Source organism: Ambystoma mexicanum, chromosome 2p (assembly GCF_040938575.1).
Source record: "Ambystoma mexicanum isolate Mex_15411 chromosome 2p, UKY_AmexF1_1, whole genome shotgun sequence".
Lineage (NCBI taxonomy): Eukaryota > Metazoa > Chordata > Amphibia > Caudata > Ambystomatidae > Ambystoma > Ambystoma mexicanum.
Window position 1 is genome coordinate 874,899,431 of NC_090923.1, and position 72,089 is coordinate 874,971,519.

Sequence of the window (72,089 nt, forward strand, 5' to 3'; positions counted from 1 at the left end):
AGGTTCATCCATAACTCTAGCGTATGTCACTCCTATCCTGAACATAGAAATTGCACTTACCTAAGTGGAAGCTTTGCATGCTTCTACGCCATAGTTGCCAGTCATAAACTTTACTCAGCGTCCACTTTGTACCTACTCACAGCTAATCGTGTCCATGTTGATTAGATTAAATATGCACGGCATAACAAACGCTGCAATGTTCCATTGAATACTGCTGTATGTGCTTTCGGCCATATAGGGCATGCTAGGCCTCTTTCACAGGCCTAAGTCTTGTGCCTCTCTGATATGTGCATATGTACGTGTCGGCTGTCATTTTAAGAGTATTTTTTCTGTGCATTACTTTGATGGCCACGACCCTCGTACTCCTGAAACAACCCTATAAGTTATAAGACTGTGCATGCTTAACTCATTATGGCAGCCCATTGTGCAAGCCTTCATTCAGACGGTATTACCCAAATTGACCTTTTACAATTGACCTTCTGCACAATTGACCTTTATATTATTTTAGTTATTTTTTCTTTAACTTTAGTTTTTATTTGCATTTTTATATGACAAACAACAAAAGAAAAACTGAACAACCACTCTCCCCCCCCTCCCTTTGTAGCCGCCCCCAAACCCCTACCACCCCCCCTCCCCGTGTCCATTCCGGTGATTTGTTCTTAGGAGACTCCCTGTGTTGGCTCCGTCTCTCGAGGGCGATGCGATTCGTGACCGTGTCTTTAGCTGACTTAATGCCTCCGTTCCCCAGGTCGTGGGGACCCAATCCATAGTGTCCTGTCTTACGGGGCTTAACCCGTTCCCTTATGGATAGGCACCTTCCCTTAAGTTCAATGGACATCCCACCCCCAGGATTGCTGCACCCCGTACCAGTCTGTGAGGAATGAGCTTGTGTCATTGTTCACCATGGCAGTTAGTTTGTCCATCAGAAACATGTTTTTTACTTTTTTCAGCCAGTCTTCCTTGGATGGGGGTTCCGGACTCTTCCATTTCTGGGCCAGGGCTACCCTGCCTGCTCTCAGCATGGTTTCCCACATCCTTGGGTATCGGTGGAGCTCCGTGTCCTCCGGGGGGAGGCCCAGCAGCATCGTTAAGGGATTTAGCGGCAGACTGTCCTCTGTTACTTCCTCTATCCAGCCCCTCACCGACTCCCAGTAGATCTGTACTTTCGGGCAGTACCACCACATATGGCTTCTAGATCCGATCTGACCGCAACCTCTCGGGCACCTCGGTGACACCCCTGAGAACATTTTAGACAGTTTTACAGGGTCTCTGTGCCACCCCTGTAATATCTTAAAGTTATGCTCCATGTCCGAGGTGAATAGGTTCCCATGGAATGCTATCTTGAATATTTTGGCCCAGGCGTCCTCCGAGATCTCCTCGCCTGCCAGGTCGTTCCAGAACAGGCGGAAGCTCCTTCTTCCTTGAAGGTTGTAGGTATTTAGTATTTTATACACACTGGACACCGCCCCCTTCCTGGACGCCGCTGAGTCTAGAAGCTTCTCAAAAGGAGTCAACTGCCTCCTCAGGTTTGGGCCCCATGATTGGGCGCAAAGGATGCCCTTCAGGCAGAGGTACTCGAAGATGGAAAGTGATCCTTGTCCGAGAGCATCTTTCAAGTCCTCATAAGGCATGAATTCGCCTTCTCTAAACATCTGCCCAGCCCACTCCAGTCCCTTATCTGACCAGATCTGAGAGTGCCTGAACCCCTGCCCTCCCAGGTTGATGGGGTGGCCCCAGAGAGAGGACATCGGAGACGGCCATGTGGTAAGGTGAGCGGTGCTGGGGCCCTCTTTCCAGATGTCCCAGAGGACTTCCAGGGTCGGATGGGATCTTAGGTGTTTCGGGATCGTCCTGCGTGGTGCCCATAGGAAATCTCGGACCTTTAGGGGGTGGGCGTCCATGTCCTCTAAGTAAGACCAGTACGTTCCCAGCCCCTCTTTCATGTGCTCCAGGAGGACACGCAGTTGGGCCGCGCAGAAGTATAGGTGGAAGTCCGGTAGCCCAAATCCCCCCTCCTCCCTTGGCAGGGTCAGCGTGGCCCTTCCGGTTCTCGGGGTTTTCCCCTGCCATACAAAGTCTCGTACCCCGTTCTGTAAATCTCTGAAGCTCTGTGCTGGGACTTTAGTCGGGAGTGCAGTAAAGAGGTACAGCAGCCGTGGGAGTTCGTTCAATTTGATTGCAGTCATTCGGCCGTACCAAGAAAGGATCATCTTCCCCCATCTCCTCAAGTCTGAAGTGATCACCGCAATCATGGGGTCGTAATTGGCTGCTCCCAAATTCGTTAGATCCCTGGTGATAAGTACCCCCAGATACCTTATGGCAACCTTACCCACCTTAATCCCGTGAAACCTGTCCAGAGGGTCTAGCACTGGGTCTATTGTTCTCATTGGTAGCATGACAGATTTCCCAGTGTTTATTTTTAGGCCAGAAAAGCGTCCAAAAGCAGAAACCAGGGCCAGGAAGGGGGGGGAGCGAGGAGCCCGGGTCCACCAGGTAGGCCAGGACATCTTCCGCAAACAGGGAGAGCTTGAATTCTACTTCACCCCCTTTAATACCCCTGATATCCGGGTTGGCACTGACCGCTATTGCCAACGCCTCCATCGTGAGGACGTATATCAGGGGAGAGAGTGGGCATCCCTGCCTTGTCCCGCGGGAGAGGGGGAATGATTCGGATAATATCCCATTTACCTGTACCCTTGCCGTTGGGGCTCTATAGAGGGCGGCTATCCAAAGCATGATGTGAGTTCCAAAGCCCATCCTGCGGAGGAGGAGTTCCATTTAGCGCCACTCCACCCTGTCGAAGGCCTTCTCCGAGTCCAAGGAAAGGACGCATGCGTCCAATTCCGACGACTGAGCGAAGTGGAGTAGGTCTATTGTTTTGCGGATGTTATCTGACCCCTGCCTTCCTCTGATAAAGCCCACCTGGTCCCCGTGTACTAACTTCGGCATTATACCTTCCAGCCTCCTCCCCACTACCTTGGCCAAAATCTTGACGTCAATGTTTAATAGTGATATGGGGCGATAGGAAGAACAATCCGCTGGATCCCTTCCCTCTTTGGGCAAGACCGCTATAACGGCTCCCATCATGGATTCTGGGAGGATGTCCCCCTCTAGCACCGCGTTGAAGACCCTTGCTAGGTAAGGGGCCAGGGAGGAGCGAAATCTCTTGTAAAAGAGGAAGGAGAAGCCGTCCTCCCCCGGGGTAGTGCCCACCTTCATCCCGCTAATCACCTCGTCCACCTCATCGTCGGTTATCGGGCCCTCCAACCCCTCTGTCATTTCCCCGGAGAGGGATGGAATCTGTATGGAGTTCAGGAAGGTTTCTATCTGGGTGTCGTCCCCATCGTATTCGGAAGAGTAGAGGGTTCTGTAGTATTGTCGGAAAGCCTCTCCTATATGGGGAGAGTCGCAGCCAAGGAGTCCCCGGGCGTCCCTCACCTCCTTCACCCTCCTGCTTTTCTGTACCTCCCTTAACTTCCAGGCAAGGATCCTGTCCGCCTTGTCCCCTTTCTCATAATATTTTTGCTTAACCATTTGAAGACTCCTCTCCATTTTGTGTAGGAGGAGGTCTTTTAGCTGGAGCCTATAGTCCTCCAGTGCGGCCACCTGGTCACGGTCTAGGGGTTGGGTCAGGGATCCACCCGGTTGGAGACGGGCTATTTTTTCTCGCAGAGCTTTCTCCTGGGCCTCTCTCTCCCTCTTCTTTAGAGCGCCTATTTTTATCAGGACTCCTCGTATGGTTGCCTTGAAGGCATCCCAGAGCGTATACGTGGTCACCTCCCCGTTATCATTAAGCTCAAAGAACTCTGTTATGGAGTCCAAGACCTCCTGAGCAATGACCTCATCCTTTAACAGGGCGTCATTGCATTTCCAGCGCCATCTGCTTTCCCTATTCCAGCCCCTTGTGATGGTGACTCGGGCCATGTCGTGGTCCGACCAGGGGACTAGGTCTATCCTGTAGCCTGCTACATACGGACGAAGAATTTCGTCCGTTAGGATGTAGTCTATCCTGGAAAATGAACTATGTATGGCTGAGTAATAAGTAAAGGAGGGGATCCCTGTTCTGGGGGTCGGGATGGTATCTATCAGGCCCAGGTCCTCATTCACTCTCCGAAAGCTCTGTGCCATGGCCTCTTCTGTGGGCCTGGGGTTGAGGGGGCCCATCCGCTTCCTATCTATGGAGGGATCCAGGACCATGTTGAAGTCACCCCCCACCACCAGTGGGCCCTGCGTGAATAGTTTGAGCTTGTCCCTGGTTTCCTCCCAGAATTGGGCCTGGTTCTCATTCGGGCCGTATACCACCGCCAGGGTAAGGGGGGACCCCTGTAGGGAGCCCCGTATCAGCAGGTAACGGCCTTCGGGATCTTTCAAGATCGCCTCCTTCTCGAACCCTTCGTTCCTTCCAATCAATATGGCCACCCCCCTTTTCTTAGTCCTGTGGGATGCATGGAAGACCTCCTCAATTCCTCCCCCCCGCAGCCTGGGCTCCTTCCCCCTTGCCCAGTGTGTTTCTTGCACAAACAGTAAGTCTAGTTTCGCCCGCTTGAACTCTCTGCAAATCAGATCTTTTCGTGGGGGTGTTCAGCCCACGCGCATTCAGGGTACCCACTCCCAGGGCCGGGCGGCTGTCAGCCATAATCAATGTTTCCTGCCCTACTGGTCAACAACTTTGCATCGATTCGCCCCCCTTGATTCACCGGTTGGACGCTATTGAAATGAACCCCCAACTGCCCCCTAACCCTTTCCCCAACAAACGAACCCCAACTTGATCGCGAACCCCCACCCCCTGCCCCGGCGTCCAGCCAGATAGTTCCGCCATTGCTGGCATTTTGGCCGGACCACCAGCCTGCCCCTCTCGGCCAGGCGATCATTGCAAAACCTCCTTCTTATGAGCCCCCCCCGATTTCGTTCCCGTAATTGCCCCCATTGTACTTGCTGTTCAGCCTGATTCTGGCACCGTTCTTGCCTTTTGGTGATCCCCGGATTACCGCCCTGTAGGTAGTTAGCTAACTCCGGTTATCCCAGAAGACCATTCTCTCGCGCCAGTACTGGCTGGGACCCCTTGGTAATCATCCCTCTGAGTCATTCCGCTCTGCCTCTTTCGCTGGTGAGGGTGTGTTCATTTTCCTAAATTTCCGTGCCCCAGATTTCTTCCTTCTTTCGCTCGCCGGGCCCGGGCCACTTGCTCCTCCTGTCGCCGGTCCTGATGGCTCCCTTCGGGGGGGGTGGGTCCACCACGTAGTCCTGGATGGCTCCTTTGATGTCTTCCTCCGTGATCAACGTCGTCCGTTGGCCCTGGTATTCGAAGGTTAGGGAGAAGGGGAAGCCCCATCTATATCGTACTCCCTTCTCTTTCAGCAGCTGTGTGAGGGGGCGGCACATCCTGCGTTTGGATAGTGTGTATGCGGAGAGGTCTTGAAAAGATGGAGACCTGTGAGTTGTTGTACGTTATCTCTTGGGCTCTCCTGGCTGCTTCCAGTACCCGTGTCTTCTCCAGATAGTAGTGGAACCGGACCAGAATCGATTGAGGGCCCCCTACTCGTCGTCCCGCCCTGTGTACCCGGTCAAATGTGAGTTCAGCGGTCATCTCCTCTTCGAAGAGGAGAGAGATTATGTTCCGCACCATTCGAGTAAGCTCTCTCTCCGTTTCCCCCTCTGCCTCCGGGACCCCAAAAAACCTGAGGTTGTTTCTCCGTTCCCTATTCTCAAAATCGTCCATTTGTCTCGACGTCTCTTCTTCCTTCTTCTCCAGGGCTGATAACCTCATATTAGTCTCTATCTCCAGGGTTGTTGAGGAGGATTGGTTGGATTCAACCTGTAGGAGTCTGTCCTCAACTTTGTCAACCCGTTGGTCCATCCTCTCAAACTTCTGGGCAATGTCGGAGCGCATGTCTCTAATTTCTTGCAAGATAGACGCAAAGCCCCTTTCCATTGCCTCCGTTGCAGGGGCAGCGGCCTCTGAGTGGGCCATCTCTCTGACTCGGACTGGGTCTTTTCCTTAGGGGCCTGGGTCTCGGTAGCAGTATTTCTGCAAGTTCCTCTGCCAGTCCATTCGGTCCCCCCCCTGGGCTCTCCGTTGGGTGTACTTGGACTGGGGGGAGCTCCTGGTGGGTCACTTCGCGGGTCCACCTGTGCCCCACTGGTGGAAGGGCGGGCACACGCCCCGCCGGCCTCGGGCGGGGGCCTCACACCCGGTATCCTCAGGGCCTTCCGCGCCCTTTATGTCTTGGGGGGGGGGGGGAGGGGTGCTTGATTGCCGCGTTGATCACTGCGTGGTGGTGGGCCGCGGGCCCTGTTAGCGTGGTGCTTGAGCCCGAAGCCCTCTCCGGTGGCGGGGTTGGGGATCCGGGGGGATAGGCCGCTTCTCTCTCCTTTCACTGGTCTCTGCTGTGCCTGGGGGTCCCCTCTGGGCGGGCACACGCCCCGCCATTCCCCGGCGGGGGCCTCACACCCAGCGTCCTCTGGGCCTTCCTTGCCCTTTGTGTCTTCCTTGCCGCGGGTGGGGTGCCCGGCCGTGGACGCGACCCGCGCGTGCTAGTCGTGGGGGCACCTCCCCTGCTGTCTGTGGCCCACTATGGGTGTGGGGGGGCAGAGGAGCCGCCACCCGCCCCGCGGACAGCCTGCTGTCTCCCGCCGGGGGCCTCTGAGTCCGCTCCGGAGCTCTCACCTCTCAGTGGCCTATTCGGGCCGGCGCTCCCTTCTCCGAGTCGGGCGCATTTCCACGCGGTCCCCGCCGACTTCGCTTGGGAGGTGCCGGCAGACCTCTCCCCAGGGTGGGTCCCTCCGGTTCCCGCTCTGTGTTAGCGCCGCGGGGGACGGGTGTCCGCCGCGGCGTAGGAGGACGACCCTCCCGTCCCGATCTCCTGTGCGATGGGCTGCGGCTCTGACTTCCGGCTTTGCGCCGCCCGGGCCCTCTGCGGTGCTCCCGCTGCTGGATCTGCAGCCCCGGATCTCCGCTCTCCCAGGGTCCTTCGACCCCGCTGTTTTGCTCCGCGGGGGCACCAGGGGTTCTCCCTGCTCTTCGGCCCTCACTTTCGCCTCGGGGGGGGGGGTCTTGGGATGGGCTCAGTCCCGGTTAAGACCTGGCCGTTGGCGGAGCACAGGAATCAGGCAGCCATTGCCTGTGCGCCCCCTGGTGGCCTCATTTTAGTTATTTTATATATGTATTGGGTTGGTGTTGGATTATAAATAATATAAGGGGATTGGGTGGGAGGTTGTGGGGGGTTTTGGATTGGGTGGAGGGCTGCAGGGGGTTTCCCCCTGCATATATGTCCGAATTGACCTTCTAAATTAGGTCAATTCTCCCGAGGTCAATTGTGAAAAGGTCAATTAGTATACAACCATTCAGACCACCTTCATGTGTTCTAAGATGCTGGATCCAAGCCTGTTCCACTTTGAACAAGCATGAAGCCATTGAAAACTTATTCTGGTTTGGTTTAAATTGGTCTATGACCATCCATCTTAGATAATCTTTACTATGATTTGTTTCAAGGAAATGCTGAACTAAAGGCTCTGTTGAAGTGTCATTACAGATAGATTCTGCTGAGGTGGTAGATTCCAATGGACAACGTTCTAGTGGTCATGCCACTATATAACAGTGAACACTGACATACGGTGGCGTAAATCGCATTTAAAGAGTTACAATTTGTGAATTTTCAAAGAGTCCACTGAAAGGTACCATGAATAAAAGGGGTATAAGCCTGGTTGTCTCGTCTTCGCAAATGTGCAGCGACCACTCAGAATACTTTTGTGAATACACATGGTGCTGATGCTTTCCCAAAAGTAAGAAGCTTGAACTCGTAATGACAATGTCCTTCTATGAAGTTTAGGAACTGGCAGTGTCCCTGGTACATGGCAATATGAAAGTATGCATCTTTCATGTCCAGGGCTGCCATGTAGTTATATTGTTTTAATAATCAGATGCCGTCTTGCAGAGTAGTCATGCAACATCTTTGAGGTGCGTCAAATTTGTTAGCTGGTCTCAAATCTAAGACCACTCTCAGGATCTTGTCTTTTTGGGTACAAGAAAATAACTGAATTGATACCTGTGTTTTGCACTTGTTGTGGTACTTACTCTATGCCCACTTTGTCAAAAGGCAGTCCAAAGGAGTTGTAGGGATGTAGGTGTTTACATTCCTGGCATTCACTTCGCCATACATGCACTCTATCACTTTTACTTCTCCTAACCTTTACTTCTCCTGTCTTTCAGTTGTCATTACAGTTGGAGGACCGCTATAACACCTCCCTTTTTCTTTAACCAATATTCTTCCTCCTAACCAAGTCTGCCCCCAGTCTCACATGTAACCTTAACCACATCCATTTCCACCCGGACAGTGTGAAAAAACAATGAAGTAAAAGCAAAAATTAACTGCAAGACGACATAAAGGGGGATACCGAGTTGCACCACTTTTCTAAGCTGCTTCTGAATTGTTGGCAAGTTGCAGGGTTTGGCATGGAGTTCTATGCAATACCTTAGCCAAACAGTATCTTTCAGTCGGGCACATAAAGTGCCCCACTGTAGCAAGTACTAGTCATTTTTTGTTATTTGCACAGATTGCTTGGTTTTGCTAGATGTTCTGTTTCATGTGGAGTCTGTATCGCTATGGTGTAATAACATGAAATCATCCAAAGAAATGTGCTGTGTACATTAATATATAATGTCCATGTATTTACATATGTCGGCTGAAGCTTTTATGAATTTGTCTTCCATTGTTTTGTATTGGTGTTATAATAAATGCTATCATGAAATTCTTGCATGTTCTATTAAGCTTTGAAAATTGCAACTGGACAACAAATAGGATCTTAGGTTGACATAGGATAGTTGTATGTTTGTGATTGTTTTAGATTCCCACTGATCCTATGTACTAAACTGTCCTGGTGGGGTGACCTCATGTTTGTGGATGCATATCCCTACCTACTCAATTGGCTCATAATGAGGAACAACATAGAACCAATGTACTACGATAATCTCAAAACTACATTCACACTCCTTGATCAACTAGGTTTCTCTATAAACCTTCATAAATTGTCAACAGCCGAGTCAAAAAAGTCATGGTGGCCAACCTGGATACAAAACAGACGTTAGCCTTCTGATCCATGTAAATAATCCATGCATTCATGGAGCTTGGTCCTCTTTATCAGCCAAGTCACTGGGTTCTAGTAAGAGCAGTTATGAAGTTACGAGGAAAGATGTCTTCATGCATTTACCTCATAGCTCTCACATGCCTCCGAATGCTACCTTTCCAGGACTGGCTCACGCTCCATGGTCTCAACCTATGGGCAAATGAGAAGATCTAGTTGTAATATTGTAAAGGGTGGTAAGGGCTGTTCAGTGGTGGATACTGTTTAGCATGTTACAGGTATGCCTGTTTATAAAGCTGCCTGTACACATGACCATCATGACAGAAGCCTCCATGTTAGTGTGTCAGGGGTCGCCTCGTAAAACTCATTAAAACATTACCAAAGTAGTCAAAAAGGTGTGTACCGGTGCAAGAAGTAACCGTTTTATTCAGGGCCAGAGACGCAGCTGGAACAGCAAATTCAAACAGATCGCGGAACAGAACTGCATGAAAAGGCTCTACACAAATGTTGCATTTTGGGGACACACTAACCCTTTTCCCAGAGAAAATGTTCTACGGAGTGATTTGTAACCGCCGTGGTTCTTTTCGGCTCAATTAGGTAATCTCATTTCAGAAATGATTTTGAATTATAAAATGGTCATGTTTCACTTATTCGTCAGCGCAACCTGTGAGCGCTAATCTGTGACCTCGAAAAAGAACAACCATGTGTACTTCTCGCAGCACTGGCCTGGGATCGCAAGCTCTGCACTAAATCGCAAGCCACGGGGGCCTTTGCCGCACCTAAAATGCTAACACACGTGTTTTGCAAAGGCAAGCTTTTAAGGCCCATTTACCGCGTTTTGTTCTACCACTAAATTTGCTTATACTTACCTGTGCCCCAAATTTATGGATTAGTTTTATTAAGCATTTAATTTCAATAACATAAAGAGCCCCCTCCCATTTTACAGTGCTACTCTTGCAGCTGATAAGTGCGCTCCTTCATACTGCCTTGAACTTGCATTTTCATTACATTATTCCTGCCTTTAATTCATTAATAACCAAATCATTTTGGATCTCTCGTTCCTTTTCAGCAACTTCATCTTTATGTATGCTGATTTTTTCCAGTCTGGTCAGGCCTTCCCAACTCCCTCCCAACCATTCAAATCTTCTCCCACCCATACACACCATGTCCCATCCTTCAGACATTGTATCCAACATTCCTTGTAATTCTGAACATCAGCAGGCTGTGTAAAAACCCATCCATCAGGATCCTCTCCCTCACTTTCCCCCATTATTTTCTTCCTGCTCTTCATTTCAAAATGTTTTTTGTCAACACTCAAGGGTAACCTCTAATGTCCTTTTTGCTTGTTAAAATATACTTTTAGAATGTTCTTAATAATGCAGAAGGTGATGAGAATGAGCACCAATACAGGGACAGTCACTTGAAAACAATCCAGAAAGCCAGGTGGGTACCCATGCAGATACTCTGTCCAGCCAGTCTTTTGCTTGCACTCCATTAACCTTGCTTGTTATCTTTCCTTGGAGTGTCTGCAAGCTGCACTTAGAGTTCCATTAGAGACATCACCATCAGGTATCGCAGTGCAGCAGCTGGTCCCCAGCTTGGCACAAACAACACCTTCCATGGCTGTCAGGAAGTCCAAAATAAAGCTATTTTGAAGGGCGACCAAGCACAAAGCCCTCATCTCTTCTGTGATTGTATTAAACAGTTTTCCTGTTAGCCAGCTGGAATAGCCTGTTGTAAAGAAACGCGCACTGGAGGGGGGTGTCTGTACTACTGCTTTCTATATGGCAGAGGAGAGGCACAGAGGACCCCAGCCAAGATTCTCTATAAGGTAGCTATGGTCGAGCAATCAAGGCCTAGGTTCTCAGGAGGTGATGCGGGCTGGTTCTTAAGTACAGTGTATTCCCCAAGCACCCACAAAGGAATGTCCACACGCTGTATTAGGTAAAACACAGTATTTATATAAATAAGGTTCATGGTTATATACACTATCACGATAATACACTTTGTGCTTAGACAATTCTAAAATGGTAAATATATACAGTCCTAGGTGGTACCACTATTACCTCGATTCCATTAAAATGCATCAACTGTACTCAGTTCAAATAGCATACGAATCAACACTGTAAAACAATATCAACCATAGAGTTGGGAGGAAGGTAAATTGGTTAGACAATTGGCAAAATACTGAGTCCCTACCAACCAGACAGTTCTGTATGAGGATCCCCCCACCTGGGCAACCTGTAAATGAAGATGCACTACAAGCCCAGTCTGTGTATTGTCTACTACTACCTGTGAAGTCTTATAGTATGTAGGGAAGGAGGGAGTGGGGGTGCCGATGAGAGAATCTCAGTCTTACTGGCAGTAACGCAGAGGTCGTTGGCGGCACACCATTCCTGGATAGCAGAAAGACAGTCAGAGATGAGGGAAGGAGAAGAGGGGGCCGAGGGTAGCCTGAAAATGAGCTGGGTTTCATCCGCATAGCACTGAAAGTTGGGGCAGAGAGCGGCGATGCGGTGGGCGAGAAGTGCCAGATACTGGTTGAACAGCCAGGGAGAGAGGTTAGATCCCTGGGGGACACCACAGGTAGAGAAAAAGATGTCAGAGAGGAAAGACCCCAGTTGTACCTGGGAGGGTCAATTGGAGAGGAAAGAGGTCAGCCACGCCAGAGCCTGACCAGTGATACCCAGGTTATCACGGAGACGGTTGAGCAGGATGGTATGGTTGACAGTATCAAAGGCAGAAGAGAGATCAAGCAAAATGAGAACACATGGAATGTTAGAGTCAAGGTTCGAGAGCAGGTCCTCACGGATGTTCAGGAGAGCAGTTTCCGTGCTTCTGGCAGCTCTGAAGCCAGACCGATGGTCATGAAGACTACCAACAGATTCAGCATGGAGATTAAGCTGGGAGATGGCCAGTTTCTCCAGGAGCGTGCCCAGGAAGGGAGTGATAGAGATTGGGTGATAGTTAGCTGGGCAGGAAGGGTCGGAAGAGGGTTTCTTAAGAAGGGGGTGCACAAGGGAGTGCTTGAGAGGGGGTGGGAAGACTCCAGAGGCGAAGGAGTGATTGCAGAAGTCAGCAAGGGCAGGAGCCAAGGAGTCGATGTGGTCATTGATAGTCTTGGAGGAACAGGGGTGGACCTGTTTTGACGAGACTTTCATAGATCCAACTTGTCTTGAAACCTCGTCAGCAGAAAAAAGGGGAAAGGCAGAGAAGGAGAGAGGAGGGGTGGCTGCAGAAGGGCCAGAGGAAGGGCAGGGAATAGAGGGGGGGAGGTGATAGGAGGAGAGTGAGGACAGGATGTCCTGAGTTTTTGAAATGAAGTGAGAGCCCAGTACCATGCAGACGGCCTGGGAGGGGACAGGAGAGGTAGAGACTGCAGCAGGGTTGGCCAGCTCCTTGCAGATTTTAAAGAGTTCGGCCGAATTGTTAGATGCCGCAGAGATGCGGGCTTGGATAAGGTTTCTCTTCTTGGTGAGAACGGAGAGCCGGTATTGCCTTTGGAGCAGGCGACAGGCCAGTTTGTCAGAGGATGAACATGAAGCACGCCATTTCCTCTCTGCCACCCTGGACTTGCGTTTGAGGGTGACCCGATCCGAGTCATACCAGGAGTTACATTTGGCTTTGGGCTTCAGGCGGATTCTCATGACAAGGGCAAGGATATCAAGAGTATCAGATATAGCAGAGTGGAGAGGGCTGTGTCAGGGTGGGAGTCAGCCGAAGGGGGAGGAGGGGGCGAGAAGGTGGCAGCGAAAGCCTCAACTGACATGCGCTTCATGGGTCGGATGACCGAGAAGGAAGGTGGCAGTGATGGGGGTGGCTTTGCCTGTGGGGTAGGGAGGGTGAGGTGGGAGGAGAGGAGAAAGTGATCACTCCAGGAGAGAGGAGTGGAGAGAGGGACAGAGGGAAAGATCAGAGGAGATCAGGGCTTCAAGAGTGTGCTCTGCAGAATGAGTCGGCCCAGACGGGAGAATAGAGAGTGAGAGCGAGTCACAGAGGTCGCGAAAGAGTCCAGAGGGGGTACAGGAGGCATCCAGGTGGATGTTGAAGTCTCCAAGAAAGAGGAGTTGAGTGGTTGAGGACAGGAGTGAGGAGAAGAGGTCCGTCCACTCGGAGAGGAAGGAGGAAATTTGACCAGGTGGCCGATAGTAGCCACGGTAAGGGAATGGCTAAGAGAGAGAGTCGGCAGACAAGACATTCAAAAGAGGAGTAGGTCTGCGTGGGAGTAACCGTGGCAGGAATCCACTCAGGGAAGATAAGGGCCACACCCCCCCAGCACGGTTAGGCCTGGGCACGGAGAGGATCTTGTAACCGTCAGGTAGGAGTGTGTCAAAGCTTGTGACAGAGCTGGCCGTGAACCATGTCTCAGTGAGATCGAGTACGTCAAGGTCAAGTTCCTCAAGAAGGTGGCAGATATCAGAGGAATGTTTGACGGCAGAGCGAGAGTTAAGAGTGGCAATGTGGAGAAGGTTGCCATCTTTGAAGGACTTCCGGGGAGGGGTACAGATCAGAGGTACTCCCTGCGGAGGTGAAGAAGTAGCACGAGAGAGGGTGGGGAGGGAGGTTAGAGGCAAGGTAGTCGAGGACAGAGGAGGGGTTTGTGCGGGCTGTATCTGTAGTTGCAGTTTTGAATGGATTGTGTCCTCCCACGTATTCCTCATCTTTTGACATGTATGGTCCAGCTTCAGCTGCTTTGTAAAAAAAAAAAAAAAAAACATTTCGGCAGAGGGTGTCGACTCGATGTCCCTCAAAGGCCTCCATCGAGGGTGATGTCATCGAAGGCATATATAGCATGCGCAGCGCCCGTTAGCTGCAGTTCTGTTTTTCCAGGACAGCATTTGCTTTGAAGAATACGGCGCGCTTCTTCACTCTTGTGACAACTTCACTTTTTCAAGATGTCTTTTTTATCGACACCGATGACTCTGCAGTCCGTTTTCAAAAAGTGTCAGGATTGCGGTTAAAAAATATCTCTGACCGATCCCCACCAAATTTGTTTGTGGTGCCTCAGAGCGGACCCTGACACCTCCAACTGCTCCAAGTGCCAGTTTATGATTGGAAAGGCCTTGAAGGAGTGTAAGGGGAAGTTGAAGGTAGGCCAAATCCCTAAATCCCCTACCCGGACTGAGAAATCTTCGACTGACGAGTTTATTGGTGACTCTCCTCGGAGGAAGAAGGCTAATCGGTCGAGGAGTGGCTCCCATCACTCTTCTTCATCCTCGAAGAAATCAAAAAGGCACCGTCGAGTTCGGCGTCGGACACTTCCCCCGCGAGAGTTGCTTGTCCAACCAAAAAGTCAACTCGGGCGCGTAGGAGGCTTTCTGAGCAGAGATGCTCAAGATATTCCAAAAGCCTCCGAGCCATGCTCCTACCACGCCTTTGAAAGAAGACGGGAAGGAAAGAGGTCAACCTAAATCCTGTGTGCCCTCAAGCCCGGGACGAAGGCCCGATCCGCATTGTGAGCCCTCGAGGCCTCGATCTGATGACTCATCGAAGGATCATTCGAGCCACAAACACAAGTCGAGGTAGTCGATGCCTTCGACTCCTGCCAAACCCTCAACATCGACACCAAAGCATCGACGCCAGCTGCGCCCATCTTTGCCAGCTGCGCCATCGACGCTGAGCACCCCAGTCAAACCAATGACGCTGATAAAGGTCTCGGCGACTACTCCAGCATCGAAACCATTACTGTCAAAACCCATGGTTCCTGAGAAAACTTGCATCCCACTGCCTAGGAAAGACTATTTTAAGTCTCTTTCTTCAATCTTTGAGCAAGATGCACAGTCTGATGAAGAGGCCCCATTTGGCCTACAATATGGCACGCCTAATGTACCTGAGAGCTTCATTGCAGAGGAGTCCAGGATGAGGGACCACTATGATAATCTGCAGACTTCGAGTGGGGTGGATACCTCACCTGAACTAGAGTTTGGGAAACCAGAGTCTGGGGAGCATGCAGATGCATCCTACAGGCAATTTATGTAAAAAGTAGTGGACTACATGGGTTGGAGTAGACCTCCATTACTGTACGAACAAGATGACCTTACTGACATTCTAGACAAAGGTCCACAGTCTGATCCCATTTTACCATTCCACATTGCCTTACAAAAAAGGTGGCAACGAATTGGCAGACACTGGAGACCAAACCGGCTGTTAATAAAAACTTGACCAAGAAGTACCGCCCTTCCAGTAGTGACCCAGACTACCTGTCAAAACACTCCACTCAGGAGAGTTTGGTGCTGTAGGCAGCTACTGGGACACCTAAAGAAGCGGCGTACCCTACCATCCCTTCTGGTAGGGACGGCAAACGAGTAGATGGTTCTCAGTTGTTCCCTCACAAAGTTTACGTTCACTCTATGGGACTGCATTTCCATGGCGGCAGAGCACTTTCCCGAAGGGGATGAAAGAGACAGCTTCTTAGCCATAGTTAGAGATGGCAAAAAGGCCATGTGCGAGTCTCTTCAGTCAGGTTTGGATTATGCTGATAGCATCAGCAGAGCCATGGCTACCAGCACCCTTATGCGCAGGTTTGCGTGGTTGCAGAAGTCTGATTTTGCACCAGATGTGCAGACCAGACTTCTCAACATGCCTTTTGACGGGTCTCACCTTTTTGGCAACAAGGCTGACGAGAGTCTTGAGAAGTTGCAGACCTTGAAGGCGGCAGCCAAATCTTTAGGCGCTGCTATTACGCAACCTCAGCCTTTTCGACTTAGTGGACAACCTTATGAAGGGTAGATCTTTTCACTACTACTCCTCAGTTGTAAGGGCGAGAGGAATGGCCAGTCAAAGGGGCCAAAGAAGATTTCATCGTGGTGGACGAGGACGGAGTGCAAAGCCAGCTCAAGCAGCAGCTTCTTTACCATCAGCCGCCTCAAAACCTCTCTGGTCTTGAGTCACAGTTCACCAGTGGGGGCAGACTGTCTCAGCATCTAGAAGAATGGCGAGACATTACTTTGGATGGTTGGGCTTTAGAGACCTAGCCCATGGTTACTGCCTTCCTTTTTTAAGGAGACCTCGGAACAATCCACAGGGGGAGCCACTTTTTGAGGATTCTGGATCTGCTCCTTGTGCAGGAGATTTTAACCCTGCTAGAGAAAGGTGCTATAGAATCAGTGCCTGTAGCGGAGAGGAACAAGGGTTGGTATTCCCCTTATTTCCTAATACCTAGGAAGGACGGAGGACTGAGACCCACCTTGGACTTGAGATACTTGAACAAGTTCCTCAGGAAAGACAAGTTCAAGATTGTCACACTTTCTCAGATCCTTTCGGCCCTCCACCTCCAGGATTGGTTGGTGTCATTTGACCTTCAGGATGCTTATTTCCATGTGCCAATCCATCTCAAGCACAGAAAATACCTGAGGTTTGCAGCTGGCGGTTCTCATTATCAATTTTGAGTTCTGCCATTTGGGCTGACCTCCGCTCCGAGGGTTTTCACCAAACTGATGGCAGCGAGTCACAGGAGAGGGGGGAATTAACATCTACCCCTGTTACGCTCACCTGGTATCTACGGGGACGCCACTCAGCACTGGTTGCTGGATTTGCCATGGACCCTTCTCGAACCCGGATGGTGCCTTCAATGGAAGTTGGGCCTGAAAGCACAGGAGGACTGGATTTAGGTTCAGATTTGGTCTCCTCCCACCTGCTCTTGGGTTCGACACGATGGCCCTCTACTCACCTTGTTGTAATTTCTTGCGTGCTCTCTGTCCTGCTATCTATGCAGGGGTGCGTAGTCTTCTGCAGGCTTGAGGTACCTAGTTAACTTCACTGGTACAAGCCTTTTCAAGTGTCTTTTAAGGGAGGTAAGTCTGATTGTAGCAGTCTTAATGTGGGCTTGCCTTAAGATGAATGCCTTTCTTATTCCCCCTTAGGTGCACAAAGGTTTGGTGAATGCGCTGCTTGGATCGGGCTCCTGCAGAATGGTGGACGCAAGAGTGTACAACGATTTGGTAGGTATGGGCGAGATGCGACGCTGTTTTGTCTTTTACTTGCTAACCTGTATTCTTTCTTCCTTTTCAGGTCGCAATGGTCTTTGATGGCGTGCTAAGAGTTCCGGAGCGATGCTGGCCTGGAAATATCCAACCAGGTGAGGTTCTCGTGATGACTGCGGCTAGCGCTGTGAGTAACTTGTTTTAACAATGTCTTTCTCTCTCTCGCTCTCTCTCTTCCAAGTTGCTTCGTTCCGGTGCATTCGTGGTGTCCTGAAGGTGCTGATGACTGGATGGACGACCACGAGCTGCAGAAGGATGACAGTGAAGGGCTGAGGCAGGATGGAATTTGCAAGTAAGTAGAAACTAATAATGATGTTCTTTGTCTCCTCTGCAGGCCCGTTGTTCAAGGATCGCCGGTAACAGGTCACTGGACACGATGATCGTCACGCTGCTGGCTGCAGAATAAGCAAAGCACGTTTTGTAACTTGGGTATGGTTTATATAGCCCTCTAGTAAAGTAGTCCAGGTAAAGTAGTCTGGGCTACCACATCCTAAAACACTGCACCGCACAGAGTGGTTTTAGGGAACCAGACTCTGTGGGTGCCTCCATGTTGGCTGCAGGCCTACAAAGAAAAAGTAGTCCCTTCAAGGAGGTTTCCCATCCTGCACATGAGCCTGGCGCCAAAGGCGCCAGGACTGACTCCAGGAGAGTCCATGAAGATGGTGCAAAGCCATCTACCCTACGGCCATGCCAGTGGGGTTTCAGGTCAATGGTCATGACCAGACAACCCCTACCTGGACGATTGGCGGATCAGGGCGCGTTCTCCCGAACAAGTCCTGGATCAGCTCAACATCACCTGCCACACTCTTCACGGACTGGGCTTCTCCCTCAATTACAAGAAGTCCCATATGACACCTTCACAGAAACTCAAGTTCATCTGAGTTGTTCTAGATACATCCTTGGGAAAGAGCTCACCACCTGAGGTGAGGGCTCCAGAGATTTTTCAGATGGTCACCAAATTTCGAAGTGCCCAGTATCTCCCATCCTTAGATTTTTTGAGGTTGCTCGGCCTCATGGCATCCTGCATTTTTCTTCGAATCAGATCCCTTCAATGGGCTCTCAGAACTCAATGGTCCCAGTTCTCAGGAAAAATATCGGACCTGCTTCAGGTTCCAAGCAGGGTCGCACAGGATCTTCTGTGGTGGGCCTGTGAGGACAACATTCTGAAGGGAGAGCCCTTTTGGCAGCCAAGGCCAGAGATAACAGTAGTGACAGACGCCTCACTCACAGTGTGGGGAGCCCACACCAACGATCTGACAATCAGCGGTCGTTGGTCCAAACTACATATCAATCTTTTGGAGCTGAGGGCAATCAGACTAGCGCTGAAGGTCTTCCTGCCCCTGTACCGGGACAGAATGTCCTGATAATGATGGACAACACAGTGGTCATGTACTACCTCAACAAGAGAGGTGGTGTATGGTCACTACCAGTGTGCAGAGAGGCAATGCAGCTCTGGTGCTGGGCAATACAAGAAGGAATGTCCATATCTGCTGTTCACCTAGCTGGAGAGGAGAACACTGCATCGGACGCTCTGAGCAGGCACCCAAATCTCCACATTCTGAATCTTCATTCATGGCCGCTGAAAGGTTGAGGTGTAAGGAGTGTAATGTGTTGGAGGACGTCCTAGATGTACTCCTGTCTGCTAGGATTTGTCTGCCGCCAAATCTAACTATGCCTGCAGGTGGCATATGTTTTTGGTGTGGTGCCGGCAGAGGAATCTGGATCCTTTGACCTGCTCCACATCCTCTGTTCTGGATTTTCTACTTTTTCTGGACAAGGCGAGCCTGCATGTTGGCACCGTGAAGTGGGATCTTGCTGCCATTTCAAATTTCAGTAGAACCCCAGAGCAGGGCTCTTTTTTCATGATCCCCCATGGTCATGCAATTCCTGAGGGGTCTTGGTAATATTTCCCGTGTGCCAGTTTGTTGTTGTCGTGGCATTTGAATTTAGTATTACCATTTCTAATGGGCGCTCTGTTTGATCCCCTTCACTCTTGTTTTTTTTTAAGATTTGTGACGAATCTCAAGATGTCGTTCCTTCTCCTCTCGGGGGAGACCTTTCACTTGGGGCAGGGCTGTGCATCTACAGTATAATAGTGCCCCTGGGGGTGGTCCACTGAGGAGGATCACATGGGGGAGGAACTACCTTATGGGATTAGGGACAACCATTTCATTTTCAGGAAACGCAGATTGCCCTGCATTAGTACACCCAACCCCTTTTCCAATCTTTAATCCTCCCCTCCCTTCTTTTGATTTAGCCAATATCTGTTATTGTCAAGTTAGTCAACCTAATATACATGACAAGATTCAAGCCTAAATACAAAGTATGTTACTTCTGATTCTGTGGCATGTACTGAAATGAAGATGATCAGCAGCCCAAGGATCACTCTGGTGAAGCAGAGTGAGTGCTCTAGCTTCTCAACAAACGTGATTGGCCCTAAGCAACTCCCTTTTCCAACACAGGAGTTTAAACATCCCACAGCTGAGATGCAAAAGGAGAGCTATCCTCCAAGGAACAATCCGGCGAACATGCAGTGGCGAAAGTTACACAAGCTAGCAGGAGGGAAGCAGAGAGTGGAGGACGAGAAGCCGAGCAGGGTCCAATTACCAAGGACTGCTCGGGCTGTTGCTGTGTCAAACCATCAGGCATCCAGAGCACTGAGGAAGCATCAATGAGAGAGGACGCAATGCCTGGGAGAAGCAGACGCCAGGAGAGCTGCTGCAGATGGCGACGAAGCCCCAAACACTACCAGAGCCTCAAGAGACGCAGCAGCTGCTCGGGAAATGCTGGTACCTACCAGAGGGAAGCAAAAAGGTACACAGGTTACCCGAGTGGTGCAGGAGGCCCGTGGGAGCAAGCCAGTGAAGACAGAAGCCGGATCAAGAGGATGTGGAACCCTGAGAAAGAAGTGCCAGTCTGGGAAACTCAACCATATAAAAAACAGAAACAAAAGCCAATCAGAATATTGCAACTCGGGGACCCGCACCCATATGAGAAACTGACACAAAACCAATTAACTGTGTACGTTACAAGTCTGGGACTCTCATCCAAAGAGAGAAAATTCTTGAGAGGACGAAGGCTTGGCAGGATAGTATACCAAGCCGGTTTTAATATTGCAAGTCTGGGACCCGCACCCAAATAATATGTCAATGAAAAGATAACTCCTTTGCAGGCGAGTGAACCAAGCAATTATATTAGGAGTCTTGGACTCGCATCCAAAAGAGGGACAGTCCATGAGAGGACACTGGGCCCCACACCCAAAATAAGTGAGGAACACATTGTTCAAACAAATCCTAGGCTTAGCAAAAGGAGTGTGCCAAGTTGGTGGGATAAACAGAGGTAGCATAAGGAGTGCATTCTTGTGAACTGCCTATTGAAATTTGTCTGAGAATCCCTAAAAGGAGAGAAACACTATAAGGAGGAAACTAGGGGAAAGGACTACGACCCTAACCTTGGAGTCCTACGGTTTTGAACATTTCTTTATTTTTGTCACCTGTGATTACTCAAGAGACTGGGAACATGTCTGTTGGTTGGATCTGCACATAATACTTTGCTTTAGGAAGAGATCATCCTTGCACAGTTGCTTTAGGGACAGAAGCAGGCTTTTTGAGACACAACAGTGAGAAATGTTATCATTTAAACTTTCAGGCACTTTCCTTAGTTTTCTTAGAGGCAGAGAAAGCCCTCTTAGTTTTATGGACAGAGGCATTTACTCCTACTTCCCGTCCCCTTTCCTCCATACTGTATGGGCGTCCCATGCTAGGGGCGGGATACAGAACCTTTTCCACCAGAAAATCATCTTCCCCTTTAAATTTAGAGGGACGCGGCCCCGAGAGCAATGCACTCCCCTGACTCCGCCCACCAGTGCCACTCCTCAGTCCTCTTTTCCGCATCACTGGGAACGGACCGATTTCACCAGCACTCCTGGGTTAGGCCTCCAGCCTTGTAATTCCACACGCTCTTCCCTGGAGAAGTATTCTTGTCTACTTTTTTCTTTTCCAATATTAGGTACTGCTCTGTCCTTTGGCGCCACGCTCGTCCCCGGCACATGTCAACGACAGCGGGCTTCAGCAGGTGTCCAGCCTGCGAAGGTCCCTTCCAATTGTCTGACCTCCATGCCCTCTGCCTCCGATACCTTTGCCCAGACCACGGCTGTGACCGCTGTACCGCGTGCGACGCCCTGACTCTGTGCGCATGCTCAAGAATTGACTGGCCAGGTGGCAGGAGCTCTTTGGAAGATCGCCTCCAGAGGACCTCAACGCATTCGTGAAGCAGAAGACCAGGCCCAAGGTAGGTGTCCTGTTCTCCTCTGCCCGCAATGACAGCTCCTTCCAAAGAAAGCGCTCAAGCGGGAGGGACCTTTCAAGTCCTATGACCAGCAAGAACACTGAGGCTGCTCCAGCTACCGGCCACCAGGCCGAGGGGTCGCAAGGCTCTATTACCGGGTCCCAACCCGAGGGGCTGTGCCCCAACACCAGACTCATGTCTGAGGGGGCGCCTGTACGCAGCACTACCGGCACCACAGCCGAGGACACTCTGCCTACCAGGCCTCGTCCTGAGGTGCAGGGAAGGCCACAACTACCAACCCTCAGTATACTGGTGGAAGCCGGTCCCTGTTCAGCAAGTTCCACGACGCAGGCACGTGGCATGGATCAAAACAAAATGGGCAATGGGCCAGACAAAATGGTGGCTCACCCGATGCCATTTCCCTTTGAATACCAGGCAGGAGAACGGGCTTCCAGGTGGGATTGGCCAACCCCAATCCATCCACTTCGCAGGGCATATACACTTCGCCCTATGCAGCGAGACAGGGCAAGCCCAGGACACAGCAGCCTCAGGGCCTGACCCCTATGCCTATACCTCCGGCCTGTGAAGACAGGTTCTTCGAGAAGTTCTTCGCACTCATGAGATCATCACATATGGGTACCATCCTCGGGGACGTGATCAGGGACATGCTCCCTCCTGTACAGCTGCAAGCACCCACGGTCACACCGCCCCTGGGTCCAGCTCAGCCCCCGCTCCCATGCCTGTACCAGTCACGTCAGCCCCGGCTCTACCACCACAGCAGGCACTGATAATCGGCACACCATAGCTGCCTACGCCCAGCATTCCTCCAGCTCCCCCAGACCCACAGGACACAGTGTATACAGGCGAGGAGTAGGGCCCGGACACCCCATCGTCAGCCAAAGCTTTTTATGAGCGGCTGGCAAGCCTGGCTGAGTACCTAGGAATCCCGCAGCCACAGTTACAACAAACGGAGGTGGGGTTCTGGCTGAAGTTCTCACTCTACGTCCTACTTCTAGAACGGAATTCCACTTCAAAAAGATGTTGGCTCAAGCCACACTCTACCCAACCTACCAATAAGCGTTTCAACGCTAAGTACTGGCAAACAGAAGGGGACCCCTTCTATTGTTGGCGCACCCCCAACCACATTCCTCTGTGTTAGCGGCCCTCAGTGGCAGAGTTTTCTAGGGGGAAAAGGTGGAACTAAGGACACAGGGTGCAGCGCCTCTATAGATACAGGCCCTGACGTCATATCCGGCACAGGGTTTGTAGAGGTGTTGGGCTAAGCCCCCTGGAGGTGGAAAGGTTTCCAAAGGGAAGCTGCACTTGCAGATAGATATCAAAGATAAGGAATCTGTGGGAGGAACATCCACCAGAAAGAATATTACTGAGCTGTAAGTCATTTGTTCCTTTTGGGCTTGTATCTGTTCAGAATCGAATGCTCCCACCAAACCTACCGAATGGGAGCTCAAACCAATCCTACTCGTTGCATATATTTTATAATTCAAATGGATTGTGTCCTCCCATGTATTCCTCATCTTTGATATAACCAAGTCTGCTTGCATCTTGCTTCACAATTTTTTTTTTCATAGCATCGAGCGTCGTGCAGCGTCGAATCTTGGTCCTCAGCGGTTTCTGTAGCGTCCTTCGTGACGTCAACGCTGATATATATTGGCACGCGTGCTGACCATTACCTCAGTTCTGTTTTTACTGCATTGCTACGTGCTTCGGAGCTACTCACCTCAGCGATTAAACTACATTTTACTTCGAGAATGGCCTCCACACCGAAGACGGGCTTCAAGCGGTATTCGACTGTGGGGCCAAGATGCTGATTACAGACCCGCGCCATGTTTGTCTGTGGTGCTTGGGATGGGGCCACATGGTCGATGACTGTGGCTCATGTCGGTCGATGACGGTTAAGGCCTTGCGGGAAAGGAAGGCTCCCCCAAATCCCTGGCCCTTACCCCTCTGAAGAGGAAATCTTCCTCTGACTCGAGTGATGTCTCTCCTGTTAAAAAAAAAAAAACATTAAAAACCTAGACGTCCCAGGTCCTGTTCATGGCGCTCGTCATCTTCTTCCCATAAAAAGGGTAAGAAACAGCATTGCAGGTCCTCGTCCTCATCTTCATCTTCCTCTTCTGAAAGAGTTAGTTGCCCAAAAAGGAACTCGACTCCAGCCGAGTTAGAAAAATTCTGCGTAAACATGTTAGACAATTTTAAAAGACATGCTCCTCTGAGTGTTCCTCTAAAGGAGTCTGAGAGAAGTGGCTGCCCCTCAGCGTCTATTGAGACCGGTAGGGAGTCCAGTGTGTCCCTTTCTTGTGCGCAGAGAAGAGAGGTTCCTCGACATAACTCAAAGGAATCTTCCTTGATGCACAAGAAAAAGCCGGTGCCTGTTACTTCGAAATATTCACTAAAGGCATCGAAGCCTTCTTCGAAGGAATCGAAACCACCTTCGAAGGAATCGAAACTTTCATGTGTGTCACCTGAATCTTCGAGCATATAATTAAAATTAGCCTTCGAAGCAACATAAGGTGTCGACTCATTCGTCAACAGTTTCGATTAAACTGTTGAAACCTTTGACGCCTTCAACCTCATTGGAGCATTCTTCGCTCTTGAAGATTGTAAAATCTATTCCTGAGCCTAAATTGTTCCAACCCATTTGCAAGACCGGATTTCTTTAGGAAGAGGGGTTCTATCTTTGAAGATGATGAGGAGGTAGAGGATCAGCCCCTTTTTTTGTATGAGTATGGAACTCCTAATGTTCCAGAAGAATTAATTTCAGATGAGTCCAAGATGCAGAATCTTCTGGATACATTAAAGGAAACCAGTGGTTGTGAAACCTCACCAGAAACAGAATCTGGCAATGCTGAGATATCTGTTGTACTGATCCTTATTACAAGATGGTTATTGGCAAAGTAGCTGAATATCTGGGATGGTCCAGACCTGCAGCCACTGTAGAAACGATGATCTCATTGACGTCTTAGACAGTGGGTCAATTTAGGAAGCTGTATTACCATTCCATGCAGCCCTGAGAGTAAGGGTAATGAAGAACTGGTAGAAACCAGATTCTATTAATCTGTTAATAAGTTATTATCAAAAAAATACACGACTGCTTCCGTAGATCCTCCGTTTCTGAACAGGCACCCAACGCCTGAAAGCATAGTGGTTCAAGCAGCAACAGCGTCTTCAAAGGCTGCAGCTTATCCTTCTGCTCCAGCAAATAAGGAAGATAGGAGGATTTACTTTTTAGAGAAAATATATTTATTGCAGGAACTATGGCATTAAAATCTGCCAATGCTACCAGTGCATTAGCAAAATACACACATATCCTTTGGTTTGTGGCTGCTTTAGCAGCAGAACACATACCAGAGGGAGAAGAGAGAGAAGGGTTTTTAAGCCTGATACAAGATGGCAAAGATACCATGGGGCAATCTCTTCAATCTAGTTTAGATAGAGTGGACTCGACCAGTAGAGCTATGGCTACCAGCAGAGTACTTAGACATATGTTTTGGTTAAGAAAATCTGGATTTTCGGCAGATGTTCAGGCACGTCTGCAAGATATGCCGTTTGGCGGTACTTCTCTTTTTGGGGAGCACGACGATAGCAGTCTAGAAAAACTGCAAGCTTCTAGAGCTGCAGCAATAAGACAACCTCAATCTACAGGTCAAGGATGGAGAGGTTGGTCTTTTTGTTTCTATTCCTCCATATCTAGAGGAAAAGGTCAGTTTTCACAAAGAGGTCAAAGAAGACACTATCATGGAAGAGGTAGAGGAGGAAGGATTCCCCCTCCCCTCTTGAGGACTGAATGCAGGACTCTTTCCCTCCTTGCAGGGTTCTTGCTTAATTTTTCTCAATGATGATCCAAGAATCGTAAGCGCTGAGGACGGTTTATAGTGACTATTTCAAATGGCTTATTTTCGAATACCATTTTCTCAAACATTTTGCCCAAAAAAAATGTTTTTTTTGTTTTTTTTTTTTTAAATGGGGGGTTCCCCCCAAACCCCTGTTTTTTTAACACTTTTTTTTTACTGACAAAACCCAAAAGAAAATATATAAATTTAAAAGAAAATTGAAAAAAAAAATTTCGCCAAAATGTTTTAGACAAAATTGCGTTTCCGAAACTACGTTTTCGAAAACATGACCGGATACCGTTGAGGACACCATTGTGCCCTAAGTCATCTTTCAGAAAAGCCAAGGTTTCACCCCAGTCTGTGGCAAATTGTGCCTAATTATTGTTCATTGCGTACGTGGCCCACTCAAGCGCCACCAGTTCCCAGATTTTGCACAGCCATTCCTGTCACGTGGGGATGACTGTTCCTTTCCATTTCTGTGAAATAAGGTTAATTGCTGCTAATGTTAAGACCACCTCCACTCCCAACCCCAGCAATACTCGTTTCCGGGGGTATGTCTTCCGTTGTCCGAATGCTTGAGTGCGTGCCTGATGTACCTCTCTCCAGAAAGGCTCTATTTTGGGGCATTTCTACCATTTGTGGGCTGCCATGCCCTCCTTCCCACACCGCCTCTAACATTCCCTGGGGACATCTGGATATATGCTATGCAAGCAGGAGGGGGTGTAGTGCCACCCATAGAGGATCTTGTACCATGTTTCCTGTAGCTGGGATGCCTTTGCCAATTCAGGTATCTTTCTACACAGTTTTACCCACTCCTCCCTTGTGATTCCCTGCCCCAACTTCTGCTCCCAGCAAATCATATATGGCCATTCGGCTCTAGGGGTAGCATCGTCCAGTTGCCTGTATAGGTTAGATATGAAGCCTTTGTACCCATCGTGCATCAACAGGAACTTCTTGAATGATGTAACCTGCCTGGTGGCCGCCTCCTTGACTACTGGTTTCATTAGCCATTGCCTTAGTGTGCGTATCGGAGTCTCCCCCCCTCCACTCCAAACACTTGCTTGCACTCTATAAACAAGCAGATACACTGGTCCTAAAACAAGTCCCTACTTGCCCTACTTCCCCCTCCCGCCACTGTCTGAATGCGGCTTTTTCCTTCCCTGCGGTGAAGTCCTCGTTGTTGAAAATGGGGATGAAGGGTGAGGGAAAGGTTGTGATTCCGTATTTCCCCACCAGTTCATCCCAGGTGTCGGCTACTAGCTTAGTGATGGTGCTAGGGTACAAGTGTTTCGGCCTCTGTTGTCTCGGTAGCCAAAGGACCTCTCTCATGTCGTGTTGCGCTACAGCCCGATCCATTGAGACCCATTGCTCCCGACGTGCTCCGTGAACCATTCTCTTATCACCCGTGATTGCGTGTCCTCATAGTATTGTTGGAAGTTGGGGAGGGCCATCCCACCCTTCCTCTTTGGGGCCATCAAGAGCTGCGGCTTATTCTTGCCCTCTTACCCTCCCATATAAACTCACTTGACAACTTCCTCAGTACCTAAAAAAAAAAAGCGGGTACCTCCAAAGGAATTACTTGGAATAAGTAGAGAAGACGGGGGATTTTGAGCGCAGCCATCCTTCCCACCAAAGTGATTCTGAGATTCCTCCACTTTTGGAGGGTAGTTGGTTGCGAACCAACCCTGCAGGGCCGGTGTTATTATTGCCCACAGATATTTAATCACACATAGGCTCCATACGAAGGGTGTTGATGATTTTAGTTCTGCTACTTCCCTCTTCCCCACCATAAAATTCAGTCATTCAGACTTTTAAGATTAATCCGTAAGCCCGATACCATCCCAAATATCTCTAACAGTGCCCTCCCTGCTCGTATCGATTCTCTGGGCTTGGTCAGTGTTTAGAGCATGACGCCTGCAAACACCGCAATTTTGTGTTGCTTCCTCCAAAGGGTATTCCCTGTATCTCCGCCATTTCCCGTACTGCTTGCAGCAGGGGCTCCAAATATATTGTGTAATGCAGCTGGGAGAGTGGGCACCCCTGTTTGGTCCCCTTCCCAGGTGGATGGGAGGCGACATTGACCCATTTACTGTTGAGCGTGTTACCGGGGCATGGTAGTTAGCCTGGACCATTTTTAGGAAATCTCCCCCCAGGCCCATTTTCCCAATAGCCTGAAATAAGAAAGACCATTCCACCCAGTCAAATACCTTTTCTGCATCTAATAAAAGGACCGAGGTAGTGTCTGTTCTCTGGGCTTTTTCCACTAGGTGTGCTACCCTCCTGATATAATCTGCTGTTTGTCTCCCCAAGACAAATCCCGATTGGTCCTGGTGAATTAGTGACAGTAAGTACCCCTCTAACCTATTTGCCAATATTCTGGTGTACATTTTTGCATCTGTATTGATAAGTGCTATGGGTCTATTGGAGGAGCCTTCCGTGGGGTCTTTATTAGGTTTGCGTATAAGGGTTATCTTAGCCTCTTCCATGGAAGAGGTAATTCGTCCCGTTATTTTGAAAGTGTTATAGAGTTGCGTCAGTTGTGGGACTAGCAGCGTGGCATATGTTTTACAGAAAGCTGCCGTGTATCCGTCTGGCCCCGGCACCTTGTTTGTGGGGAGCTTCCTGATGACCCTTCTCACCTCCTCTTCCGTAATCTCCTGGCCTAATAATTCTTGTGTGTGCTGCCTTTTTTGTCCATAAGATTCCCAGTTGCCCTACCGCCCGCCTGTAGGCCTTGCGTGTGTTTCTCGTGGGCGCTTCTCCAGCCCTTCTCCTGGCCTCCTCCACTTCATCTTCTAGCCGGACCTCTAGAACCTTCATCAGCTTCTCCCTTTGTGCTCTTGGCGCTATACATTCCCCCTTCATGGTAGCTTTGACTGCGTCCCATCTGATGCTCTCCCCTGTGTTGGCACTTTTATTAGTCTAAAAAAATGCCTGAATTTTTTCGCCCAATTCATCCCGTATGCTTCAGTCTCTCAATAGCTCTCTGGGCATCCTCCATAGCCCTGCTATGCGCCGCTGTAGGCCCATTCTCATGGATACTACCTTGTGATCCGCTATCCCGAGAGGACCCACTTCCACTTCCTCCACCTTGCCCAGTAGGGTAGCTGTTAGGAAAGATTCTCTTTGCTGCACCTTTCCTTCCATCTTTATGGAACCCCTTTTATTTTTTAATCCGATCTGTACTTTTTGCAGTACAGTGAAGCCTTAAGCTTCACTGCATTGGCCTTTGCTCATATGTTATGGGGAAACTGATATGTCCTTCAGGCTGTCAGTACTGGGAAACATTGTTTCCCTTAGTCGAGTTACTATGTTACTACTTTTGGTTACTTTTGTTTCACTTGTGGTAACTTTACTGCAGTAAAATGGGGTGCATTTTTGTTTTTCCCTAGACTAAGACTTAGAGGATTTTTGGTTACTCTAGATGTGCTTAAAGGTGGGCTGGTGGGAGCAGTTACTTTTTTCCCCACTTTTTGGGGAAATTCGGTTTAGCTTTACCGCGTTTGGCTACTAACTGTGGCTACTGGTCAAACATGGCCGTGCCACGGGATTTATTGCCTGTTCTTTTGCCATCTTGTTCTTTAGCCTTCTTCCTGGCCTCAGGTGCAAGGAAAATCCTTAGAAGGACTTCCAGTTCCCGGGAAAGCAAGAGCTTTTGGCAGGCTACTGAAGGGCTGTATGTGTTTGCTGGCAGGATGTGGGCTGGGTCAGTCTGACTCCAATCCACATACTGGTTTCAGTGTGTCTGAGTGATATGCGTGAATGTTCCTGCCATTGGTCCTGATTGGACCACTGCTGGGGTGTGTGTGTGGGCTAGTCCTTCTGTGGGAGGCTCAGCTCTTACTTGGCTTTTAGGATAAGAAGAGGACCCCTGCACCCATTCTTCAGAGATCCTGGAGAAACCTGAAGGAGGCCTGGCAACCAACTTCTGCTGCTGTCCTGGAGGAGCCCGGTCTTGCTCTTGATCTTTAGTAGCCCTGCGAAGGTGCTACAACCCTTCCAGTGGAGGGACCATCCATTCCCGACGTCTGCGCGGTGCCCTGGAACCGTCCTGTGGCTGACCAGCTTCGTTTGTGGACTACCGTGCTAGCAACATCACTGTACTGAGTTTTGGTCTGAATCTTTGTGGACCACCAGCTGCCACTGCAAGACTACCTCCTGCGAAAGTTCGGTGTCCCAGGACAAAGGGGACCTGAGATAGAAGGGAAAGTCCCACCGCGGCTACTGAATCCGTTTGCATCGCAGTGCGCAGTGTGGACCGTCGGAAACCTGCTTAATGGACTTGAGTTCAGTCCTCAGAGGGGTGCTCCATCGAGGTTTTCTGCATTCTTCGACCGAGAGTCCTTGCACCAGCAAAAGACACCAACCGGAGTGGAGCTCAAACCTGCAACCCCAGGAAATTGAGGACCACGGATTTTGGTGGGAAAAGCAAAATAGGATACCCTTCTTTTGTTCTGCCAAGTCTGGGGAAGATTCTGAGTAAGGGGGTTAAGTTACAGAGTTTTTAACCTACCCCTATACTCCCATTATAAGTCAAGGGGCTTATAATAAACCTATTTCTAACACTTTTGGCTTTGCATAACTTGCCTATGCAAGACTTCCGACTGTTGGGGCTATTTTTGGTCATTAGTCTATCTTGAACCGTAACCCTACGAACCCTTCACTGGACCTCAGAGACCCTAACTGTATTTTTTCCTGAATCCTAAATTATGTGGAACTGTATCCTGAACTTTTTTTGGGCATAAGGCCCCAGGCATTTTGGGCTGGACAATTTTCGCTAGGGATCATCACTGTGGACTTTCTTTTTGCATAATACTTGTCTAACCTTTCCTTTGCAGGAGTATCTGATTTGTATTATGCATTATAACCAAGTGAATGCATATATGCATTTAGTTTAATAGTGTTTTGTGATACATCTACCTGCTTGTAGTCATTTTCCAATAATGTGTTTTGGCCATAATTAAATAACTGTATTTTTCTACTTCCTTTCTAAGTGTAATTTGTTATTCCCATTGTGTGACCTCATTGTGGACCCTTTACAAGCTCACTCCCTCTGAGGAACATAGCCTAGACCGCCCGTCACTACTACCTCAACTGGTTTGGCTACAGCTACCCAGGGTTGTTCCTGTCACAATATAGGTTGGCCTTCTATACATCTGTCCACCAGGCCAGATTATAGAACATCAGTCCTAACAGTAGCTGATACCCATATATAGTCGATTCTTGATTGTGTGCTGTGGATATCCCTCCTCCTCTCCCTTTATTCCCCTCCATACATCCCTTAGTCCTACCTGTTCCATCCTTTCTTGCAGTATAGCCGACGCTACTCCTCCTCCTCCCGTTACTCTGCGCTCTGACCTGTCCTTTTCCCTATGCCATGCCATGTTATGTTAAAGTCTCCCATTAGTATTAAGTGACCCTTTGCAAATTCCTCTAGCACCCCTAGGAAACTTCTCATGAAAAGCTCCTGCCCCGTCTTGGGCGCGTTTACTGACGCTATGGTGTAGGCAGCACCATGTGCTCCCCTGTTATTAATATATATCTGCCTCCCTTGTCATTTTTGATCTCTGCGACCCTAAAATCTAGGTTTCTTTCAAGCACCACTGCTACTCCCCCAGATTTTGTCGGGCCTGATGCACAAAATATCTGGACAAAACCCCTTAATTTCATACGCACCTGGTCCTTTGTCAGGAGGTGTGTCTCCTGCTATCAAAAGTGGGGCTCATCTGTGCTTCGAGATCCGATTCGCCGGAGGAGAGGTCGGATCTGGAAAGAGTCGTTGCCGAGAGATCAGGCGTTCCTTTTTTTGTGAAGAGGTAAGGTCTGTTCCGGGAGCTCGCCACAATTGTTGTGCTGAGTAACAGTCACAGACAGAAATGACAATCCCCCTGTGCAGACCACGGAGGGGAAAAAGCCTGTGGCACAAAAAATCCCTATAGATGGAATGGCAAGAAGGTGTGGAGATGATAGCTTGTCCGATCCAGTAGAATGACTTGAATAAATCAGGTAAGTTGAAAAGTAACTGTTCTTTCTGCAAATCTGATCCTGAAGGCTGGTGTGATGGAGATCCAGCGGACGAAGAAGAGACAAAACTCTGAAGGCAAGATGCGAACTGGGAATTGTGGTTCTGAAGAAAAAAAATGGAGGGCGGAAGAGTACCAGAAACAGGAAGATGAAACTTCGGTGGAAAAATAGAAGGAGAAAGGAAACCAAGGAAAATATCAGGGGAAAAGATAGGAGGTTAAGTTGGTTTAAGAAAGAGAGAATGGTACAAGCGCATAAGGTCACCGTACTAACGTGTAAAAAAGAAACCTCTGCAAGTGGAAAACTTCTTACCCCCAGAATGAAGGCACCGAAACGGGAGCAAAGTGGTCAGGATACCTGGGAACTCCTGTAAGGAAGGTAAGGTAATCAAAGGGACTGAAAGAGGCGGAGTAAGAAAAGCGGCGAGCACCGCGACGGAAAGTGAAAGTAAACAATGTCAGAAACCCTCGAATTACTGCATGCAGATAAAGGTAACAACAGTAGACAGATAGGCAGGAAGAAATGAGCTCTGGAAGGAACGCTACGGAGGGCTTTCAGGAAGAAACGAAGGAGGGCTGGAACTACGAGAGAACCAGAGAGCGAGGAAACCGCAACACAGTTGCAACGCACTGAGGGGGCATGGCTTCCCTGCATTTAAAGGGGAAGAGATGCATAGTTGCAGAGAGATAGAAACAGGACTAGCGGAGTTTCCACCGGGACCACATCTTCCATGAACCTCCTTTCATGACACCTGTATTGCTAGGACATCGGGCCCTATTTTCCTGGTGCATCTGTTTAACTTCTTCCTGTTAAGAGGGGTGTTAAGCCCTCGCACTTTATGGGTTAGCCATTTGAATGTGTGGCCCAGTGGGTGTTGCTCCTTGATCTCCTCTTGATCCCTTTCCCCTCATCCCTCACTTGTACGTCTTGTTGGCCCCTGGTGTCATCCTTGGAGTTCCCTGCCCCCTGTCCCGCTTGGGTCAGGCACCCATAGTATTTTGTCCTTCCAGCCCCACACGTCCCACTTCTGTCGGTCCCCCCTGCCCTTCTCCTGCTGCCTCCCGTCCCCCCTTCTACCACCTCCTCCCTTAGCCTATCCCCAAACTTCTGGAGGTATGCCCCTCCTCCATTCCTCCTACTTTAACCCCTCTCCCCCCACCGCCCGGGCATGCTCGCCCTTCCGGACTCCATGATGTTCAAACTCCCCGGGCCCCTATTCCCTGTATATTCCCTGTATGTCCACCACCCCCTTAATTATAGCCGTCGTGGACTCTTTGTTGCCCCGCTAACCCTTCGTTGCCCCTCCGCCCGTAGCCCCTTTTCCTTTCTTTTGACGTGGGTGTCACGGTTGGTACCCCTGATAACACTTTACATAATTGCCCCCAGGCTACAGCGGGATGCAGCATCCAAGAATGGCCCTACGGGCCCTATTCCAGGTTAGAGTATTACAAAAACTTTGCTCTCAGTCATAGGAAGAGCTGTTAAGTGATTGCTCTGATCATGATATGCAAGGACAAGAAATAAGTTTAATTAATTAATTAATTCATTCATTTATTCATACATTTATAGCGGAGTGCCAAGCCCTCTGGCATCAGGGCGCTAGTTACATTGGTGGGAAGCAGCAGTGAGTTCAGGGTAGAGAGATTAGGTAAACAGGTGAGTCTTTTGTTTTTTTTTCTCAACAGTTGGTAATACGCCTATGATCGAAGGTGAAGTGGCAGAATGTTCCAGAGGTTGGCCACGACCGTTGGGAAGCTGGATCCACCTGCTCATTTTTGTCTGAATCTGAATGTTCTGGCTGGTGAGTATCTTTTGACCCTCTGGGTGAGGTAAGTGCGGTCTTTGTTGGCAAGGCAGCAGTGTGCGATAGAGAGGATTTTGAATTAAATTCTTTCCTGGATGGTGAGCCAGTGGACTGACCGCCTTATCTCTGAGATGTGGTCTGTTTTTTCAGGTCCACAGCTGCTCGGAGAGCATAGTTTTAAATGACCTGAAGCTTATTCAGGTTCTTGCCTAAAGTTCCACAAAGTAAGGCGTTGCAATAATCACATTTGGACAACACCAGAGCAGAGGCAATTGTGAGGGGGTTGGCAGTGGATAAGAACGGTCTGCTTGCTCTTATAAGTTTTGTAGTGTAGGCTGTTGCAGAGGCAAAGTTATTGGTCTGGCAAGATATGTTGAGTGAGGCATCAAGCTAAATGCCCAGTGTTTTGACTGAGATGGCGAAAGAGATATTGTGTCCATCTATGGTAAAGAGGCGGTATGCCGGGTCGAGATTGGCGAGAAGAGTTGGGTGGTCGACTAGAAGGAGCTCAGTCTTCTCGTCATTGAGGCAGTGGCTGTGTTGGGCCCTCCCGGTTTGGATTGTCTCATAGATGGTATTTCCAGTGTTGCAGTCTTGATCATAGGTGCCTGACAAAGGGATAAGTATTTGTGTATCATCTGCATAGTTAGTGAAGGAAATTTCCATGGCTACGAGGTGGTTGAACAATGGCTTTGTATAAATATTGTAAAGAGTTGGGGAGAGACAGGATCCCTGTGGGACACCACATGACATTGGTGTGGGCTGGGCTGTGACTTCACCAGTGAAGACTTGTGAGGTTCTTTTTCCAAGGAAGTCGGCAACTCAGTTGGCCACTTCTGGTGCAAACTGAGCTACTGATGTAAGGTGGCAGCAGAGGGTGTTGTGGTCCACCAGATCAAATGCAGCAGAGATATAAAGTAGCATCAGTAGGGAAATTTTACCTGCATCATTGGCGTCATCCAATTGATTTTTTTAGGTCAAGGAGGGTGGTTTATGTTCCGTGACGGGGCGGAAGACTGATTGGCGGGGGCTGTGGATGGAGTGTTCTTCCAGGAAGGCCTGAATTTAGTGGTGGTCAATCCTATCTAGGATTTTTAGTAGGAACGGAACAGTAGTGATAGCCCAATAGTTGGTGTGTATGGTTGGGTCAAGCAATGTTTTCTTTAGTAGGGGGCTGACCCAGGATTCTTTGAGGATGGAGGGAACAGTGTTAGAGGCAAAAGAAGCATTGATAATGACGGTGAGAAGGGGGTGAGTGGTTCCAGGCACTCTTTGATCAAGGTGGCTGGCCAGATATCTCCTTTGCACTGTGAGGGTTTGAGGCTCTTTACCATATTTGCACAGTAAGGTTCTGTGATGGGCATGAACTGGAAGAACTGAGTGAGAGTGGGGGGCTGCCTTGGGTGTGGACTGTTGCAGGCTACCTGCCATATTAAGTGATTTGGGTTTTAATTTTGTCTTGCAGTTGGTGATTATGCCTGTGAGGTTAACTTGGATGTTGCTGCACCAGGTGTTATCTTTGGTGAAGGTCGATGGGGGTGAAGTTGGGGTTTCGAGTTCACAGAGAATGGTAAATAGTTCACATGAGCTTGATGCTGCTTCTGATATTCTGCTATTATAGGAAGCAGCTTTGGTTGTGAGGGTGGCGTGTTTATATTTTCTGAAGTGTTCTAAAAAACTTATTTGGTGCACTTGGGCCTTTCTGCAAGGCAAACTAAGCGGCTTGCTTTTCTGCTCGTAAGGTGTGGACTTGTGCAGTGAACCATGTTTTTAGGTAGTTGGAATTATTTTCTTTGCGAAACCTAAGTGGGGCTAGGGACTCCACTGCATTGTATAGTAGGGAATTATACTGTTCTACTAAGGAGTTGACATTGTAATTCATTGGTAACTCTGTTGTGAGCAGAGGTAGTAGCCAATCACTTGTGAGGTTCAGGGTGCTGCGAGCTAGTGCAGAGGGTAGGTGGGAGGATGGAATATTGTGTTTCTGTGGCATAGGTAGGGAGAAGATGAGGCAATGGTGGTCAGTCCAAGGGTAGGCAGCATTGGAGATTACTGCTGTGTTGAAGTTGTGACCAAGCAACCAGACTAACGTATGGCCTTCGATCTGTGTGGGATCTAGTATCTGCTGAGAGCAACCAAGGGCGGAGCTGGCTTTGGCTAAGGGTGAGGCATGGGTGTCTATCGGATCATTGAATCCAAGGTTGTAGTCTCCTATAACTAAAAGCAGTGTATTGGGCTTGTGGTCGGCACTTAATGTTTGAAGAAGGTCGTCCTCAAAGGTATTAGGCAGGCCTGGAGGTTGTTTTTTTTTTTTTAAAGATTGTCAAAGTTTTAAGCTTAATTAGTAAGATCTTCTAATGCATCATTAATTAGATAATTAAACAAATCTATATTATCCAGTTGGTGGACCAACACCCGTTGCACTTTATGCCGGTGTCATTCCGCCATTCTGAATGTTGTTCTTTTGCAGCTCGCCATGCATTCAAATACCGTACCTGTGTTTTTCCTGTGTTTCTTTACTCTAGGTGCCCCTTTTGATCACCCAGAACCTCCTTTCCTCCGACCGCAAGCTGCCTCATTTCCCCATGAATTGCATTTACCTCTGATAAGGTTCAGCAGTTGCCTTTGCTACCATCCCACCAGAGTTTGTGTCTGTGACATACCTCCCTCAGCATGTATACACCAAATTGCAAGGAGGCTGGCATATTCACTGCAACTCTTTCAGTAAGAACAGATTATGTAGATGGCAGCTAGAAATAAATTCAACTTGGTGGAGCATGACTTGTTTATCAGTTGAGAGCATAAGAGAAAGCAAGAATGGGAGAAGGAAAGAAAAAAGTGAAGAAAGGAGGGAAAAAGAGAAAATAGTAGCACAAAGGATGGTGACAAACTACAGCAAGGAGCCAATACTGTTGTGGAGAAGAAATAAGCCAGGAAAGAGATTAAAAGAGACAAGACAAGAGAAGGAAGGAATTAATTATCGAAGACAAGATAAAAGAAGAAAAATGGAAAGGCCCTTTAAATATTTGTTTGCATGCAAAGTGCTATGAGTGTGCAAAGATCCCAGTGAGTGTTGTACTGCTACAATCTTCAGAGGTGCCTATCTCATGATTTACTAAGCGCTGTCAACTTATATTGGAGGAAGGAGAGGGGCACATGAGCACATTCCTCGGGCTGAAGAACACAATAGCAACTTTCAAAATTCAAGTCAGATGGCTCGGCAGTACAGTACCTACATATCATTTACAGTACATTACAGTACCAAGAAGGAAAGGCAATGTTTGTTTGCAGTAACCTCTAGTAACCGTCTAGGAAACTTCACCTTTGGTTTCTTTTCTGTGCTCAGTGGCTGAGGCTTTTCAATATAATGTTTTTCTGTGATTAGAGCTACTAGCTATAGGTGTAGATACTGTCGAACCGTTGTTGTATTTTTTTAAGGGGCAGCCAGTGAGGTTGTTATTGTTTTAGGCTGGGATGAAGACAGGTGGGTAAAATAACTATTGGCCATTTTCTGTACATGTTTCCTTTCATTTTCTATGGCAGGGTTTCAAGCATACAACAGTAAAGTGTAGATAGAGAGAACATTATGACAGTTCAAGAGTGCTAAATTACTTCAAAACTGATAATCAACACATATAACATTAATTTATTAAGGCTAAAAACAACATTAGTAAAAATACATTAAAAACATTCACAATCTTAAAGAATCAGCATTAGCAATGGTGATGGTGACTATGCGTATGACCGAAATGGTTGTCTGCTATTCAAAACAGTTTCTATTGTGTCCTTTAAGTTGCAAACTCGACTAAAGGGTAGTGCTATGTCCTCTGAATGATCTAACACCTGTGTATTTATACAGAGGATTGTGCTCTTAACATGTTTCTGTTCCTCATCTGTTAGTAGCAAACATTCATCAGGAGATTTCCACTTATAGTTCACTCTATGAATTTTCCATGTTAGATTTTACATATCACTGTAGTTTTATGACGTTTTCTAAATACATCTTGAGCTGTCAGGTAAAAAAACTAACAAAACAGTATAGGCTGTAATTGCTAATATTCTGTTTCAGTTCTTTTTTAGAGCTTTCACCTATCTATGTTGTATACCTGAGATGGTCTTTGGGGGCGATTAATAAAAGGTATTGAAGAGTAGGCTTCTTAATAGTCTACCTGTCATGATGCCTACCCCCGGAGCACCAGGCCAGGCCCAGCACCCCCGGGAGCAGGCATCACGCCCCTGGGTAAAAGCCCAGCGGCCCTTTATAGGGGCTCTTTGGACACTGTCCTGGTGCCGTTGGCGCCAGGCTCATGTTGGACATCAGTCCTGGCGCCATAGGCGCCAGGCTCATAAGGGGAAGTGTTTGGTGCACTTACCTGAAGCAGACCATGCTGCACACTCACCTGATGCAGACCATGCTGCATGAAGAACCAAGCCAAATGAGGCTTAGGAGGGACTATTTTTCTGAAGGAACTATTTTGTTACTTGGGTGGGGCTGTGGAAGAATACTCACCTGGAACTTCTTCCAAAGCTATTTAAGCCACGCCCGGACAGCCACACGTGCTTCGCTTTGTTCTGCATCCCAGCAGCTGAACGCTCACCATGTCTGCTCCTGCACCTGGACTCCAGCCACGCCCGCCTCGAACCTGGAACACCTGTAAGGGAATAAGAGAAGAGAAAGGTGAAAACCAAGAACTTATTCAACCTTCTTACCTGCATCCGGAATCTTCACGCCAGCATTCCTGAAGGAAGACTTCCATTTAAAAGCACTGCATTGCTCGCTGCAGCGCCGCGCTTCACTCACCTGTTCCCGAGACGCCGCCCGGCTCCATCGTGGCTCTCAGCACCGGTCGCCACATCTCTGCACCTAGGGGAGAGAAGAAGAGACAAAAAAGGTGAGCAAGGGAACACAAGAGGAAAGCCGGATTTTCAGCCATATTACGTACCGTTTTTTCTTGGTGAACCATTCCACATCTCGGGTCGGCGCTGCATCTTTGGCAGGTACCGCACCCCGGCCCCTATGGGGAAAGGACAAAAGACATTACTGGGGAATTATAAAGACATTTAGAGGGGTCGCCCTCATCACTACCTCACCTGATTTACCACCGGCAATTTAACCCCTCAACGCACCGCCTTTGTTCTGCACCTGAAATAAAGGACAGAAAAAACAACATAAAAGGAGGCTCACTCTTGAACTTTTGCATCTTCATACTTACGGCGCATCGCTCAGAAAAGTCAAGTGGATATACCAGCGCCATTCTGAAAACCAGTGAAGTAACTGGACGAACGTGCGCCCCTGCACCAGAAGCAGGATGGAGAGTTCATCCTTCCAAACCATAAGGTGAGCTTAAACCGGGGGTTTTGGAGGAATTCAGAGAAGAACGAAGGGGGAAAGGGGGGAGCAAACACACTATTCAGCAGACAGTTAATCCCCTTTCTCATCTGCAGAAGGATATTCCTGCGGGCCAGACAAGCAAGATTTGGTGGTCCTGTTCAATCGGTGGTCCGAATTCTGCGCATCACGCTTGAAGAGGCCACAGCAACCCAGACCAGACCAGCGCCTCCGTGGGAGCCAGGTGAGCGTTACAGAACGCGAAGCCTTCCTACAAATTCCCACCCAGGCGCTATGGAAACTTCCGAGACTGACCAGTTGGCCCAACTACTGGGGGAATTACGGGCCGAAGTACACGCCGCTCGTCAAGAGACTAATGCTCTCAGGAGGGAAGTGATTGTAACAAAGGAAAGAGCTGATGACCTGGCTAGACAGCTTTTGCAAGGTGAAGCTGGACAAACTCCTTTACCCTGTTCCGGAGGGAACCCCACTCCTGTGTTTTCCAGTAACCCCGTGCAGATTAATCTTCCTGGAAACATGCCGCTGGCCCCGCCCGAACGCTTTGCTGGGGACCCCAAACGATTCGCCGCAACCTTTAATAGACTAATTGTGGAAACTGGGTGGCCAGAGGATAAAAGAATCACATTATTTTCTCAAGGTCTACGCGGAGAACTTAAAGATGTCCTGGCCCAAGTTGTTAATCCGCCCCAAGAATGCTCAGAATATATAGACTTAGTGGTCCAATTGGATCACAGACTGCAAAACAGAAAAGCAGATCGGTCCAAGTTTGAGACCTGGGTGTTAGTCAAGACCCACACTAACCTCAAGGGGGCTGAAGCCTCTGAGCCAATGCAAATCGGAGGAGTTAAAGGACCTTTAACTCAAAAGGAACGTGAAAGAAGACGGCAGATGCACTTATGTCTTTATTGTGGATCCTCTGGACACTTTCTACGAGATTGCCCGGCAAGGCCGCCCAGGAAGGTGGTAGGAGCCGCTGATAAAATCCATGAAACCTCTGTATCGGGAAACGACCCCGCCTGACAAGCGTAGGGGTCCGCTTGCCGAGCTTGAAAACAAACTCTCAGACCTCGCATTTCACTGTGCCAATGGTCCTCGTAGATCCGGAACAGCCTAAGCGGTTGCATGCAATAAAGGCATACATCGATAGTGGGGCTATAGGAAACTACGTGGATCGTGAATTGGTCTCCAGGATTAACCTTCCCCTGTGTCCAAAAACCAGCAAAGATGTCATCACCACAGTTGATGGAACCGAAATTGCCTCGGGACCGGTACCACATTCCACAGCTGAGCTGACACTTGTAGGTCCGGACGGCCATCGGGAGGCAGTTGTGTTTGATGCAATCAAGGCTCCACAGTTTCAGGTTATTCTCGGAATCCCTTGGTTAGAGACACATAATCCTCGAATTGATTGGCGAGCGAAGAGAATAACCTTTCCGGAGTGTGCACGAACCTGCTACCCAGAAAATCTGAAGATCAGTCTAGCATCAGTAACCTCTGTCTCCATGCAAATACCTCCGGAATACCAAGACTTTCAGGACGTCTTCCAAAAGGAACAGGCCAACACGTTACCTCCTCACAGATCGTACGATTGCCAAATCGATCTGGTGCCCGGTGCACAACCCCCGTGTAGCAGGATTTATGCCCTTACTGAGCCGGAGAATCTGCATTTGAGACAATATTTAGATCAATACCTAGCCAATGGTTTCATTCGCCCGTCAAAGTCTCCGGCATCCTCTGCTTTGTTCTTCGTGCCCAAAAAAGAAGGCGACCTTAGAACTTGTATCGATTACCGCGCATTGAACCAGATAACTGTTAAAAATCGTTACCCTCTGCCTTTGATCCCTGAACTCCTTGACCAGGTGAAGGACGCTTGCATATACACCAAGTTAGATCTCCGGGGGGCTTATCATCTGGTACGAGTAAAAGAAGGCGACGAATGGAAAACGGCCTTCCGTACAAAATATGCACTATTCGAATACCAGGTGATGCCTTTCGGGTTGTGCAACGCGCCTGCTGCCTTCCAATTCTTCATGAACGATGTCCTTCGGGAACTCATCGATGTCTGTGTTGTCGTGTATATCGATGACATTCTGGTGTACTCCTCTTCGGAATCTGATCACAGAAAACATGTCAGGGCCGTCCTTGAGAAATTGCGCCAGCACAAACTGTTTGCAAAGCTGGAAAAATGTGTTTTCCATACCACCGAGGTTGAGTTTCTTGGATTCATCCTGACACCTAAAGGGGTCCGAATGGACTCAAGGAAAGTGGATTCCATCCTCAAATGGCCATCACCTAGTTCGGTGAAAGGTGTCCAAAGCATGCTTGGTTTTGCCAATTTTTATCGCAGGTTTATCCCGGAATTTTCACGGGTGGTGCAACCCATCACTGCACTCTTGCGGAAGAATAAACGTTTTGAATGGACCGAGGAAGCTGAACAGGCCTTTCTGGAATTAAAAGCTAAATTTAGGTCCGCACCTATTTTGAAACACCCGCGTCCTGATCTCCCATATATAGTCGAAACCGACGCATCCAGCTTAGCCATGGGAGCTGTCCTGTCTCAGAGAGACCCCGAAACCAACCAACTGCACCCCATAGCATTTTGGTCCAGAAAGTTCTCGCCGCCGGAGATAAATTATGCAATCACCGATAAGGAATTATTAGCCATTAAGTCTACCTTTAAGGCTTGGCTGCATTATCTTCTTGGCGCCAGGCATACCATCACCATGATCACTGATCACCGAAATTTACAATATTTAAAAACTGCCAAGGCTCAGTCTTCACGACAGCTCCGATGGGCTTTATTCTTTGCTGAGTTCGATTTTGTAATCACCTACCGTCCCGGCTGTAAGAATGGCAAAGCGGACGCGCTATCTCGAATTGGAATGGGAGAAATGGACACAAACTCAGAACCTGTGCCGATAATTCCCGAACAAAGAATCTTGGGGATAACCACTTTACAAACCCTTGAAGACATTCAAGCACGGGTAAAACTATTCCTGGACTCTTCAGCCTTGCAGGATTGGATCAAAAGGGGATCTGCCTTTTCAATCAACGATGGCCTACCTTACTTCCAAGGACGTTTATTTTTGCCAGAAAAGGAATTGCAAGAACTGGTTATTTCCCGTCATCATGACACTCTGATGGAAGGACATCCTGGCATTGCCAAAACAGAGGAAAAAATTAAACGACAATTCTGGTGGCCGTCCTGGCGAAAGGATATTAAATCTTTTGTGATGTCCTGTGGAGTTTGCGCTCAAAACAAAGGTCAAAAAACAAAACCCGACGGTCTTCTTCAACCCTTAGACATTCCACCAGCACCTTGGCACACCTTGTCACTAGATTTTATCACGGACCTGCCCTCTTGTAATGGATACAATACTATTCTGGTTGTGGTGGATTTATTTTCCAAGATGGCCCATTTTATTCCGTTGAAAGGATTACCTTCAGCTTTTGTTCTTGCCAAGGAATTCCTCGAAAATATCATCCGTCTGCATGGATTCCCGTCCATACTAATCTCCGATCGGGGAAGCCAGTTTATTTCTCATTTTTGGAAAAAGTGTTATCAACTGGCACAAATCGACGTAAGACTCTCAACCAGCCACCACCCACAGACCGATGGTCAGACGGAGAGAACGAACCAGACCCTTGAACAATATCTACGATGTATGATGCACCAATCGGAGGGTAATTGGAAGGATATTTTATGGGTGGCTGAATATGCATACAATAACTCGATACACTCTGGAACTGGTCAGAGCCCCTTTTATACCCTATATGGACATCACCCTCGTACTTCAGACTTGGACTCACCTTTGAGCCTCGAAATGCCCGCAGTGGACCATTTGCATTCTACGATTACTCATGCCTTTAAGGATGCTACTGCACACTTACAACATGCGAAAGGGAAATGCAAAAAGAATGCGGATCTGCATCGAAAGGAGGCGCCTCCATACCAAATAGGGGATCAAGTATGGTTGGCTACCAAACACTTATCGCTCATGGGACCTCGGACTTTTAATCCAAGGTATTTAGGCCCTTACTTCATCAAAGCTATAATTAACCCAGTGGCAGTCAAGCTAGATCTACCAGCTAACATGCCGATCCACCCCGTTTTTCATGTGTCGCTTTTGAAACCAGTGCAACCAGGAACCAGATTAATAAAGCCACCAGAACCAATACAAATAGATGGGGGGCCTGAATTCGAGGTGAAGAACATTTTGGACTCTAAGATCTCAAAATCAAAACTTTTCTATCTAATTGATTGGAAGGGGTACGGGCCTCAGGAAAGATCTTGGGAACCCAGCGACCACGTACATGCACCTCGGCTAGGAAAAAGGTTCCATCGGAATTTCCCGAACAAACCGAAACCTCCTGGGGAAACAACCTTGGGAGGGGCCTTGGGGGGGAGTGCTGTCATGATGCCTACCCCCGGAGCAGCAGGCCAGGCCCAGCACCCCCGGGAGCAGGCATCACGCCCCCGGGTAAAAGCCCAGCGGCCCTTTATAGGTGCTCTTTGGACTCTGTCCTGGCGCCGTTGGCGCCAGGCTCATGTTGGACATCAGTCCTGGCGCCATAGGCGCCAGGCTCATAAGGGGAAGTGTTTGGTGCACTTACCTGAAGCAGATCATTCTGCACACTCACCTGATGCAGACCATGCTGCATGAAGAACCAAGCCAAATGAGGCTTAGGAGGGACTATTTTTCTGAAGGAACTATTTTGTTACTTGGGTGGGGCTGTGGAAGAATACTCACCTGGAACGTCTTCCAAAGCTATTTAAGCCACGCCCGGACAGCCACACGTGCTTCGTGTTGTTCTGCATCCCAGCAGCTGAACGCTCACCTCCTGTCTGCTCCTGCACCTGAACTCCAGCCACGCCCGCCTCGAACCTGGAACACCTGTAAGGGAATAAGAGAAGAGAAAGGTGAAAACCAAGAACTTATTCAACCTTCTTACCTGCATCCGGAATCTTCACGCCAGCATTCCTGAAGGAAGACTTCCATTTAAAAGCACAGCGTTGCACGCTGCAGCGCCGCGCTTCACTCACCTGTTCCCGAGACGCCGCCCGGCTCCATCGTGGCTCTCAGCACCGGTCGCCACATCTCTGCACCTAGGGGAGAGAAGAAGAGACAAAAGGTGAGCAAGGGAACACAAGAGGAAAGCCCAATTTTCAGCCATATTACTTACCGGCTTTTCTTGGTGAACCATTCCACATCTCGGGTCGGCGCCGCATCTTTGGCAGGTACCGCACCCCGGCCCCTATGGGGAAAGGACAAAAGACTTACTGGGGAATTATAAAGACATTTAGAGGGGTCGCCCTCATCACTAACTCACCTGATTTACCACCGGCAATTTAACCCCTCAACGCATCGCCTTTGTTCTGCACCTGAAATAAAGGACAGAAAAAACAACATAAAAGGAGGCTCACTCTTGAACTTTTGCATCTTCATACTTACGGCGCATCGCTCAGAAAAGTCAAGTGGATGTGCCAGCGCCATTCTGAAAACCAGTGAAGTAACTGGACGAACGCGCGCCCCTGCACCAGAAGCAGGATGGAGAGTTCATCCTTCCAAACCATAAGGTGAGCTTAAACCGGGGGTTTTGGAGGAAGTCGGAGAAGAACGAAGGGGGAAAGGGGGGAGCAAGCACACTATTCAGCAGACAGTTAATCCCCTTTCTCATCTGCAGAAGGATATTCCTACGGGCCAGACAAGCAAGATTTGGGGGTCCCGTTCAATCGGTGGGCTGAATTCTGCGCATCACGCTTGAAGAGGCCACAGCAACCCAGACCAGACCAGCGCCTCCGTGGGAGCCAGGTGAGCGTTACACTACCTTTCCCAAGCGATCTGCAAAAAGCATAATAATTATGCTTTTAAATTTCACCAATTCAACATATGTACCACCTAATACTCCAACAATTATCTTTGGAATCACTAGTGCTTTAGGTGATTATTGGTACCCACCTGAATCATGGGCAGCATGGGCTCTCACTGTCCCTCTAAGATTGTCTGGAAAAAATATTCCCTTTGAAGCTATGAGGGAAAGATGGAGCTAGTTAGGACATATAATTCTACATAATCTTGTCCATATACATTTATGGGTCATTCATTTTCGATTTAAATATTTAAATTGCACTCACCCTTAAGTTGTAGGTGGGCGGTCTATAGAATTTAGCTCACTAGCTGGTGTTCTTATGGGTGCACGTTTATTTCCATGGGTTTCTACATGGTCTGCAATGTAGAGAAATGAAAATTCATCTCCGTCTATCAGGACTATAATGACAGATATCTATGTCAATATAAAGATTTAACGTCAGCTTTGGCTGGGGGATTATCAGTATTATCTGTACTCCCCACGTCGGTAAAGTCGAAAGAAATATTTCCTGTTGCTCTGCTGAACCTGCGGGAATCTCTCTTAAGTGTCTAAGTCCCTCTCAGGTTTCTGCTGTGTAGGACGTGCTTGTATGAATGTAAATCTCTGGCGTTTCAAGTAGCCGCCTTTGTTTTGTTGGCAAACCTTTGGCGAGCCGACTGGTGTCTGTCATTATTGATTAGTAAACGGAGCACAAAGATTATGGGCGCCATCTTGGATGGTTATAGGTGCATAAACCCTGAATAGGGGAATATAGGTTTATCACAAATACCTATTGTTAGACCCTTTAGTATCCCTGCGCTGTGGCTCCAATGTTAATAACAAAATAGCCTACCTAGCATTTAGGAGGTCAAAGAACAGTCCTTAAAAAAGTATAAAGAGGAGGTCAAGGGTAGAGTACCGCAATAATGAGGTATTATAGTAATACCTATAAACATGGTAATATAAAAACGCGTAAGTACTAAGCCAGACGAGGGCCCAAAAGTGGAAGTATACTGCTGCACTTGTGCCTGATGCATCGCCTGAAAGACTCTCAGCCATCCTGCCGCAACACTCCAACATCTACAGGGATCTGGACCAATGGACTTAGTTTGTGTGGACTTCCTGAGCCTTGAGATGGACACTAGAGAGATCCAGAACATCTTGGTAGTAAAAGACTATTTTACTCGATATGACCAAGCATATCCCACCAGAGAGTGACCAGCATAGCAAAAGTACTTTGCAACACATTTTTTGTGCATTATGGCTGGCCTGCTTGCCTTCATTCTGATTAAGGGCGAGATTTCGAGTCCAAACTCATTAAAGAACACATGCAGATGATTGGAGTAGAGAAAAACAGGACATCCCCCTACCAGCCCCAAGTCGATGCTCAAGCTGAACACTTTAATCGCACCTTGCTGGGAATGCTGGGGACACCTAGTGCCAAAGAGAAACTCAAGTGGAGCCAACATATATCCACTCTGGTGCATGCCTACAACTGTACCAGGAATGACAGCACCGGGTTCACACCCTACCAGCTGATGTTCGGGAGAGATGCTCGTCTTCACATAGACTTGAGTTTTGGAATATCCTCTGATGGAACAGGTGTAGAGAACTATCGCAAGTATGTGAGGCACCTTTAGGACCAGTTGGCGGAAGCTTTCCAGCTAGCACAAGCCGCTGCTGAACAGAGTGAGCAACAAAACAAGAGGAGATATAATGAAAAGATCAGGTTCAACAAGTTACAACCCGGTGATCATGTACTCACCCAGAGTTTAGGGGGAAGAGGTCAAAATAAGATGGGCGACGGCTGGGAATCTCAGCCATACCTTCTGGAGAAACAGTTGACAGGGTTGCCTGTGTACAGACTGAGAAGGGAAGGCACCCTGAGGGATGTGAGGACCCTCCACCGGAACCACCTCCTGCCCATAGGGCATGGAGTGGAAATGGATTCTACGGTTGCCGAAGTTCCTTTTTCACCCAGTAAGAGGATCACCCGAACTCAGCAACCGGAGTCACCGTATGGGGAAGTGCTACGCTCCCCCAGACCTATATCTGTACCGTCTGTAGCCTCTAGTTCAAACGAGGAAAGAAATTATAAGGATGAAGAGCTGCCGACCACGCAAGTGGCCCACAGGCCCTCAGACTATCCAGCATGTCAATCAGAAGAGGAAGGAGACAAGGATCCTGAAAGTGTAGACTTAGCCTACTGGAGCGAAAGGGCGGATCCAACTCTGGGTCCCTTTGGGCTGTGGGAGAACAGGAGAGAGGTATCGGCTTTTGGAGACACAGATATGTTTGTCACACCCCAAGATGGGAACATACCATGGCCCACCTCTGTGACGCTGGACAGGTCTCCAGCACCAATAGAAGCATCCTCTGAAACTCATCCGGAAGCTTATAGGGAGCTACGCCGATCTCAACGAGAAGTCCGGCCATTCCGAATTTTGAGGTATGATGCCCCTGGGACCCAAACTGAGAATATCAGGAGGGGGTTTACTGTTCAATCTACTACATGTACCGACTCAAATATTAGTAAACCAATTTGTTATGCTCAACAATGGTGGACTGTGCCATTGTTATGGGATGGAAAATATCAGTTTGTGTTGTCTGCACCTTTAGGGACAAGGGTTTTTGAAGGAGGAGGGGGTGAGTGTAAACCAGCATACTCTTACGTCCCGTCCCCTTTCCTCCATACTGTATGGGTGTCCCTTCCTAGGGAGGGAAGACGGAACCTTTTTCACCAGAAAAACCTCCTTCCCCTTTCAATTTAGAGGCGCGCAGGGGCACGGCCCTGGGAGCATGCGCTACCCTGACTCTGCCCACTGGTGCCGCTCCTCAGTCCCCTTTTCCGCATCGACGGGAATGGGCCGATTTCACCAGCGCTCCTGGGTTTGGCTTTGCCATGTAATTCCATGCGCTCTTCCCCGGATTCTTCTCTTATCTTTTTGTCTTTATTTGTCATCTAGGTACTTGGTCCTCCGGCATCACGCTCCTCCCGGTGCATGCCGACTTCAGCGGGTTTCAGTGGGTGTCCAGCCTGCGAGGGACTCTTTCCCACGTCTGACCCCCATGCTCTTTGCCTCCGCTGCCTTGGCCCTCACCACAGCTGGGAGGGTAGCACCGCATGCGACTCTCTGACTCCACGCGCACTGAAGAATAGGCTAGCCATGTAGAGGGAACTCTTCCATGCTTCGCCTCCAGAGGACTTGAAGTTTGCCCAGCAGAGATCGAGGCCCAAAGGAGGGCTGTTATTTTCCATCGCACCCCGTAAGGGGGCGACTCCTTCCAGAGGAAACGCCTAAGCCAGTGGAACCCCTCGGGTTCTGTTACCAGCACACACACTGAGGATAACCCAGCTCCCGGCCTTATGGCCTAGGGGTCTCCGGACTCGACCGGTATCAGTGCTGAGGGACCGCAAGCTTCTTCTATCAGGTCTACACCCGAGGGGCTTTGCCCTAGTACGGGCACCATGTCCGAGGGGGCACCTACATGCAGCACTACCGGCGACAATGCTGAGGGCGGTATGTCTTCCAGGTCTAGACCTGAGGTGTGGGATAGGCCTCATGTTCCAACACCAAGAGTCTTGGGCGAGGCCGTGTCTGGAGGGCCATGCATCACGACTTTGGCACGAGGCACGCAGCCCGACAAAATGGAGGCCACGCCAGACAACATAGTCACTCGTCCGATGCCACTCCTAGGAACAGAGCAGGTGGGTGAACGAGTTTCAAGGTGGGACTGGTGTCAACTAGGTATGTGGCCTACGGTGTATCCATCAGTAGCGCAGGGCAGGTTCCCCGTGCAGCCCAGACTGAGTATGCTCCGGGCCCAGCAGCCCCCAGCCACTCCGTCAGTATCCCCTCCTCCTCTTCAGCCTCTGAGGACAGGTTCTTTGAAAGGTTTTTGGGGCTGATGCGAACCCCCCAGATGGGTTCCATCCTGAGGGATGCAGTCAGGGACTTGCTCCCTCTGGTCACTCCACCAGCGCCTATAGTCATTCCTCCCATGGCTCCGGCACCACAGGCCACAGCTCAGCCCCCGCTGCTGGCTCCATTGAATCCGGCCGCAGTTAAGCCGGTTCTGAGCCAATCTCTGTAACAGCCTCTGGCTCCGGTCTTCACACCGCAGCTCACTGTGCCCAGCACTCCCCCGACCAGTCAGACACCCAGGTGGATACAGTCAAGGAGGAGGACCTTGACACGCTGTTGCCAGCAAAGGCCTTTCACGACAGGCTTGCAGGTTTGACAGAATATCTGAGCCTTCCTCATCACGAAGTAGAGCAGCCCGAAGAATTCCTATCCCTAAGACCCCCTACCAAGATGGGTATCCCAATGCAGAAGGACATTGTTACCTTGGCCAAGAAGGGGTGGCTCAAGCCCCACTCGGCCCAGCCTGTGAATCGGCGCCTCAATGCCAAGTATAGACAGATGGAGGGGGATACACTCTTGCTGTCAATGCACCCCCAGCCGCACTCGTCGGTGATCGCTGTAGCGTCACTCTACTCTAAGCCTCAGTCATCCTCGGCCACCTCGTCCTCGGCGCTCCTAGGCAAGGAGGAGAAGATCTTGGAGGCATACTGGAAAAAGCTGTACTCCAACGCCTCCCTGCACCTGCGTCAAGCCAACGCAGACACCATGCTGGCAGCCGCTAACCAGAGGTTGTGGCGGTAAATAGCAGACTTCCTTTCGGAGCTTCCGGTGCAGAGCCAGGCACGCTTCAAAGCGGGTCAATTAGAATCTAGGCTTTTAGCGCAGGACATCATGGAGTCCACAGTGAACCACATCAATACTTCTTGCTGGGCCATCTGCATCACCACGGACATGAGAAGGACAGCTTCGCTTTGTGTTCCATCTAAACGAGGAAATAGTCCTACCCACATTCTTCGCTGACCCTCAGGACGAGGCTCAAGAGACTCTTGCACTGTCTGGATGTCAGACGCGCTCTAAAATTCTATCTGGATAGGATCAAGGGCTTCCTCAAGTCGGACGCACTTTTTATCACCTTTGGGGGCTCCAGACCCGGTTATCAGGCATCCAAGGCCTCCATAGCAAGGTGGATGGTTGCGGCCATCAAAGAGGCCTGTGAGAAGCAGCGCAAACCGCTGCCAGATAACATGCACGCCCATGCCATCAGGGTCAAGGCCACGGTCATCGCATTCCAGCGGCAGGTTCCGTGGCAGGTCATAAGCAGGGCAGATACCTGGGCCACCTCGTCAGCTTTCTGCAAGCACTACTGTTTGGCCCCAGCTCTAAGTCAGACGCGGCCTTCGGACAGGCGGTTCTAAGGAACTTGTTTGCTTAAGAAGGGTCTCCTCTCCACCATGGGGCAACATTCAGTTGTAATCATCCATACAATATGGAGGAAAGGGGACGGGACGTAAGAGTAATTACTCGCTGTAGTGACTAACATTCTCTTAGTCATTAGGCCCCTTTCCTCCATACATCCCACTATCCTCCCCCCTATTAATACTGGTGTCATTAGGCAATGATAAATATTGTTGACGCATCAATAGGGACGGAGGAGTGGCACCGGTGGGTGGTGTCAGGGTAGCGCATGCTCCCAGGGCCGCACCCCCACGCGCCTCTAAATTTAAAGGGGAAAAAGGGTTTTCTAGTGAAAAAGGTTCTGTCTCCCGGCCCTACGAAGGGACGCCTATACAGTATGGAGGAAAGGGGACTAAGTACTAAGACTACGGTTAGTAACTTGTAATTTTCATGTGGTTCTGTATGTAAATGTGTCCTGGTTTCATGTTTTCTACTTTAAACAGGCCTTTCTCGCTTGCTGTAGCAGTGTGTAGAGGAGAGGCTCTGAGGGGACTTGGTATGCTCCGCCGACAGGGCGAGCATGCATGAGGCTTAGGGGTTTTGACAATTATTCCTATTAGGAGGCCCCCGCAGGGTAAGCGACTGGTGGGCAGGGTGGAATTTTATAAAACGAGTCCCAGAATGGCGTGTCGGGTGAAGCTCTGGGTGAACCAAAGAGGGCAACCAGGCTCTCGGTTTCGGGAAGGGACGTCCACCGAGGCCATCCTTGTTGCCTGGCTGGCCTGATCTTACTCTCCCCACCCCTGGGTCGAGGGTTGAGCCAGGCTGTAGGTGAAGAAGTAAGGTCCAGATAAGTGTTCCCCACACTGCTGGTGCAGCTCTGCCAGAACAGAGCCGGAGCGCCCTTAAGCGTAAATGCGTGTTACTGGCTCTGAGGTGGGAGGTTGAAAGTGAACAGATTGAAAGTACATTAACGAACGTTGTAGAAGTATATTTACTCGCCTGCATTTCACACAGGTGCCAGGTTTCTGTCAAAGTGAAGGGGAACGAAAGTATCTTATTGAACTGTGTAGAGGTATACTTGCTTCCCTGCATTTCACACGCGAGCCACGTACCTGTCAAAGTGAAGGGGAACAAAAGCACATTAGTGAACTGTGTAGAAGTATACTTACTTGCCTGCAATTCACACGCGAGCCAGGTTTCTGTCAAAGGGAAGGGGAAGGAAAGTACATTAGTGAACTGTGTAGAGGTATACATACTCGCCGGCGTCGCCCACGCGAGCCAGGGGTCTGTCAGGGTGAAGGGGAACGAAAGTACATTATTGAACTCTGTAGAGGTATACTGACTCGCCTGCATTTCACACGCGAGCTGGGTCAACCGTACAGGTTTCTGTCAAAGTGAAGGGGAACGAAAGTACATTATAGAACTGTGTAGAGGTATACTTGTTCGCCGGCATCGCCCACGCCAGCCAGTTTTCTGTCAAAGTGAAGGAGAACAAAAGTACATTAGTGAACTGTGTAGAGGTATACTTACTCACCTGCATTTCACACGCGAGCCACATATCTGTCAAAGTGAAGGGGAACTAAAGTACATTAGTGAACTGTGTAGAGGTATACTTACTCGCCTGCAATTCACACGTGAGCCAGGTTTCTGACAAAGTGAAGGGGAACAAAAGTATTTTTTTGAACTGTGTAGAGGTATAATTACTCACCGGGATCGCCCACGCGAGCCAGGTTTCTGTCAAGGTGAAGGGGAACGAAAGCACATTATTGAACTCTGTAGAGGTATACTTGTTTGCCAGCATCACCCACGCAAGCCAGGTTTCTGTCAAAGTGAAAGGGAACGAAAGTAAATTAGTGAACTCTGTAGAGGTATACTTATTCGCCTGAATTTCACACAGGAGCTGAGCCAAGCGTACAGGTTTCTGTCAAAGTGAAGGGGAACGAAAGTACATTATTGAACTGTGTAGAGGCATACTTGCTCACTGGCATCACCCACGCGAGCCAGGTTTCTGTCAAAGTGAAGGGGAACGAAAGTACATTATTGAACTCTGTAGAGGTATACTGACTCGCCTGCATTTCACACGCGAGCTGGGTCAACCGTACAGGTTTCTGTCAAAGTGAAGGGGAACGAAAGCACATTATTGAACTCTGTAGAGGTATACTTGTTTGCCAGCATCACCCACGCAAGCCAGGTTTCTGTCAAAGTGAAAGGGAACGAAAGTAAATTAGTGAACTCTGTAGAGGTATACTTATTCGCCTGAATTTCACAGAGGAGCTGGGCCAAGCGTACAGGTTTCTGTCAAAGTGAAGGGGAACGAAAGTACATTATTGAACTGTGTAGAGGCATACTTGCTCACTGGCATCACCCACGCGAGCCAGGTTTCTGTCAAAGTGAAGGGGAACAAAAGTACTTTAGTGAACTGTGTAGAGGTATACTTACTCGCCTGCATTTTGCATGCGAGCCAGGTTTCTGTCAAAGTGAAGGGGAACAAAAGTACTTTAGTGAACTGTGTAGAGGTATACTTACTCGCCTGCCTTTTGCATGCGAGCCAGGTTTCTGTCAAAGTGAAGGGGAACGAAAGTTTCTTAGTGAACTGTGTAGAGTGACCCAATGTATGATATTCAACCATTTATGTAACAAATATGAACTGACTGGCTTACCAGTGATTCAAGTGTTAACGGATATTTATTTATTTATTTACCTAAAGTGAATGGACTGGTTTAGTGATGACCATGGTGTTATGAACTGCTTATTGTAACAATGTTTTATTTGAAAAATATCAGTCATATATAAAGAAAGCTGTCAAGCTGGTCAATTGAACATAAGCCTGTGACTATTTATTTACTCAGGGCACTTCCACCTGTATGTACCTAGGCCTCCGTGCCTTTCAATGCAATCGGTTTACAATCTGGGTTGAGGAGCGAATTGCACAGGCGTACACTTAGGCAGGCTATTTGGCCCATAATGAAAGGTTTTTAGGAACGGAAATGCAAACCCAGGTTAAAAGTAGGGAGCAGTCTGAGAGAAGGAGATGTCCCCATTATACTCTTAAAATTAATCAACCTATGTTGGACGGTGGTGCTGTGGCAGGAAGCAGCTGGAAGGTGTTTACCCAATAAAAATGTTTAGCCAAGGGAAATGTGCACACAGTACATTTGTTTGTCTGCAATGAAGATCTAATATGTTGTTTCTATCAATCATAGTCTAGTGTACACTGCCTTACATATGTTACCATAATACATATGGGGAGATATGAAGTGAATTGTAAATGCTAAATAATATATGAATGACATTCCCTCTCTCCCATAAAGAATGAATCTAGTAGTGCAGTGAGATCTGAGTGATCTTAGGTGTGCTTGCTAACGCTACAGAGAGGATCCCATTTATTTATTTCAACGGTTCCCTGACTCCAGGAAACATTGATCGACTACTGTGGTTTGATTCCCCACCTCCTCACCATCTTCCTCAGCAACACCGTGGTCCATCACGCAGATCACAGCCAATGAAACGGTCTCTAGGCCCTGAGTTTTCAGGGGTCGTGAAGTTACTGTGCTTAGTAGAATGTACTGAGGTTTTAAGCACCAAGCGACCAGACTTTTACCTTTCTGCAGCAGCATGCGTTTTGGTAGTGAGTTGTAGCCAGCAGCAAGCTCTGCCAGGGTCACCGAGCTGGCGAAGGAGGGAGGTGACAAAGGCTGTCTCTTGGCACCCTGTAAGCTCCAAATTTTGACTGATCCCTTGCTAGATCACTGGGCCTATCAGATGGACGGTCAGCCCACTGAGCATTAGGAGAAGTTAGAGCAGGAGCCAGCGAAGGTCAAATACTGGATACACCAATGCTTTTGGAAGTCTGGAGTTGTCTGATTTGTCAGACCTATCTTTAGAGTTTTTCAAGCTTCACCATCATTGATGTGCTTCACCTGGCACATACTTAATTTGACACCCTCCTTGCACAAGACATATAGCTGACAGGTGCAACGAATCCAGGTAATTTGTGCCCCCTCCCCAAGGGATAGCCACCCCCTTTGCGACTAGGGAGGTGAGACCGCTAAGCTTAACTCCCCCAAGGGGACAGGACAAGCAGGATCCCACTGGGGGTGATCTTCCCCTTTTTGGGGAAAAGTGCCATCAGTAATCCTCCCTATTGTCAAATTCCCAAAATATCTTTGTTGGCTATATTGGTATTACACTGTGTGATGACTTAAAACTTTCTGTAAGAATGATTGGTGTGGTTTCTGACCCTCTATGCGGACAGTACTCACCTGAAACAAGGGAATGCTGTAAAGGCCCACCCTCTAGGGAGAGGTAAAGAGACAATCAGCATTGGAGAAGGTGAGAAGAGAACGTGCGGAGCCAGAGAAGCGAGGAGACCACCTCCTGAGAGTTGTGGCTGAAAGAGGAAGAGTGTATGCCAGGCATGCAAAACTGGACCACGGCTGAACATGCAGAACGATGAGAGCCCTGCCATACCAAGAGCCAAATGTACCCGACCCAAAGGAGCAATGCAGAGCACCCACCGCCTGAGGAACAGACAACCGATGTACTGAGGCGCCAACCCCAAGCTCCCACAGGAAGCCCACGGGAAGAAAGTTCAAGCTCCATGCGACAACCGAAAGGAAGAGAAGAGGTGGTGCCGCATTGGAAAAACTCCCAGGGCAGGAACACGACCCAGGGAACAGAGGTACGCGGTGGCTCAGGGAAACCGGCAGAGAGGCGGCAAGGCTCAACAGAACCCCAAGGCTGGGTGAGAGAAACCCAAAGCAGGGTGAGAGACCCAAAATATCAAGGCAGGGTGAGAGAAACCAAACCCCAAGGCGGGGTGAGATACAGGAGACCCCAAGGTGGGGTGAGATAAACCAGACCACAAGGTGGGGTGTCAGAAACCAGACACAAAGAGGGGTGGGAGTGAGGGTTGAAAGGAACCGAAACCCAAGGTCGGTCAAAGATCAATAACTGCTTAGCAGGAGAAAATGGCTCGGTCTTTCATGGACAAGAATAAAATGAGAACAGTCAGAATGGGGCACACGGGACAGACATCCCCACTTGAGAACAGAGACAAGAGACATACATTCTTAGGACTGAATTAAACAGTACAGATAGGAGAAGGTTGGCGAGCCAGTCAGCTTACTGGCTTAGACTGTGCACTGGGGATGGGAGCCCCTATTGAAAACACCAGGGCGGAGGGTCAGAAGGGTCAAAGCCAACCACCATTCATTTTGCTCAGGGCCAAGTATAACTTTGCTACCTTTATGTGTTTCTTTTATAGTGATAGAGAGAGAACTCGGGTAAGCATAGGATTCGGGACAGTGGACTTTCTTATTTTGTGAAGGACACCCTGACGAGCACACATTTATATTTTTTATTAATGGAGTAGGGCCAGGAACCCATCCTAGACTTAGGGACAGCAAAGGTGTCTTTTGGTGCTCTAGAATAAAGAAGAGTTCAACCACAATGCCACCTTGTCCGTCTCCTGATCTACCACACAGGTCACTGCATAGGGGTGGAGGTCAAACAGGAATCAGTCTACAGAGACTGGTTGGTTCCATGTAATGCAGATTCATTGTTTCAGGTGGTCACATGTATGCACCCACTTGTAGCAGTTTTCAGGTTTATCAGCTCTTTTCCTTAATGATAAAGGCTATTCACTTTGTGTGCCCCTTGTTGATGCCTTAGAGTGCCAAATGAAGCTTAAATTTACATTGGTTAGTGGATGATAATGAATGTTCTTAATCCTTATTGCCTGGGTTTACGTAGGTAACCCAATCCCTTAACTGGATTCGCCAGAGTCATTAATACAGATAAGCACTAAAAGTAATGCTTTAAGTGACTGTTTATCTGTATATAATCTGTATATATGTTCCTAACTGGGCTTTCCAGATATAATTAATTTTGCAACTCCTGTTGCATTGGGACCCTTACGAGCCGCACAGCTGTTCCTCTATCGCGCCATGTCCATCTGTCTCCCATCGCCCTGTCCTTTCTCTGCTTCTCCAGGGGACACTGTGAGGGGTCAGCAATGTAAGGCGGACAACTTTTGGATGATTGATGAAAATATGCAATTTTATTAAATCATAAAAGTTATTAAACACCTCACTATGCCCACTCTGATGCCTAACAAAACTAAAGGGGCCAGACATCTAACACATGATGTCTGGCCCTCACACTTAAAAATCAATTACACAAAGAAAATATATGGCAATTCAATGAACAACAACAATGATATTCACAGTTTCTTGATAACCTTTTACTAACTTGTTTGAACTCCCTTCCCCAGGATTTAAGGTAACTTGAGCTCCAATGTTCAACAAAAAGAAACAAGGAAACCCATATAGGTAGTATAGTCTCAATTCAGTTCTTGAGGTTTCAATGTCAAGGTAATGTTTTGTTAACCAAAGTTCCAATAACAATGAAGCTTTTCTTCTTGGTGAAATAAGGGCTTTTCACTTCCTCAAAATAGCATCAATGTTATTCCCAGCTACAATGCTTTGCCCCCACTTCCAATTATCCAAGAAGACTTGCCACAGTTCAGAAGAAATATAACGTTTGTAATTGTTAGTGAAACACAGTTCTTGGTTAACACTTAGTATATCTCTCTTGATAAGATTAGGAATCACAGTAGGTATCTTTGTCAGGATCACTTCACAGCACTTCTAAATCCACTTCAACTTCTACAATAGTTTACCATGAAGACACACTGCTTTGCCTCATAGCATTCCACTTCATTTGTGCTACTGAAGTCTCACATCTACTGACAACCAAATATACCACCGCAGCTTCAGTACTTTGTGACTACCAACAGGTTATGACAAGATTCAGTTTCAGGTATCTCAGCACCTTCAAATAGGCAAGGTACCCTTCCTCTGAATATCCCTTTTCAAAGGAGCAGCCTCTTTGCCTCTCTTGTCTATGTGCAAACAACAACCTCTAATTACCTTTTGGACATTCTCCTCTCTTCCTTCTACAGTCTTTCACAATGTAGGTTGTATCAACTTCAAAGAATATTTATAAGGAGCAAGTTTCCCTTCCCCAACCTTGCCTTCATCCCTTTGCCAACTGCTAGCCAGAATATTTACCTGTACGCTTTGGTGCCACTCTCTTGGATTCAGGTAATGCGTTCACACTGGTTTCTTAGGCAATACACTTTATGGTTCAAACGGTTCACTGGCTTTGGGAAAGGCTGGTTTCAGTCTCAATTGGGGAATACTCTTGGCTTGGGTAATGCTTGCTCTTTCCAACTTCAAACATGATATTTAAACACTTGAATTCTTTTTATGAGCAATTTGTGTTCACGTAAATAAGGATTCAAAGTGCACTCTTCCCTTGAAAAGCAAAATTAATTCAGGCACTGCCGGTGCCTATGTCGGGTAGCTTCTTCAGGGAACTGAGGAAGCAGACTGGTAACTTCATCTGGGAGGGTAAGAGACTGAGGATCAATCAAGCCCAGTTGACGGCCCGAGAAGGGAGGGGGGCTTAGCACTTCCCAACTTCCAAGTGTACTACGAGGTGGCCCAAATTAGACTGATATGGGAATGGATTGCAGACGGGCGAGAGAAATTATGAGTCTACATGGATCGTACAGTGGTGGGGCAGGAGCTCTCTGAGGTCTTGTGGCTTAAGAGGCAGGACAGACCACAGTGCATCTATGCGAGTGCCATAACCAAACTGCTGGAGGATACATGGGAAGCATTGTGTAGGAAATATGATATCACAACATTTCCTTCCCCTTTCACAGCTATTTTTTGCAACCCAGCCTTCATGCCAATTGGAATCAGGGGCTTTTCTTGCGAGGCGGAGGGTGGCCGGAAGATACCGGACATATTCCAAGGCCAGACAATCGGGTCTTTTGTGGAATGTAAATGGAAGTTTGGGGTGGCAGAACAGGATAGAGCGCAATACTTCCAGATTAGATATTGGGTCCTGAACCCAGAAATCAAGGGGCGGTGACTCGCCAGGTCACAACATTCGAGAAATTTCTCATGACATAGGATGGAGTAAAGGGTCTCATCTCAAACCTCTACAAGATATTGAACGAGGCCATCCTCAGGGCAGTGTGGGGGTATATGGGGCAATAGGAGAGAATAATTGGGAGGCAAATAACTAGGGAGGAATGGGAGAGGGTGTAGAGCTGAGGTTCAAAGATACTGAAGTCAACATAATTAAGAGAATGCTGGTACAAACTACTCTACAGATGGCACTACACCCCACTGGCTTACACAATATGTACCCGGGGACCTTGCAGGAGTGTTGGAGGGAGTGTGGAGAAAGCGGGACATGTGACCATATTTGGTAGAAATGCCCCAGACTGATGTTCTTTTGGGAAATCCTGACCTTCCAGGACTGGTTGCGTAAGGTATGGGGCTTTGTTGCGCTGGAGTGGGCAACGTACGCTCTTGAAAAATAGACTCTCGAATTTCACAAAAGACTGGTCTTCCTGAAAAAGGACTACAGACAGCAATGGTGCCACCAGCGCCTGAAGCTATTGGAAATGAATTAAGGCAAAGAACAATGATAAGGAACACCTGGATGACTATCGCATGTTTACCCCAGAGAGGGGAGGAGGTCAAGGGGGGATCTTAAGGGAAGAAGTTCAAATCCTGCTGTATTGTTTATTGGATATTGGAAAATAATAAAGATGCTTAAAAAAGCAAAATTAGGCACACACGACCACTTCTTCATAGGTTTTACAAGTTTTAAAGATTTAACAATGGCTTTCTGTAGCGTTTGCTATTCACGGGAGTGAAAGAGAAAATACTGGAGCACACACAAGTGCTACATTTCAATTATCCCATTGTTAAGAACTCAACAAACAACTCCAACTCTCTTCTGCTTTTATGCAAGTGTTTATTAAGATGGATACTTTTGCTGGCAGTGCTCGCACAAGGAATCAGAAAGCCAGGTTTGACTCACTGACTTCTGTCTTGCTTTCTCTACATGTTGCACAACTTCTACTGCTTTTGGCTTCACTTGGGACCCATACCTTTCCTCGCTGAAGGTTTCTCCGGTCCGGCCACTCAATGAAGGAGCCCTTCTCGCTCCTGAGATGCACAGCTTTACAACAGCTCCTCGCCTCGGTCCCTGACACGCTTCATGCATGGCAATCTTTGCAATTAGGCTCACATGGGGAAAGGCAGCCTTCCTGCAAGCCTTCCGCTGCACATCCTCCGGACCTCAGAGTTTGGGGAACAGGACCCTCACAGAACAAGCAGGTGAAATCTGCTGCATCAAAGTTCCGCCGTCCCTTTGGTTCTCCCACTTCTGCCTGGATTGCCAACACTGTGCCTTCTTCCTACTGCCCGAACTCCTGCCACAGGTCCTGCTCCTTCTAATTCCCTGCACCTGAGGGGCCTTTTAAGCATCTCAGGTTCCTTCAGGTCTGGGCTATTAGACTTAATTGGCTGGCTACTACTACAGCATGATTTTTCAGCCCTCTTTCTCTCAAGTCTTCGTGGACTGTCCCTCCCGCCCCATGTGATCCTCCCGCAGTACACCACCCCCAGGGTCGGGATCAGGAAGAAACTGCCTTGCCCTGGCCACATGAGAAGGCTCCAAGTCCAGGTTTCTGAGAGGTATCATTACTGATTCATCACAATACCCCCTGAATCCAAGCCCATTTGCCCAATCCCCTTTCTACCCTGCCTATGCTCTGCTTTCTTAATCTGTGGGACACCCCTTGAACAACCACCACTCTCTCTACCCCTCCTCCACTCACCAATACGCTCTCCCCCCTTTCTCTGACTCATGACTATACACTCATCTCCTCACTGGCTTCACCCATCCTGTCCCCTTTTGTTCTTGCTACCTTGGAGAAAGGATGTCTCGCCGTGGATTATGTGCAATGTCTTTTTTCTGCAATGCATGCCAGGGGCCCTTACTGATATAATCACTTTCCCTCTGGGCGGCCCCGAACTTAACTCAGGGAAGGGCCTTTCTCCTGGAAGTAATCTGTGTATAGCCTTTTTCCGTTGCATAGCTATGTTTATATCACCCAGTCTCAGGCTAAAAAAGGAATGGTAACATGATTTGAATGATCTGTATGAGGTTCAAAGATCTCTTCACCACATGAATATCCCTGGCCTCCAAAGTAGGTTTTTTGTCTAACCTAATCAGTGATCCCGCAGTATCTCTCCCCTTTTCCGAGTGTTCGGAAGGAGGTCCCAAAAGTGGGTGGCCAAAAGGATATAGGAATGGAAAATAAACTAGCCCTTTCTATCAGAATGACTGTTTTGTTGGCTTTAACTTGATTTACTAGTGCAATTATATCTGTTGTCCTGGTAATTCCTGTGGATTACCCGACTCATCGCTCGCGCCCCTGAAGACTGCCCTCCATGCAGCACCCTGCCTCGTCCATTGGACCCATGGCATTTGACCAGATATCTGCTTCTTTGATGTCTGCATTATTCTTTGTTTAACTCCCTATCCGTGTACAATAGTCTGCAGCTACTTGGGGCTAGACGTGATTAGCCACTACCTTGGATGTTCAATCCAGCTGCTGATGCTTAATATGTACTTTTTGTGTCGTGTTTTACTAATAAAACAATGGTGTTACATGAAAGACAAACAAGAATACATTTACTGAGATTCTGCCTTGTTAGTCTTGAGGAAGGTGTGGGAGGGGGTAGAGGCAATTGCTGTGCCCTCAAAGATGGATTACCTGGTTAAACCAATTTAAGCAGCCTTAGCGTGATTATAACATTGGCATTTGCCCCCTCAATCAGACATTCATTACCATAGAATTAGGTTGAAGCCCAAACTCGTTGTAGAAATGTTATTTCTTTTTCCAGGTTATTTTTTGTCTTGGAGTGGTTGCATTTTTGCCTCACCTTGCCTGCCACCTCCCGTGGTGGCGTTTTCGACCTCTTCGAGGTCTGCGCGCTCCCGGCGGCTGGAACGCGCCGTTGCCCATTCGCTCCCACACTGTCATGGCGGCCGCAGCGGTTCTGCCCTGTGCTATCATCAATACCATACCCGCTTCATCCAACTTCTACTGCAACACCCCTCTAGTCTGTTTGGGTTATGAGTAATTTTCATAACTAAACTGGGTCATGAGCCCTTTTCTTTATAACTTACTGATGTTCCAAGAATCATGGGTCGCTTTGCCTTTTTATTTTAAGACCATTTGGAGCCATAATGGGAGGAGTTTTAAAAAGAATCTGTCTACATCAATGGATGGTGGAGACTCTTTAAGTGATATCATTCTAGTAACATATTGTATTGCTTGTGTTTTATAATTGCAATTGTGTTTTGCAGTATGTGACATACCCTAATGGTCCTCCCTCCCTTCAAATATTCAGGCACCCCTCTCTGGTCATGCCTTGAAGGTCACTGTGTGCAGCTGCGGAATCAATCACCTAACAAGAGCCAGGTGAGGTACACTTGCCTATATCGAGATTCCTTATCTGACCCATCCGAGGCACCGGCAAACCGTTGTGCAGTGACTGGATGATGTTGCCCTGACCCGCTGGCCATCTGTGGATCTTGATGCAAGTGTGTGACTGACAGCTTAGGAGACTGTGTAGTGACTAGATGAACGTTGTCCTGTCCTGCCATCGATCTGCAAGTGTGTGACTGACTGTGTAGTGACTGGATGCATGGTGTCCTGTGCTGCTAGTGATCTGCAAGGGTGTGACTGACAGCTTGGGAGACTGTGTAGTGACTGGATGCATGTTGTCCAGTACTGCTGGCCATCTGCAAGTGTGTGACTGACTGTGTAGTGACTAGATGAATGTTGCCTGTCCGGCTGGCGATCTGCAAGTGTGTGACTAACAGCATAGGAGACTGTGTAGTGACTGGCTGAATGTTGTCCCGTACTGCTGGCCATCTGTGGATGTTGATGCAAGTGTGTGACTAACATTTTACGAGACTGTGTAGTGACTGGATGCATGTTGTCCCGTACTGCTGGCCATCTGCAAGTGTGTGACTGACTGTGTAGTGACTGGCTGAATGGTGTCCTGTACTGCTAGCCATCTGCAAGTGTGTGACTGACAGTTTAGGAGACTGTGTAGTGACTGGATGCATATTGTCCTGTCCTGCTGGCGATCTGCAAGTGTGTGACTGACTGTGTAATGACTGGATGAATGTTGTCCTGTCCGACTGGCGATCTGCAAGTGTGTGACTGGCACCTTAGGAGACTGTAGGGACTGGATGAATGTTGTCCTGTCCGACTGGCGATCTGCAAGTGTGTGGCTGACATCTTAGGAGACTGTGTAGTGACTGACTGAATGTTTTCTTATCCCACTGTCCATCTATGAATGTCGATGCAAGTGTGTGACTGACTGCGTAGGAGAATGATAAGTTATGAGTGCTCTGAATATGTCAGTTGAGGGCTGAGCTCAGCTGGAGTGCATGAGGATGGCCAGTGGGTAGGTGGTCCCTTTATGCATATGGTCAAGAGTAACTGTGACCTAAAAGTAACTGTATATATATAATAAAGTCTCACAGCTGGTGTGTGTGTGTGTCTGAAGTACATGAATCCTCTTAAACCTTTGCACATCAGTTGACCTCTGCTTACTGAACCGTCTTGATTTTGATTCTAAGAGCCCAGCCAATCTTCACACCCTACCTATTTCTCAATTGTCTCCCCCATTCCGTTTGCCTCGTTGTTGATAGTTTTTCTCATCCAGGAATTGGCCGTGCCACATTGTGATGTCATGTTAAATTGTTCCTTACCCTGTGTTTGAAGCGGTTGCACCACAATTTGGCGCATTAAAAACATCACAATGAATTTGGCTACCCATTCCCTTTCCCACTATGATATGGGTGTACATCTAAATGGAGGGGTTTGGTTGTGCCACCCTGGCAACATGCTAGAGAGCCCACTGTGCTAACTTCCATGGGCATGGGCTCCTGCTCATTGCGAAGTTGTGCGGTTGTATCTGAAAATACATGCACAATTATAGAGTTATTGTATGCCGTCTGAAAAGTAAGGCGCTTCTTTATTCCGATATCCCTGCTGGCGCTACACTATGATTGTCAGACTGATCACACATTGGGTTTTTACTGTATTACACATGTCTATAGAAGCACAAAAGTAAAGTGGGAGGCGGCTGAAGTATGCCACAAAATGAGAGATCGTGCTGACATATGCGCCCGATCATTTTAAACACTGTTCACTTCAGCTTTCCAGAACACAGACACACACTTTGATTTCTTTTCAGGGCGACCAGTAGAAACGAGCCTCTTGGGTCCAGTCCGCCTCTTGGTGCACAGCCTTGGAACACTGTTGCCATTCTACACGAGTGGCTAAGGTTCTGCCACCCACTGTGACACCTTTGAGTTCTTACTTGAGGGAGATATAGGCCTTTGTTACCATGCAGAATCTCCAGGGTTACCATGGGGGTTGTGTGTCAACATGACCATATGCGTCCAAGACTTTGGCAGCAACCCTCTGTCACAGCAGGTGCTTGTTGCAGTGGTTAGTTTGGGTGACAGGCTGGACTCTTTATCCAGAGTGGTATATCTTTGCCGCCTGTGCACTGCGCCATGGCAGGTAAGGAATGCTTTTCATATTTTATCATGTATGGTGGACGGCTGTATAAGAATCAGGGCTAGCTTGTGGACTGACTATAACACCGACAGCCGAGTCAGGCAGGAAACAGTACCCCTTGCGATTTACAGTAGTCATGGAGATAGTCAGCACCAGGTCTCAACTAAATAGCTGATTGGGAGGGTGGCAGGGGTGGACTGATCTATCAGAATCTGTATCCTCGGCCCCTTTTGTGTGGTAACCGATTTTTATTTCCAAATGTGCTCATAGGAAACTGGTTGTACCTGCTGAAAATGTGTAATATGGGGCCCACTTGGAACATGATTTCAAGGGCCTCTTTTGGTTCCCAGTCCACCCCTGACTGGTAGTATGAGATTAGCTGGCAAGATTTAAAAACAAAAAAACGCAGAAATGCCCAGGGCGGAGCCTTCCCACCATGCAGGAGTGATGACACCTGAGAATTACTTTCCAGAAGCTTGCTATAAGAGATTACGTCACAGAGGATTGCCAGTGGTGATGACTTTCCCTGTAGAACACAAATCATCAGAGTAAAATGCGGCTACATGCCTGTACCACTGAACCCATTCCCTTAACTAGCCTGGTTGTTACGAGTGCCTTGACCACAATACGAGGCTTTCGGCAAAACATAGAAATGGTAAAGCCTATTTAAACTCCACTTCACAAAAAAAAAAAAAATAGCAAAGGAAAGATAGTTTGGGTGAGGGGTCATGCCTGGAGAAACATGGATGGGTGGGTGCAGATGCAAACCTGTCACTTGACTATTCCGCAGGCTGCTTCAAAGTGATCTATCTTGATACTGGCAGAGTGTAGGCTTCAATAATTGGCGATTCATTTTACTATTTTGTGCACGACAACATCACATTTCCCATCTTCCCTACACATTGTGAGAGGGTACCGGTACAGGCACTCGTCAGGTGACTCTATGCCGACACGTATTCAAGAAGCGTTAAGAAAAGCCATGACACCAAAAGGATTCATTGCCGTCTGCAAAGGGGATGACATCTCAGCCACCGACTCAAAGTTCTGTTTGATGATTAAGCCTCCATGAGTCTCAAATGAATTGACCCGACAGAAACATATGCCACTGCACAAAAAGGAAGCACGAGCTCATAATCTTTACACATATCCAGGCCTCACACGGACACAAGACCTGCCCCTCTACAGGCCCGTTTACTCGACCCACCACATTCGCGTAATTCCCACCCAATGTATGCACAGGGCGGGCCTGCTCTTCTGCTGAGAAGAATCCTAAACGTCTGTTGGTGTTTGCTTTGCCTCCATTTTGACAGGAGTTCCTGCTTCTCTTGAGAGCTTCTCCACTGAGGGCCCGACTCTGAGCTTGTGATAAAAGATGTGAAGAAAGCCAACATACTCCACTCCAGTTTCCAGCAGCACCATTTTTAGGTGGGTGGAAGGATTAGAGAGGACATGTGCTTTCCAGCAGCAAAAGCTGCTAAAATCTTTGGTTTCTGGAGAAACACGTGCCCCAGTGTGTTAGGCCTGCAATGTGCCTCACTCATGCACATACCACAGTAAAGAGAGGAGCGTGATATGCTACGAACCTTCTTTATTCATTCTCTCACACTTACTGCCCTCCTTCCCTCTGTCCCCTCCCCTTCCACTTTCCTCCCATCCTTCTGCCTTGGTCCTCTTAAAGGGGCCATGTCCTTTTCCATGTACAACACCTCCCCCATGCTTAACATGGAAGTCTAGTTACATCTGTTTGATGAGTCTCATTGGCTTCTTTATTGTCCAAGGGGGTCTCCCTGGTGATTCGCGGCTCTCGCCGGTTGATTCCACTGGGGGCTCTGTTTCTTCTTCCTCACTAATGTTCTCATTAGGTGTTTCTTGTGTTTCGGGTTCCTCTAGATACAATTTCTTGAAGAATGAGGAGTTGCGGGTGATGTCTCCTAGGTCTCCGGTCGCTGTGACCATGGGTCCCTTAATGGCCGTGATGATTCACGGTTCGGGACTGTACCGGGTGTCTGTTTTCTTGCGCTGCGTTTGCCGCACTAGAACAGTTTGTCCGATCTCTAGCTGTTGTTCTTTCGCTCTCCTTCTCGTATCGGCCTTTGCTTTGCTTTCCTCTTCTTTTCGGCGTCTCGTTCTCTGATGGCTAGGTCTTCTTCAGGTGTATAGTCCTCCCATCGGGGAATGCGAGTTCTGGGTTGGTATCTCACCATGAGTTCGGCTGGTGGCTTTCCTGTCGCGTCATGTTGGGTATTCCGATAGCTCCGGAGCATGCTGCAGATGGCCTTCGGATGGGGCGTCTGCTCCGCCACTGCCTTTTGTCTTGTCAGTTTGATGGTAGCCATAAATTGTTCCACCATCCCGTTGGCTTGGGGCCACAGTGGTGTGATCTTTTCGTGGTGGAATCCTAGGTGGCTTGCAAAGTTTGCGAATTCCCTTCCTTGGGATGGAGATCCGTTGTCGGTTTTGACAACGTTGGGGATGCCCCATTCGCTGAACAGTTCGTCCACTATGGGTGCGGTCTCCTCGAATGATGTTGACATCGTTTGTTTGACAAAGGGGAATCTCGAATACTCATCTATTATTACTAATAGATCACCTCCTTCTTCTAGAGGTCCAGAGAAGTCCATTGCCACTTTTTGCCAAGGTCTTGTCGGGAGCGTTGTTAGCTGCAGAGGGTTTGGGTTCGGTCCTTGCGCTGCTAGTTGGCAGGGTCTGTAGTGTTTGAGCATGTCCTCCACTATCACGTCCATATACGGGAACCAGACGTAGTTCCTGAGGAATCGTTTCGTGTTGTCTATGCCTCTGTGGCCTTCATGAGCTAGCGTTGCCAGGGTCTTTCTCAGGTCTCTTGGTGCTACTAATCTCTTCCCCCCGTAGTAGGAGTCCTTGGTCTGTGGCTATGAGTTCGTCGTGTATCTTGGTCAGCCGGTGAAGTTCTTTCTGGTCTACCTCCTCCATTTCCGTTTCTCTTGTGCGACGCTCTCTCCATTTGTTGGAGCGGGTGAGAGAGACAGCGGCTCTGATTGTCGGGTCCGCTTTGCTTCTTTCCTCAAATGTTGTTATGGAGATGGTGGGTGGCGTGGCATTTGCTGACCGGTATGAGATATATTCAGTGGCTTCATGTTCTAGTGTGTCCTTTTTGTCCCTTAGGGGGTGCCTGGATAGGTAGTCTGCTGGGTTGGCGTCACCCCCTGGTTTGTGAATAATGGAGTAATTGCACTCTTGTCTTATTCCCCACCGTTCAATGCGGGGCGGCATTTTCGTCCTGGGGTTTCCAAAGATTGATAGCAGGGCTTGGTGGTCCGTGACCAGGGTAAATTTCCGACCAATGATGAAATGGTGGTATTTTTCGCATGCCCATACAGCGGCTAGGCTTTCTCTCTCCGTTTGAGAGTAAGCTTTTTCAGTGTGTGACAGGGCACGGCTAGCATATGCAACTATTGCGTGATGAGTACTGTCCGAGGGGTCGGTCTGGGCTAGGATGGCTCCTAGTCCTACCGGGCTTGCATCGACTGTAATAATGGTATGCCAGTCTGGACGAAAGTACGCTAGTTGCCGGTTGTTGGAGAGGCCTTCCTTTATTGCCATGAACGCTTCCTGGCAAGGTGCGTCCCAAGTGAATGGTGTATTTTTCTTCAGGAGGTTGCGGAGCGGGTCAGTTGTTGAGGCATAGTTTGGGAGGTAACGCGCACAGTATCCTGCCATTCCTAACAGGGAGCGTAGTTCTGCAGTGGTCGTAGGTGCTTGGAGTTCGGTTATTGCCTTAATTTTGTCCGGGTCGGCTGTTATGCCCCTGTTCGAGAATGTGTGTCCGAAGAATTTTAAGCTTGTCTTGTTGATGTCGCACTTGGACTCGTTGAGGGTCAATCCCGCATCTTGTAGGATGGAGCAGATGGTTCTTAGGGCTCTGTCGTGTTGGTCCTGATCTCTCCCAAATATCAAGATGTCGTCACTATAGTTTAAAACAAAGAATAGGCGTCCCCGACCACATGAACCCAGGGGAGAACCAAAATAATATGTACCAAGAGGGAAGAGGGGTTCACATGTATGCAACCGGAGAACAAATCGCCGGGATAAACTGCAACAAGCACAGGAGTCAAGTCGGGGGATAGATCAGGTCAAGGAAAGTAGAATTTCATCAATCTTTAATAGACACATATTCAATTATATCATACATAGTGCTGAAATTACAATAAAAGCAGCATAAAAACATACCATCAATACTCCACATTTCCTATTAAAGTGCATATTAGCTTGATAATATTCCTAACCTATTGGAATAAATACACTGGAAAAATTATAATGGTAGTTTGAATTAACTAGAACAACCAGTACCTCGTACAGCAACCGACCATTTCATGGGCTGTACTGGTATCATACACGGGTGGTTTCGACGACTAATTAGCACAGTCTAGGCAGTCTATCTCCTGCCCTAGCAGGAGAGAGAAGGCCTGACAGTCGTCTTCCTCAGGACAGGACAGATTAGATAATTTAGTAATACAATTTAAACATTTCATTTCTTCACATATCTCAAGGCACAAAGCACTTGGTTACAGGCAATATGGAAATAGTTTTAAAATTCTTCCATGCAGACATTTATCTTCATGTAGATCTTCCGTAATTCACAACGATGAGATACTTCTCCATCTTAGTGATACTCAAAACTTCAAATTGAAAAAAGAGCTCCTCCAGAATATGAGTGGGTCTAAACAATACAGCTCCGAATTCTTGTAGAGGTGCAATGCGGGATTCGCTAGGACACGAAAAGGTGGGGCCATCTAGAGACCCAATGCGGTCCGTATCCTATCTACGATGTAGTCCTCCTATGAGGCTGTAGCCGCTGTGCAGGTCAGAGTCAACTGACTACTGCTGAATGCGTAAGTTCCTCCTTCCGGGAACTAAGCCGAAGCCATTGGAGGAACTTACGCATTCAGCAGTAGTCAGTTGACTCTGACCTGCACAGCGGCTACAGCCTCATAGGAGGACTACATCGTAGATAGGATACGGACCGCATTGGGTCTCTAGATGGCCCCACCTTTTCGTGTCCTAGCGAATCCCGCATTGCACCTCTACAAGAATTCGGAGCTGTATTGTTTAGACCCACTCATATTCTGGAGGAGCTCTTTTTTCAATTTGAAGTTTTGAGTATCACTAAGATGGAGAAGTATCTCATTGTTGTGAATTACGGAAGATCTACATGAAGATAAATGTCTGCATGGAAGAATTTTAAAACTATTTCCATATTGCCTGTAACCAAGTGCTTTGTGCCTTGAGATATGTGAAGAAATGAAATGTTTAAATTGTATTACTAAATTATCTAATCTGTCCTGTCCTGAGGAAGACGACTGTCAGGCCTTCTCTCTCCTGCTAGGGCAGGAGATAGACTGCCTAGACTGTGCTAATTAGTCGTCGAAACCACCCGTGTATGATACCAGTACAGCCCATGAAATGGTCGGTTGCTGTACGAGGTACTGGTTGTTCTAGTTAATTCAAACTACCATTATAATTTTTCCAGTGTATTTATTCCAATAGGTTAGGAATATTATCAAGCTAATATGCACTTTAATAGGAAATGTGGAGTATTGATGGTATGTTTTTATGCTGCTTTTATTGTAATTTCAGCACTATGTATGATATAATTGAATATGTGTCTATTAAAGATTGATGAAATTCTACTTTCCTTGACCTGATCTATCCCCCGACTTGACTCCTGTGCTTGTTGCAGTTTATCCCGGCGATTTGTTCTCCGGTTGCATACATGTGAACCCCTCTTCCCTCTTGGTACATATTGTCACTATAGTTTAATGCATTCATCTCCGATGCTATGAGCCGTCTGATGGTCTCTTGAAAGATCTCTGCGGCGGACGATATGCCGAAATTTAACCTTTTATATCGAAATAAACCATCGTGCGTTGCAAATGTGGTGATGGGCCGTGATTCTGGGTCTAGGACAAGTTGATGGTATCCTTGGTTGAGGTCAAGCTTTGAAAAAAACCTGGCTTGGTTTAACCTGATCAGCATGTCTTCCAAGCTTGGGCCTGGGTGTCTTTCCCTTTGGATAGCGGTGTTTGGGATGCGCATGTCAACGCATATGCGGAGACGACCATTGTCTTTGGGGACAATGACTATTGGCGATACCCAAGGTGTTGGTCCATCTGCTTTCTCTATGATATCATTGAGGAGAAGAAGTTGTATTTCCTTTGATACTTGTTCCTGAAGGTGAAAACCCACTTTGCGCGGGTGTTGTGGGACCGGCCTGATGTTGTTGTCAATGTGCAGCTTGATGCATGAGTCTTTTAGCATGCCCACCCCTTCAAATAGCCTGGGGAATTGGCGCTTGAGATCTTCTTTCGATAGGGGCCTGTCTGTTATTGACCCGATGAGTCTGTGTGGCAGTGGTAGCCCTTCTATTTCATCTGACTGGTCGTAGTGTAGGTCAATTAGGGCAAGGGCCTTTGCTGTTCGGTAGCTGAGGAGGCAGCGGCCGACGGACGGGCTCCTTATGACATGTATCGTGGCTGGTATTGTGATATTTCTATGCCGTAGATTACATTGAAACTTTCCTTTGGAAGACATGGGTTGGGTCGCTCCCCATTGAAAAATATGTGTTTTGGATTCTTGCAGGGGGTATGAGGAGGCTATGTTACGGTAGATGTCTTCATTCATGACATTTACTGTCGCTCCTGTGTCAATGATGAATCTGTTTCTGATGTTGCCCATCTGGACCGTCACTCTGGGGGCCGAAGTGTCTTCATCTTCAACACTGAGGAGACATACGTACTCTCTGTCGTAGCCATCTTGCAAGTATTGAGTGTGGTCATTCCCTCCTGGGTGATGTTGGGGTGGGAAGCTGAGGTATGGGTCTCTGTCTTGCTCACACGAGCTTGTGGTTTCTCCCTTGTAGGTCACTTCATACTCCACGTTTTGCATGAGGTTACTCCTGTGCGTGTCATATAGTTCATGATCTTTTTTGTCTGGCTCGATCTGGAGACCTTCAAGGGCTCTTACAGTGTTCGGGCGTTGATAAGCATTCGTGGAGGTTGAAGTGTTTCTATCCGTCTGGCGAGGTTGGTCTGTGTGAGTTTCCATCATGCGGGTGGCAGGTCACGGGCGTGATGATCCTCCTTCCGGTAGCAGTTCTTTACACATCACTTGGAAGTGATTTTCCATGCCGCATCTCATGCAGCGTTGGCCGATGGCAGGACACGGACCTCTGTGTGGATATTCAAATCCACAGCGATAGCATTGGCGGTCACTTTGTGTCCATTGTGACGGGTACCTCGTGTTAATCCTTGTTTGGTGTGCTGTGTTTCGGGCATAGGGATGTACTGCTGCTATTACCTCTCCCTTCTTGGGGTTCTCAATGGCCGCTGCTTGGATGTCCACTCTCTCGTAAACTCTGGCTAGGTCTAATACTTCCTTTAGGGATAGGGGCTTCTTTAGGAGGTGTTTCCGGAACAGCGACGATACGCAGCCTTCTATTATACGTAGCCTGATGGCTTCCTCATCATTAAAGTTGGCGAAGTCGCACTTCGATATTTTTCTTTGAAGGCGAATGACAAATTCCCCTATCGATTCGTGGGGTAGTTGACTACATTGGTTGAACGTGTATCTCTCGTTGCGATTGGGTGAGATGACAATTTTTTCATTGATGGCTTGTTGGAGTTTTGCATACTTGGAACGGTCCTGTAGTGCGATCGTGCGTATGATGTTCTTAATTTCTCTTCCTGCTACATTTGCGAAGATGCTTAGTATGTTGGGAGGTTGTTGTGTGCCTATGGCACCTACAAAGTCCTCAAATTCTTCCATCCACTCTTCCCATCGTTGGCCCTGGTCATGGTGTGGGTTTAGAGTGAACGGGGCGGGTCTCCTCATTAGGCTGGCGTATGAGGATGGTATCTCTAGTGGTGCTGGCTGTGCATTGGGGTCTGCGGCGTCTGGAGCCGACATGATGGTGCCACTGGAATTCCTTTTGTTGGCTAGGTGGCACTTAGGTGCAAATAGTGGTTAACTATGGTGTTATGGTCCCTTGTGCAGCTTTCACGTGGGGCGTAGACTTTCCTTTCTCCAGTGTGGTGTGGTGATAGTGTTTTTCTTTTTTTTACATGTGTGGAGGCACAAGGTTTCCCTCCTGTATCGTTATTCTCCCTTAATGATTGAAAATGTCACGTCAGAAGACACAGGGATTCCTTTTCTGTGTTAGCTTCTCGTATAAATTGCAAATGTCACGTGAGGAGACACGGGGATTTCTTTTGTGTTAGCTTTCTTGCAAATGTCACGTGGGGAGACACAGGGTTTCTTTTGTGTTGGCCTTCTCGTATAAATTGCAAATGTCATGTGGGGAGACACGGGGATTTCTTTTGTGTTAGCTTTCTTGCAAATGTCACGTGGGGAGCCTCATCCCAGGCAGGTGTACCCTTTATTGGCATCCATGCTTTACACACACTTCTTAAGCTGTTACCTCTTCTTGCATATTCTTCTGGGGTGACCATTAAGTATATCCCACCATCCCCATCTAAATCTATCCATACCTCGTTATACCACATCAAGTTTTTTGGTTCTCTAATGGTAGTGTAATATAGATTATCGACCACGTCCCCATACTGTCTATAAATGGCAGTCATCCTATACTGTGGTGTGGTGTATTCTCCGGTTTGTACTTGGGCATCTATTATGGTAGCCACCGTTGTCTGTCGGCCCACTGTTACCATCATCATTGCTGAATTAGGTATATTATTTTCACAGCATCTTAGTCCCAGTTGGCACACACAGAATATTAGGAGAAGAAAGACTATGATGGGAATGAGTATCTTTGCTGCGATGTTCACCCACAATGGTATCCAGCTGAACAGATCGTCAAGCCACGTGTTATTGTCTACTCCACCTTCTGCTCTCATTCTTTCTCCTAAATTATGCACTGCTGTTATCACATGTGACAGTGTCCCGTTATCAGCATCGGAAGTTGGTACGAACGTGCAACACGCCCCCCCAATTTTTTTGCAAATACCACCGTCCATCGCTGTGATTAGATCTAAGACATATCTGTTTTGCATCGTCATCAGGCGCAGTGCACGGAGCTCTATTTTTATGATGTTGAATCCTTCTTCAGTGTCGTTGGC